This window comes from Petromyzon marinus, chromosome 1, assembly GCF_048934315.1.
Source record: "Petromyzon marinus isolate PM22_M1 ecotype Great Lakes invasive population chromosome 1, UKy_Petmar_22M1.pri1.0, whole genome shotgun sequence".
Classification (NCBI taxonomy): domain Eukaryota; kingdom Metazoa; phylum Chordata; class Hyperoartia; order Petromyzontiformes; family Petromyzontidae; genus Petromyzon; species Petromyzon marinus.
The window spans coordinates 16,141,049-16,212,501 of record NC_133667.1 but is presented as its reverse complement, the minus strand read 5'-3'; the positions used below and the strand labels follow the sequence as shown (position 1 = coordinate 16,212,501).

Below are 71,453 nucleotides of genomic sequence, written 5' to 3'. Positions count from 1 at the left end.
TGGCACCACGAGAGTGCAATCCACACGTCACGTGTCCACAAAAAGGGGGACGCCGTGTCGGGACGTCACGACAACAAACAGTGCCAACAGAGACGATCGGAGTGCAAATTATAGCAAAGGTAAACAATGTTTCGATTTAAAGCTTTCGTGACTCAGCAGGGAATAGATCAAGCAGGGCTAATCCGTCAGCTTTCGTGGGCGACAACTGTCCTTCGGGATGCTTATTTAAGAAAAAAGGTGTGCTGAACTGTTGAAGGGATCTGCTCGGAAGGGACAAACCCTGGGACAGGCATCGGAGTTGGTATACCTAGGAGTTACTCAAGATGACCTGCAATCAAAATAATGCAGCCAAGTGGACAAGGGCAAGTTGCGAGTGCTTTTGGGAAACGGAATTGGATAATGAAAAGCAAGATAGCCATGCACTTATATAAGAAAACAAAAAATTATTGGCGTAAATCACCTGCTGTGACACGATTCCGAAACAAGATACCGACAAAGAAAACGCAAGGGCAGTAAACACGGAGAGAGGTGCAACGATTGGAATTACGTTGAGAAATCAGGAAAAGGGGGAAAGGGGGAATACCGCGCGAAGCAAAAGGGGGGGTTGGGGGGGGGGACTTGGGCAAGAAGGTGACACTGGAAGGGACTATTTCGATTTAAAGCTTTCGTGACTGCAAGGATTCATCTTCTTTGGTTCTTTCGGTAAAGTCACGTAGAATGAGAATAAAATAATAAAATAAAACATGAAATTCTCACGACGTTTCGGCCACAACACAAGTGGCCTTCCTCAGGTGAAGGAACAGAACCGTCGGGACGACAGCGCTTCAATGAACACTGCTAAGCTTGGCAACGTCTTTTAAGCTGGGTGGGAGAAGCTGAGCGCCTTGACAAAGGAGTTTACATATCAAACAGGAGAATTTAGCATTGAAATAGCTGTGTTGAAGTGTTGGATCAGCGGGGTGTTAAAGTCAGAAATTAGCATGTAACTGGGAGATTAGCATGATGTTAATGTGAGGGATTAGCATGTGACTGGTTATCAGGTAAAGCCTCACTGAGCCATGAGCTTTTATGTTTTTAGAAGCGACCTGGCCACAAATAGGAACAGACAGTCATGGTCAAGAATTACACGCTTTGGCAGAGCAACTTGTAACTATCTTCTTTGGTTCTTTCGGTAAAGTCACGTAGAATGAGAATAAAATAACAAAATAATAAAATAATACAATAAAATTCTCACGACGTTTCGGCCACAACACAAGTGGCCTTCATCAGGTGAAGGGACGAGACTGTCTGGAGGACAGCACTGATGAAGGCCACTTGTGTTGTGGCCGAAACGTCGTGAGAATTGTGATATTTAATTTTATTAATTTATAATTTTATTCTCATTCTACGTGACTTCACCGAAAGAACCAAAGAAGATGAATCCTTGCAGTCACGAAAGCTTCAAATCGAAATTTAACTTGTAACTACTGGCATCTCTTTCTGTTGTGGGATGAGTGGTGGTGCCAGTGGTTAGCGCACTGCGTGATTGAAACCCGGTGACCCTCAATTCCTACACGGCCTTCATAAGTGCTATTCGCTCACTGCATTTGCCCGAACAACCTGTGTAGGCTATATGGGAGAGCTTTGCATTTCATTGTGTTTTTAGGGGTGACTTTAGCGAGATGTTAACTACCTCGCCTGGTGTGCAGGAGGTCGTGGGTTCCATTCCGACCGCTGACAATGCCTGCTGCTGTATATTTGGAGTTTGCGTGTCTCTCTCTCTCTCACCATCATCATCACGGTGGCGAGGAGATGTTAACTATCTCGCCTGGTGTACAGGAGGATGTGGGTTCCATCCCGACCCTGACACCTGCTGCTGTAGATTTGGAGTTTGCGTGTCTCTCTACCCCGTGGTGTCATGGATTTTTTCCGGGTCCTCCCGTTTTTCCCTGCAAAACGTTTAGGGTATTTGGCTGCTATAAATGTACACACAATAAGCCACTTCGTTGAGCTATCATTCGTGATAGGCAGGTCACCCCCGACAAAGAACGACCTAGTAAATTTTAGTTGAATGTTATCCGTGGCTATTTTTTTACGAATGTACGAGTAAAGTCCACGTGATGATGATGATAAGCCAACTTCGTGGCAGGTCGCTTCAGATAAAGAGCTACTCGATGTAGCAGCTCAGTGGGGCCTTACCTGGTCAAATCAAAATGTGTTCAGTTGTAATATCTGGCCATGCTGTCTGACAGAACGACTCCTTCTCTAAGACTCACGATTTTGGGAGGTCCTTCCTTCATGGCGGCTTGGCCGAGCACTACTTTAAAGTTTGTTTTACTTCTTACACTTATTGTTTAAAATCAGGTTGGGTGAGTTTGCAACACGAAGGGATTCTCGGGTGGGGATGGGTTTGGCAGAATGTGTGTATGTAAGAGGGTTTATTTTGTTTTTATTTGGTAAAGATGTTTTGACTATTTTTGTAAAAAAACTAAAATGTTTATTTTGGTTGATACAAATTTTGGTAAAGATGTGTTTTTAGAAGAGGGTTTATGTTTCGATTTAAAGCTTTCGTGACTGCAAGGATTCATCTTCTTTGGTTCTTTCGGTAAAGTCACGTAGAATGAGAATAAAATAATAAATTGATAAAATAAAATAACACAATAATATTCTCACGACGTTTCGGCCACAGCTCCAGCGCTGTCCTCCAGACAGTCTCGTCCCTTCACCTGATGAAGGCCGCTTGTGTTGTGGCCGAAACGTCGTGAGAATTGTATTGTGTTATTTTATTTTATCAATTTATTATTTTATTCTCATTCTACGTGGTGACTTTACCGAAAGAACCAAAGAAGAGGGTTTATGTTGGTGAAGTGCGGGTTAAAGTTAGGAAGTTTAACACGCGGTATGAGTCTTTGGCGACCAATGTTATCCATAATAAAGGGTTTTTGGGGGGGTTAGATCGCCTGAATGTGGACGTGTTAAATGTGTCCCTCTACGAGCTTTACGACCCCGGCTTTTCCCGAGACTTGGGTTCTTGTCTTGGATTAATCCACGGCCAACGCGGAGGGTGGAGGGGGGGGGTGCGTGACGTCAGCAGGCACACTGCGTCACGCTGCCGCATGCGGGTGACATCACAGATGTGACGTCACCGCTCACTTGCCGTGCAAAATATATCCATTATTGCGCCCCCCCCCCTAAAATACAAAAGTATATTTTTTTATACTTTCTACATTGTGTACAATCTGGAAGCGACCCACGTGCCAAATGTCAAGTTTGTTGCATGTCGGGAAGTGCGCTAAACATTTCGAACACACACATTCACAAATTTCCCTTTTATATATGTAGATAAAGGTTTTGTGGGTTTGATCGCGTGACTATGAACGTGTTAAATTTACCGCTCTCTTTAAGAACGAGCCAGGAGGATTTCTCCACAATATCTGACCGTAGCCTGACGATGTTGGTTGTAATTTCTGGCGGAACGTCACGGTACTGAAATTATGAATGTTGTGGTGGCTTTACTATCCAACACACAACCGGTTGGTGCTGTGCTAGTCACGAATTGTGAATCTTGTGGTGGCTTTACTATCCAACACACAACCGGTTAGTGCTGTGCTAGTCACGAATTGTGAATGTTGTGGTAGCTTTACTATCCAACACACAACCGGTTGGTGCTGTACTAGTCACGAATTGTGAATGTTGTGGTGGCTTTACTATCCAACACACAACCGGTTGGTGCTGTACTAGTCACGAATTGTGAATCTTGTGGTGGCTTTACTATCCAACACACAACCGGTTGGTGACGTGAATCTTGTGGTGGCTTTACTATTCAACACACAACCGGTTAGTGCTGTACTAGTCACGAATTGTGAATCTTGTGGTGGCTTTACTATCCAACACACAACCGGTTGGTGACGTGAATCTTGTGGTGGCTTTACTATCCAACACACAACCGGTTGGTGCTGTACTAGTCACGAATTGTGAATGTTGTGGTGGCTTTACTATCCAACACACAACCGGTTGGTGCTATACTAGTCACGAATTGTGACTCTTGTGGTGGCTTTACTATCCAACACACAACCGGTTGGTGACGTGAATCTTGTGGTGGCTTTACTATTCAACACACAACCGGTTAGTGCTGTACTAGTCACGAATTGTGAATCTTGTGGTGGCTTTACTATCCAACACACAACCGGTTGGTGCTGTACTAGTCACGAATTGTGAGTGTTGTGGTGGCTTTACTATCCAACACACAACCGGTTGGTGCTGTACCAGTCACGAATTATGAATGTTGTGGTGGCTTTACTATCCAACACACAACCGGTTAGTGCTGTACTAGTCACGAATTGTGAATGTTGTGGTGGCTTTACTATCCAACACACAATCGGTTGGTGCTGTACTAGTCACGAATTGTGAATGTTGTGGTGGCTTTACTATCCAACACACAACCGGTTGGTGCTGTACCAGTCACGAATTATGAATGTTGTGGTGGCTTTACTATCCAACACACAACCGGTTGGTGCTGTACTAGTCACGAATTGTGAATGTTGTGGTGGCTTTACTATCCAACACACAACCGGTTAGTGCTGTACTAGTCACGAATTGGCCACGTTCGGCTTACGTGACACAAACTCCTTTGCTAATCGGCTGCGTCGGCTGGTGGCGGTGTTTAACGACACGCACATTTATATTTACGAGATCTAACCCAACAAAAAAATAAAAAATAAACTCTTTTATGAATAAAATTAGGACGTGTAACTCACAGTACTCGCGAGATGGGGGGTAGTTTTGGATTGAGGGTAGGACAAGTGTGAATATCTGGATAAGAGTTCGGATGCGGGTGCTGAGTGGTGGATCGTGTCAGGCCTTCATCCAGCAGTAGATTAGTCATGGCTGGTGATGTTTTGAAAGTCGCGTTGGGCCACAGGCGGTCAAAATCCCAACACCTGGTCGCCATAGCAACCTCAAAGGCAAAGGTCCCCCGTGTAGCCTCTAACAGACTGTTGGGGCAAGTGCTGTTAGCGAGCACCTATGAAGGCCGGCACGGCACACGAGGGGGATGGGTGGCCAGCACCACGCCCGACCGCCTTTGTCTCCCCAGTAGCGACGTTTACCACACACCGCACCGGGTACTCATTTGAGGCTGAGTCGACCTAGGGGAGGCCCAGGACCGGTTCGGATAATCGTCACTGGTGGTGTTGGTGGCCTCTGAGCGGGGAATCGAACCCGGGCCGCCGGGTTCGTAGCGCAGCGCAGCGCTAATCGCAACTAACGCCACTGATCCCCGCTTGTCACCATAGGAACCTCAGCCACACACACAACACTCACACACGCGCGCAACACTCACACACGCGCGCAACACTCACACACGCGCGCAACACTCACACACGTACGACAGTCACACACGTACGACAGTCACACACGCGCACGACACTCACACACGTACGACACTCACACACGTACGACAGTCACACACGCACGACAGTCACACACGCACGACAGTCACACACGCACGACACTCACACACGCACGACACTCACACACGTACGACAGTCACACACGCACGACAGTCACACACGCACGACACTCACACACGCACGACACTCACACACGTACGACAGTCACACACGCACGACAGTCACACACGCACGACACTCACACACGTACGACAGTCACACACGTACGACACTCACACACGCACGACAGTCACACACGCACGACAGTCACACACGCACGACAGTCACACACACGCACGACAGTCACACACGTACGACAGTCACACACGTACGACAGTCACACACGCACGACAGTCACACACGCGCACATACTTCAACTGTGCATGGTCGTTTCGACCTCCTCCTCCTCCACGACTTGATACCGAGAGCAGCGGAAAGAAGGTTCGTGTCACGGAGGCGCTCTTTAAAACCTCGGCCACAAACAGCCACGCAGCCCTCTGCTCTCCTGCCTCTCATTCCCTGCCTCTCTTTTATTTATTGATTTCTTTTTTTTTTACGATCACAGGAAACAAGAAGATGCTCGGCGTAGTCGGCACTTTGCTTCGTTCATTATTTAGTTTTTTTTTTCAATGCTTTGCTTTATGTGTTAAAATGAAAGATTTCACAAAAGATGTCACGCTCTGCTCTCCTCCTTCTTACCCCTTCCCTCTCTCTCTACCCCCTCTCTCTACCCCCACTCCCCTCTCTCTTTACCCCCTCGCTCTACCCCCTCTCTCTCTACCCCCTCTCTCTATCCCCCCCTCTCTCTCTCTACCCCCTCTCTCTACCCCCTCTCTCTCTACCCCCCTCTCTCTACCCCCCTCTCTCTACCCCCCTCCCTCTCTCTCTACCCCCTCTCTCTACCCCTCCCCTCTCTCTTTACCCCCTCTCTCTACCCCCTCTCTCTACCCCCCCCTCTCTCTCTCTACCCCCCCTCTCTCTACCCCCTCTCTCTATCCCCCCTCTCTCTACCCCCCTCTCTCTACCCCCCTCCCCTCTCTCTCTACCCCCCTCTCTACCCCCTCTCTTTTTACCCCCTCTCTCTACCCCCCTCTCTCTACCCCCCCTCCCCTCTCTCTCTACCCCCCTCTCTACCCCCTCTCTCTACCCCCCCCTCTCTTTTTACCCCCTCTCTCTACCCCCCTCTCTCTCTACCCCTCCCCCCTCTCTCTACCCCCTCTCTCTACCCCCTCTCTCTCTACCCCCTCTCTCTACCCCCCTCTCTCTCTACCCCCTCTCTCTACCCCCCCTCTCTCTCTCTCTACCCCCCTCTCTCTACCCCCCCCCTCTCTCTGTACCCCCCCTCTCCCTACTCTATATCTATGTTCCCCCTGTTTTCTATGTAATATTTGTAAAAAAAAATGTTTACTACGACAAGCGCTGCATCTGCACTCAGCCCTTCTCGCAGTCCTACAGCTTCCCCTGCTCCCTCTCATTCCTCTGCTCCCTCTCCTTCCTCTGCTCACTCTCTCATTCCTCTGCTCACTCTCCTTCCTCTCATTCCCCTGCTCCCTCTCATTCCTCTGCTCACTCTCTCATTCCTCTGCTCACTCTCTCATTCCTCTGCTCACTCTCCTTCCTCTCATTCCCCTGCTCCCTCTCCTTCCTCTGCTCCCTCTCATTCCTCTGCTCACTCTCTCATTCCTCTGCTCACTCTCCTTCCTCTCATTCCCCTGCTCCCTCTCATTCCTCTGCTCACTCTCTCATTCCTCTGCTCACTCTCTCATTCCTCTGCTCACTCTCCTTCCTCTCATTCCCCTGCTCCCTCTCCTTCCTCTGCTCCCTCTCATTCCTCTGCTCACTCTCTCATTCCTCTGCTCACTCTCCTTCCTCTCATTCCCCTGCTCCCTCTCCTTCCTCTGCTCCCTCTCCTTCCCCTGCTCACTCTCTCATTCCTCTGCTCACTCTCCTTCCTCTCATTCCCCTGCTCCCTCTCCTTCCTCTGCTCCCTCTCATTCCTCTGCTCACTCTCTCATTCCTCTGCTCACTCTCCTTCCTCTCATTCCCCTGCTCCCTCTCCTTCCTCTGCTCACTCTCTCATTCCTCTGCTCACTCTCCTTCCTCTCCTTCCTCTGCTCCCTCTCCCCTCCTCTTTCTCCCTACCTGAACGGGACTGCCACTCGAGGTTGGTGGTCTGTCCGCAGCGGTGTACGTAGTCAACCGTGCTGTGTGTGTTGAACTTCTTTCACACCGTACGTAGCCAACCGTGCTGTGTGTTGAACTTCTTTCACACCATACGTAGCCAACGGTGCTGTGTGTGTTGAACTTCTTTCACACCGTACGTAGCCAACTGTGCTGTGTGTTGAACTTCTTTCACACCGTACGTAGCCAACCGTGCTGTGTGTGTTGAACTTCTTTCACACCGTACGTAGCCAACCGTGCTGTGTGTGTTGAACTTCTTTCACACCGTACGTAGCCAACCGTGCTGTGTGTGTTGAACTTCTTTCACACCGTACGTAGCCAACCGTGCTGTGTGTGTTGGACTTCTTTTGCACCATCGGAGGTGCGGGGAGGAGGAGAACAAACTAAACTTAACACGCAGTTCTGAAGAAATTAGTTTGTCAATCTGGATGATGATTATTTAAAAGGGCATCACAGCGCCCAGTGTCTTCCTAATAGCAGAAGGAAGGGAGCGTTCCAGACGGCCACAGAAGCGCATCTGAAAGCGCTCGACGCAGTGCGTGAGTCCGTGGGTCTCTGTGTGATGAGTTTGCGGGTCTCTGTGCGAGTCTATGGGTCTATGTGAGTCCATGGGTCTCTGTGCGAGTCAATGGGTCTATGTGAGTCTATGGGTCTCTGTGTGAGTCTATGGGTCTATGTGAGTCCATGGGTCTCTGTGTGAGTCTATGGGTCTATGTGAGTCCATGGGTCTCTGCGTGAGTCTATGGGTCTATGTGAGTCCATGGGTCTCTGTGCGAGTCTATGGGTCTATGTGTGATGAGTCTATGGGTCTCTGTTTGAGTCCATGGGTCTCTGTGTGGGTCAATGGTCTCTGTGTAAGTCGTTGGGTCTCTGTGTGATGCGTCTATAGGTCTCTGTGTGATGAGTGTATGGGTCTCTGTGTGAGTCTATGGGTCTCTGTGTGAGTCTACGGGTCTCTATGTATGCATGTTGAACTTCTTTCACACCGTGCTAATCGGTAGTAGCTACTTATGTCGTAGCTACTACATGTGCAGTAGCTACTACATATGTAGTAGCTACTACATGTGTAGTAGCTACTACTTATGTAGCTACTTGTGCCACTGGGATAATCCGACACCGCCCCCCCCCCCCCCGTTCTGTTGTTGGTGATTGTTGTTGTTGTTGCTTTGTGGTCGGCTGGGTAGCGGTTGTGGTGGTTGTGGTGGTTGCGGTGAGCGCTACGAACCCGGGGCGATGATCCGAGTTCAATTCCCGTCTCTCGACAATCCACTGGAACCGCTCCTGGGCATCACCAGACGTCGACTTCGGCCTCGAATGAGTCGCAGCCGAAGCGCCGCGTGTAGCCAACATCGCCGCACGTGGAGGGGGAGAGACAAAGGCGGCCGGGCGTGCGTGGTGCTGGCCAATCCCATTCCCTCGTGTGCCACGGTGCCGGCCTTCGTAGGTGCTCGCTAACAGCACTTGCCCCGACAGTCTGTTAGAGGCTACACGGGGGGAGCTTTGTCTCCTTCATAGGCGCTGCTGCTGCTACTCGCTAACAGCACTTGCCCCAGCAGTCTGTTAGAGGCTACACGGGGGATCTTTGTCTTTGTCTCCTTCAGAGGCGCTGCTGCTACTCGCTAACAACGCTTGCCCCAGCAGTCTGTTAGAGGCTACACGGGGGATCTTTGTCTTTGTCTCCTTCATAGTCGCTGCTGCTACTCGCTAACAGCACTTGCCCCGACAGTCTGTTAGAGGCTACACGGGGGGAGCTTTGTCTTTGTCTCCTTCATAGGCGCTGCTGCTGCTACTCGCTAACAACGCTTGCCCCAGCAGTCTGTTAGAGGCTACACGGGGGATCTCTGTGGCTGTTCATGCCATCTGCCAGCTGATGGCAGTACACAGCAACGGATTTTTTGGTGTTTTTAATTGAATGAAAATAAATTTCATCAACACTGTCCTTACGTGGCCCACCAACCCCGAAATACTTTCGCCCCCAAGAAGGGGAGGTGGGGGGAGCGGAGGTCGGGGTTGAGATGTTGACTACCTCGCCTGGTGTACAGGAGGTCGTGGCTCCGATCCCGACCCTGACGACGCCTGCTGCTGTATATTTGGAGTTTGCGTGTCTCTCTCATCATCATCATCACGGTGGCTAGGAGATGTTAACTACCTCGCCTGGTGTACAGGAGGTCGTGGGTTCGATCCCGACCCCTGACGACGCCTGCTGCTGCTGTATATTTAGAGTTGTGTTGTCTCTCTCTCGCCGTGGTCGCGTGGATTTTTGTCAAGGTCTTGCGGTTTTTTCCCACTCCACATTTTAGAATCAACGTCACCACACGTTTAGGGTTATTTGGCTGCTGCTATAAATGTCCACGTGGTGATGATGGTGATGATGATGATAATCCACATCGTTGAGCTATCATTTGTGATAGCCAGGCCGCTTATGAAAAAAGAGCAACTCTCTAGCTCAGTGCTGGGGCCTTAACCTGGTCAAATAAAATAAAGAGTTAAGCGCGCTTGGCTACGTACGGTGCGAAAGAAGTTCAACATACACACGCAGTACAAACACACACACAGTCTACGGGCGTCTCGTTGACCTCCCAACAGGAGACGGAGCGACAGCAGGCGGAGCTGGTGATCTGGGTTGTCCATTATGAACGGGAGACACGAGGGGAACGATCCGGTCCTCCGTACGCTGGCTCGCGAGGTGAGCACAAGAGGTCACGGTTTGTGGTGGTGGTGGTGGTGAGGATGACCTATGACCTCTGTGTGTCACGGAAGCTGCTGACCAGTGACCGCTGAGTGGCCTCTGCGTTCGAATCCCGGTGTCAGCCGTCCTACCACAGCGATTAACACCCAAAGACTCACACAGAGACACGTAGACTTACACAGAGACACACATAGAGACCCATAGACTCACACAGAGACACAGAGACACACATATACTCACATAGAGACTCACACAGAGACTCACATAGACTCACACAGAGACTCACACAGAGACTCATCACACAGATACACATAAACTCACACAGAGACTCACACAGAGACGCATAGACTCACACAGAGACTCACACAGAGACTCACAGAGAGACTCATCACACAGAGACTCATAGAGACTCATACAGAGACACACACAGAGACCCATAGACTTACACAGAGACACATAGACTCACACAGAGACACTCACAGAGACACACAGAGACTCATCACACAGAGACCCACATAGAGACTCACATAGAGACACATAGAGAGACACAGAGACTCATACAGAGACACAGACTCACACAGAGAGACACATAGAGACTCACACAGAGACCCATAGAGATACATAGACTCACTTAGAGACACAGAGACACACACAGAGACTCACACAGAGACACAGAGACTCACATAGAGACACAGAGACACCCAAAGACTCACACAGAGACTCACACAGAGACTCATCACACAGAGACTCACATAGAGACCCAAAGACTCACACAGAGACACACACAGAGACTCACACAGAGACCCATAGACTCACACAGAGACTCATAGAGACTCACACAGAGACACATAGAGACCCATAGACTCACACAGAGACACACACACAGAGACTCATAGACTCATCACACAGAGACACAGAGACTCACATAGAGACCCACAGAGACCCATAGACTCACACAAAGACTCACACAGAGACGCACAGAGAGACTCATAGAACCACACAGAGACTCACACAGAGACACAAAGACTCACATAGAGACCCATAGACTCACACAGAGACTCACACAGAGACTCATCACACAGAGACTCATAGACTCGCAAAGAGACACACACAGAGACTCACACAGAGACTCATCACACAGAGACTCACATATAGACTCACAGAGAGACCCATAGACTCAGACAGAGACTCACACAGAGACTCACATAGACTCACAGAGACCCACAGAGACCCATATACTCACACAAAGACTCACACAGAGACGGACAGAGAGACTCATATAGACTCACACATAGACTCACATAGACTCACACAGAGACTCACATAGAGACCCATAGACTCACATAGAGACTCACACAGAGACTCACACAGAAACTCATACAGAGACTCACACAGAGACACACACAGAGACTCACACAGAGACTCACACAGAGACTCATCACACAGAGATTCATAGACTCGCAAAGAGACACACACAGACTCACACAGAGACTCATCACACAGAGACTCACATATAGACTCACAGAGAGACCCATAGACTCACACAGAGACTCACACAGAGACTCACAGACTCACAGAGACTCACAGAGAGACATAGACTTACAAAGAGACCCAGAGACTCATACAGAGACCCATAGACTCACACAGAGACTCACACAGAGACTCACATAGACTCACAGAGACTCACAGAGAGACATAGACTTACAAATAGACCCAGAGACTCGCACAGAGACCCATAGACTCACACAAAGATCCATAGACTCACACAGAGAGCCATAGACTCACACAGAGACTCAAATACTCGCATAGAGACCCATAGACTCACATAAAACCCATAGACTCGCACAGAGACACATAGACTCACACAGAGACCCATAGACTCGCACAGAGACCCACAGACTCACACAGAGACCCATAAACTCACACAGAGACCGATAGTCTGACACAGAGGCCCATAGACTCGTATAGAAACCCATAGACTCACACAGAGACCCATAGACTCGTATAGAGACCCATAGACACACACAGAGAGCAAAAGACTCACACAGAGACTCAAATACTTGCATAGAAACTCACAGACTTACAAAGAGACCCCCCTCCCATCGACTCTATGACACACAGAGACCCACAGACTCACAGAGAGATGTTCATTGCGGTTTTGGTTGAGATAATAGAGGCGATGATGGTAGTGGTGATGATGATGGTAGTGGTGATGATGGTAGTGGTGCTGATGATGGTAGTGGTGTTGATGATGGTAGTGGTGTTGATGATGGTAGTAGTGATGATGATGGTAGTGGTGCTGATGATGGTAGTTGTGTTGATGATGGTAGTGGTGATGATGGTAGTTCCGTTAATGATGGTAACATCGATCGTAGTGGTGGTGGTGTTGGTGGTCGTACAGACCCGGCAACCCGGGTTTGATTCCCGCTCTGCGGCCATCGGCAGCAGTGACTATTATCTGAACCGGTCCCGGGCCTCGCCTAGCTCCACTCAGCCTCAAATGAGCACCTGGTGCAGTGTGTAGTAAACATCGCAACCGGGGAGACAAAGGCGGCCGGGCGTGGCGACTGGCCACCGACCCCGTTGCGTGCCCCAGCGGTCTGCCAAGGCTACACGGGGGTTCTTTGTCTTCGTTGGTGGTGACGGGAATGCTGATCCTTGTTTTTTGGTGTCGTCATCGTCAAACGGATCTCACCTTTTCCACCTTCCGCTCAGCTTCGCAGAATCCAAGGCGACATCGAAGCTCAGATTCCAGCAGATGAAGACGCCTACCAGGTGACTGGCGTGTGTGTGTCGCTGGTGTTTGGGCACGCGTGCGTCATCGGAGTCGTCGTCGCCGTCGTTTTAGAAGATCTGCAACGCGTGGATTTTTCTTTTGTTCGTTCTCCAGAGAGGGAGGGGAATGATTTCGGAGACGGATAAAAGATGCAGTGGTGGAGGGTTGACTCGGAGAGAGAGAATGAATCGTCGAAAAATAATGATTCGGTGAGAGAGAGACAGAGAGGCCACGATTCCGCGTTGGAGGAGACTCGGGAACGAGGAGGAGGCAGACATCGACTGCCGACGCGCGTTCATCCATTTCTGTGGAGCCGCTTTGTGTCTTGAGTGTGTTGTCCTGACGCCGCACCTCCGATTAGCACGGTTGGCTATGTACGGTGCAAAAGAAGTTCTACATAGATAGACAAACACTGCCCCATAGACTCAACACTGCCCATAGACTCAACACTGCCCCATAGACTCAACACTGCACCATAGACTCAACACTGCCCCATAGACTCAACACTGCCCATAGACTCAACACTGCACCATAGACTCAACACTGCCCATAGACTCAACACTGCCCCATAGACTCAACACTACCCATAGACTCAACCCTGCACCATAGACTCAACACTGCCCATAGACTCAACACTGCACCATAGACTCAACACTGCCCCATAGACTCGACACTGCCCATAGACTCAACACTGCACCATAGACTCAACACTGCACCATAGACTCAACACTGCCCATTGGCTCAACACTGCCCCATAGACTCAACACTGCCCCATAGACTCAACACTACTCATAGACTCAACCCTGCATCATAGACTCAACACTGCCCATAGACTCAACACTGCATCATAGACTCAACACTGCCCATAGACTCAACACTGCACATAGACTAAACACGGCACCTCCGTTTAGCACGGCCGGCTACGTACGGCGCGAAAGAAGTTCAACGTCCACACAACCTCCACGCAACGCACACACAACGTGCACACAACGCACGCTGCAACTCTCTCCGTCGATTCCAGGAGAGGAGTTCATTACTCGACCCGCGTCCTCATCGACCCCAGCGCAACTGCACGAGGTGGGACCCCTGGGAGCCACTGGAGGATGAGGTGGAGGTGGACGCCTCGAGTCCACCACGAAGGTGGAGGTGGAAGTCGCTCGCCGCGGACGACGCTCGGTCCCTTCGGCGAGATTTGGCCGTCGATCATCGAATCGCCGTCGCTGAGATTCACGCCCAGAACCGGGAGCTCGAGGAAGCGAAGCGAGGTGGGTGGTGGAGTGGGGGTGGAGTAGTGGGGGTGGTGGAGTGGTGGGGGTGGAGCGGTGGGGGTGGTGGAGTGGTGGGGGTGGTGGGGGTGGTGGAGTGGGGGTGGTGGAGTGGTGGAGTGGGGGTGGTGGAGTGGGGATGGTGAGGGTGGTGGAGTGGTGGAGTGGGGGTGGTGGAGTGGTGGAGTGGGGATGGTGAGGGTGGTGGAGTGGGGGTGGTGGAGTGGGGGTGGTGGAGTGGTGGAGTGGGGATGGTGAGGGTGGTGGAGTGGGGGTGGTGGGAGTGGTGGAGTGGGGGTGGTGGAGTGGGGTGGTGGGGGTGGTGGAGTGGGGGTGGTGGAGTGGTAGAGTGGAGGTGGTGGAGTGGGGATGGTGGAGTGGTGGGGGTGGTGGAGTGAGGGTGGTGGAGTGGGGGTGGTGGAGTGGGGGTGGTGGAATGGGGGTGGTGGTGGAGTGGTGGATTGGGGGTATAGAATTTAGTTTGAGTCACTTTCATTTATGTTTGTGTAAGCGGATTCATCGTTTCAATTAATTCAGCTGACAAATATAAACGGCGGGCATGTTTGTAGGAGTTTAACACGTTGCATGCTTTCACAACCAATATCATCCATAACAAAGGGTGTTTTTGGGTTAGATAGCGAAACATATTTAAGCCATTTAACCCCCCCCCAAAATCCTATATTATGGATATTTGTAGGAGTTTAACACGTTGCATGCTTTCACGACCAATATCATCCATAACATAGGGTGTTTTTGGGTTAGATAGCGAAACATATTTAAGCCATTTAACCCCCCCCCCCCCAAATCCTATATTATGGATATTTGTAGGAGTCTGAGACTGGATATCCCAAGGCAATCGGGACACAGTTTTCACACGTGTAGACCAGCAAGCATCACGGTTTTGTACACCCTCCTCTGTACGTACGGTGAACTTTTTTCGCACCGTACGTCGCCAAGCGTGCTAATCGGAGGTAAGGGGCGGGGGGTGGACAACAAACTTAGGGGCCGTCCATAAATGACGTCACGCACCTAGGGGGGGCGGGGGGGGGGCGTCAGATATTTGTGACGATGTGTGACGAGGGGGGGGGGGGTTGAGAAATGTGACGTCACACCAAAATCCGCAACTTTAAATAAATATAATTGTTATAACAACACTAATTCTTATAGCAACACTCGTACAACATCAGAGTGCAGCGCCACATTAAATACGCACTACAACGACAATCGTTTAAATGGAAATATGGTTTTGGGGGGGGGGCAGAGCTTTGTGACGTCATATTTGAGGGGGGGGGTCTGACTTTTTGTGACGCCGTGTGACGAGGGGGGGGGGGTCAAAAATCGTCCAAAATCGCGTGACGTCATTTATGGACGGCCCCTAAACACAAAGAGCAGTTCTAAAGAAGTGCGTTGTCAATGGAGGGAGGGGTGGAGGGGGAGAGGGATGGAGGGAGGGATGGATGGATGGAGGGAGGGATGGAGGGATGGAGGGAGGGAGGAATGGAGGGAGGGAGGAATGGAGGGAGGGATGGAGGGATGGAGGGAGGGATGGATGGAGGGATGGAGGGAGGGATGGAGGATTGGAGGGAGGGAGGAATGGAGGGAGGGATGGAGGGAGGGAGGGATGGATGGAGGGAGGGAGAGATGGAGGGAGGGAGGGAGGGATGGAGGGAGGACGAGATAACCCGACCACGCACAACACCGCACAGATGGACGCAAGAATCCCACTTCCGTACCGCCAGGGCACGGCGCGCGAATGGAACGAGCAAAGCCCGACAGAAGATGGAGAAACCAACAAACGAGCCGTGATCAGGACACAAACTGGGCTCGGGCTGCCTCGGGGTCACCGCGGGGTTGTTGGGGGTAAACACAAAGAGAAGAGGCTGTGATAACTCGCACGCGTTGACGAGAACAGTATTGGGGTTTAGTCCCCGGGGGCCCTATCGGCTTTCCAGAGCAAAATTGACGAGCTGCGTTTGTTTTAGCGAGTGCAAAACAAGCAAAGAGCAAAGAACTCGCTCGCGGATGGTTTCTATCTTCTGGGTCTCATCAGCACCACGGTGGCTAGGAGATGTTAACTACCTCGCCTGGTATACAGAAGGTCGTGGGTTTCGATCCTGACCGCTCACAACACCTGCTGTGTCTGGTCCCGTGGCCACTTCCTTGCACCTAGCCTGGCACAGAAATACAACCCATGGCACCACGTGGGTCTGTCCGGTGACCTCCTCCTGCACCTAGCCTGGCACAGAAACACAACCCATGGCACCTGCTGGGTCTGTCCGGTGACCTCCTCCTGCACCTAGCCTGGCACAGCAGTCAACCCATGGCACCACCTGGGTCTGTCCCGTGACCTCCTCCTGCACCAAGCCTGGCACAGCAGCAGTCAACCCATGACACCTGCTGGGTCTGTCCCGTGACCTCCTCCTGCACCTAGCCTGGCACAGCAGTACAACCCACGGCACCTGCTGTGTCTGTCCCGTGACCTCCTCCTGCACCTAGCCTGGCACAGCAGCAGTCAACCCATGACACCTGCTGGGTCTGTCCCGTGACCTCCTCCTGCACCTAGCCTGGCACAGCAGTCAACCCATGGCACCACATTAGCTATCATTTGTGGCCAGGTCGCTGTTGAAAAACAAGTTAACACCTCAGTGTGACTTTGCCTGGTAGGATGGGGATCGTTTAGTGTTCTATTTGTCGGTGTTTGGGTGATGTCTTTACCTTTCTTATACTTTGCACTCCTATAATGGTTTTGTCCTGTAATTGTGTTTGCTGTTGTAACGTTTTAACCCCGTGTCCCCGACTTGGAAATCTCTGAAAAAGAGCTTTATAGCTCTTCGGATTCCTCCCGCAAGGAGAGACCGCTCATGAAGAAAGTAAAAAAAAATGTTTTTTAATTTTATTTGAACATTTCAACTAAAAATTTTCTCTCTTCCCCAGAGCTTGGACAGCGCATCGAGTCCCTGCGAGCGAGGCCCAGGGAGCCCGAGGCGACCCCGCAGGGCCTCCAGGAGACCCTCAGGGAGTTGGGGTTCCAGGGGAAGAGGACGCAACGGCAGCTGCAGGCGCTCAGGAAAGACGTGAGGCTTCTGCAGGCCGACGTGGGCAGGTGAGTTAAATGGGGAGGGGGGGGGGGTGAGGGGGTGATGAGGTGAGGGGGGGGTAGGTGTGGGGTGGTGGTGTGGTGAGTGGGGGTGGTGAGGTGAGGTGGTGGTGAGGTGAGGGGGGTGTGGTGAGGAGTGGTGAGGTGAGGAGTGGTGAGGTGAGGGGGGTGTGGTGAGGTGAGGGGATGGTGAGGTGAGGGGGGATAGGTGAGGGGGTGCTGTGGAGAATTGGTGAGGGGTAAATGGGAGTGGTGGTGAGGTGAAGAGTAGTGAGGTGGTGGTGGTGGTGGGGGGTGAGAAGGTCGTAAGGTGAGCGGGTATGGGTGGTGAGGAGAGTGGTGAGCGGGTATGGGTGGTGAGGAGAGGGGAGTGGTGAGGGGGTATGGGTGGTGGTGAGGAGAGTGGTGAGCGGGTGGTGATGACGCAGGGGGTGGCGAGGTGATGGGTGGTGATGTGAGGGAGTGATGGTGAGGTGAAGGTTACCTGAACCCTTTCTTGGGCCCCCGCTAGGTCGACTCAGCCTCAAATGAGTACCTGGTATAGCGGTGCGGCGTGTAGTAAACATCGCCACTAGGGATACAAAGGCGGCCGGGCGTGGTTGCTGGCCACCCACCCCCTCGTGTGCCACGTTGCCGGCCTTCATAGCCGCTACGCTCACGGCACTTGCCCCGTCAGTCTGTTAGAGGCTACACGGGGCGTCTTTGTCTTTGGTGGTGAGGTGAAGGGGAGTGAGTGGGGTGAGGTGAAAGGCAAAATTCGCTAAAGGTGAGGGGTTAATCGGTCACTTCTAGTCAGATAAGGGTGAGATATATCTTTATCTTCGTGTTGAATTAACTCTTATCTTGTATTTATTTATCTCGTATCAGGTAGTTCGTGCGTGTGTGTGTATGTGTGTGTGTGTATGTGCGTGCGTCGTTCTGGTCTGTTGGACCTGGCACTTAAACGTCGTTAATTATTGACTAAAAACACTGGAAGGTTACGCGCAGGTGGGAGCGGTTAGTGGCTCAAAATGAGTGCCTGGGTGCGGTGTAGTGCAGTGAAACATCGCCGCTGGGGAGAGACAAAGGCGGCCGGGCGTGGTTGCTGGCCACCCACCCCCTCGTGTGCACTTGTCCCGAGAGGCTGTGAGAGGCTACACGGGGGATCTTTGTCTTTGTCTCCTTCATAGGGGCTGCTGCTACTCACTACTAACAGCACTTGCCCCGACAGTCTGTGAGAGGCTACACGGGGGATCTTTGTCTTTGTCTCCTTCATAGGGGCTGCTGCTACTCACTACTAACAGCACTTGCCCCAGCAGTCTGTTACAGGCTACACGGGGGATCTTTGTCTTTGTCTCCTTCATAGGCACTGCTGCTGCTACTCGCTAACAGCACTTGTCCCCAGCAGTCTGTCAGAGGCTACACGGGGGATCTTTGTCTTTGTCTCTGTGCCATGTTCCCGCCAAGGATGCTGATTGGCCAGGTGGATGGGGGGGCTGTGCCCCCCCGCGATGAGCCGGGCCCCTCACAGAAAGTGGAGCCCTTCGAGCCCCCCACTCACGAGGCGCCAGTCTACACGGGGGGGCGACTGTCAGCCGAGATCAGGTAAACAACAACAACAACAAGAACGATACTAACAACAACAACAAACGCAACTACAAAATAATAACAACAACAACGAGAATAACAGCAATAACAATAAACACAACGGCAACAATAACAGCAACAACAACAAAAATGACAATAGCAGCATCATCAAACACACACAACAACAATAATAGCAACAAACAGCAATAATAACATCAATAACAGCAACAACAATAACAAGAACACTAACAGCAACAACAATAACAAGAACACTAACAGCAACAACAATAACAAGAACACTAACAGCAACAACAATAACAAGAACACTAACAGCAACAACAATAACAAGAAACACCAGCGGTGGTGTAGTGGTTAGCGCTACGCTGCGCTACGAACCCGGCGACCCGAGTTCGATTCCCCCTCACGGCCAACACCACCGGTGACGATTATCTGAACCGGTCCTGGGCCTCCCCTAGGTCTACTCAGCCTCAAATGAGTACCTGGTGCGGTGTGTAAAAACATCGCCACTGAGGAGACAAAGGCGGCCGGGCGTGGTGCTGGCCACCCACCCCCTCGTGTGCCGTTCCGGCCTTCATAGGTGCTCGCTAACAGCACTTGCCCCTACAGTCTGTTAAGGCTATATGGGGGATCTTTGTGTGGATGTGTGTGTGTGGATGTGTGTGTGTGGATGTGTGTGTGTGGATGTGTGTGTGTGGATGTGTGTGTGTGGATGTGTGTGTGTGGATGTGTGTGTGTGGATGTGTGTGTGTGGATGTGTGTGTGTGGATGTGTGTGTGTGTGGATGTGTGTGTGGATGTGTGTGTGTGGATGTGTGTGTGGATGTGTGTGTGTGGATGTGTGTGTGTGGATGTGTGTGTGTGTGGATGTGTGTGTGTGGATGTGTGTGTGTGTGGATGTGTGTGTGTGGATGTGTGTGTGTGTGGATGTGTGTGTGTGGATGTGTGTGTGTGGATGTGTGTGTGTGGATGTGTGTGTGTGGATGTGTGTGTGTGGATGTGTGTGTGTGGATGTGTGTGTGTGGATGTGTGTGTGTGGATGTGTGTGTGTGGATGTGTGTGTGTGGATGTGTGTGTGTGTCTTCCACAGGGGCTGCTGCATCTCGCCAACAGCACTTGCCCCAACAATCTGTTAGAGGCTACACGGGGGATCTTTGTCTCTTGTGTCCAGTGCGTTGCGGATGATGTACGCGAGGGGAGGGGGCGACAACCCGCGCGTGTTGGACGCCCTCAATGAGCTGCTGGCCCGAGCCCAGGCCGTCGAGATGAGTGGGAAGGGCGGCGCCCATCTCCCCGAGGCCCGCCAACCCCGCCGGCGACACCGCAGGCCCCCCCGTGAGACAGTTGGAGGGGTGGGGGGGGGTGTGGGGGGGTGTTTGGGGGGGGTGTGTGGGGTGGAGTGTGGGGTGGAGTGTGGGGGGGGGGGTGATATACTGGGGCTCAGGGGTCATCGTTTCTCGTGGAGTGTTTGGCTGCCGCTAGACATTTGCACGGCGTGGTGATGATGATGATGATAAGCCATCTTCCATGATGATGATAAACCACTTCGATGATGATGATGAAGCCACTTCGTCAGCTCTTTAGAGCTGTCACTCGGTTAGCGCCGTTAATTGGTTCCACGAAAGCCATTGAATATAGGAAGTTGTAAAACGATCGGAGATTGACCCTTTCTTTCACTCTAAAAACAAAGCTTACAATATTTAAACACGCAATTTCAATGAATAAATATTGATCTCATTCAACTTTTAAGTTACAGAAAAAAACCCAACACCAAGTTTTCAACAGAGCCGTTTCCATAAGCAACGTGACATCAAACATCGAAAAGCTTAGCTCGCCATATTCTTTGGGTCTTTCGGTAAAGTCACGTAGATAGAACCCAAAGAATATGAATTCCTGCAGTAACGAAAGCTTTAAGTCAGGGGTGGGAAACGTCCGGCCCGCGGGCCGTATGAGGCCCGCAAAATTATTTGGTCTCTGGCCCTGCCAAGGCAACCGCAGGCGGGACTCGAAATTCAATAAATCTAGGAGAGCAAACCTGGAAAAGCAATTGCGAGTAGCAACATCGTCAATACCAGCTAACATCGTCAATACCAGCTAACATCGTCAATACCAGCTAACATCATCAATACCAGCTAACATCACCAATACCAGCTAACGTCATCAATACCAGCTAACATCAATACCAGCTAACATCATCAATACCAGCTAACATCGTCAATACCAGCTAACATCGTCAATACCAGCTAACATCGTCAATACCAGCTAACATCATCAATACCAGTTAACATCACCAATACCAGCTAACGTCATCAATACCAGCTAACATCATCAATACCAGCTAACATCATCACACACCTCGCCAAAGAGAAGCATTTCCAGCCCATCGCATTAGGGGTGAGTTAATTCAATGTTTGACCAAATATAACGGGCTTATTTTTAAGTTGATAATTTTTCATGGCCCAAGAATGATGTTATATAAATATCCAAATTGCCCTTGGCAGAAAAAAGGTTCCCAACCCCTACTTTAAGTCAAGACTGTGCGAGCCAGTTTCTCTTTAAAAAAAACGCTCATAAAAGGGACGTCGCTGATTGGCTGAGGTCTGCCGCCGAGTCCACACTCACGAGAGCGCTCCGATTGGCTGAAATCGGCGGGTCCGCGTGATGTCGTAAAAACGCCGCCGTTAATCGAACATTTATCGTTAAAAACGAAACAACGGGGACCGACCCTACGGCGAGAGACGGATCGTCAATCGAAATGTCGCTAATCGATGGCGTCGTAAACCGAGGCGGACAAGCGGATTTGGCGACCGCTATAAATGTCCACGCGGTGATGACGATGACGACGATGATGGTGACGACGATGCGCCGCCACTTCGTTGAGCTGCTATCATTTGTGGTGGCCGGGTCGCTTCTGATAATGAAAAAAATAAAAGAGCTCCTACATAGCAACTCAGTATAGTGGGGCCTTAACTAGTTTAAAAAAAATGTGTTAGTTCTTGATTTGAAGCTTTCGTGACTGCAGGAATCAATTTTCCTTTCGGTTCTTTCGGTAAAGTCACGTAGTTAGAAATAAAATGAAACAAATCACGACGTTCCGATCGCAACACAATCGACCTTCATCAGGTGGCACAGATACAGCAGGAGAACTCTTTCTCCTATGTCAGCGGTTGTCGTGCTGTATCGGTGCCACCTGATGAAGGTCGCTTGTGTTGCGATCGAAACGTCGTGTTTTGTTTTATTTCTAACTACGTGACTTTAAGAACCAAATAGAACGTATTCTTGGTTCTTTCGGTAAAGTCACGTGGAAGGGAAACAATAAAATAATAAAAATATAAAACAATAAAATTCTCACGACGTTTCGACTGCAACACAAGCAATCATCATCAGGTGTGAAAACCACAGCAAGAAAAACTTTTGAAAAAATAATCAAAATGTTGTTTCTTGCCGTGGTGTTCACACCTGATGATGATTGCTTGTGTTGCAGTCGAAACGTCGTGAGAATTGTACTGTTTAATATTTTTTATTATTTTATTGTTTCCCTTCTAAGTGGCGGTGACTTTACCGAAAGAACCAAGAACATGAATCCCTGCAGTCACGAAAGCTTTCAATCAAAATCAAAGAGAACGTGTTAGTTAGGGTAAATATTTTACGTACGCCGAACCCCGGCGAGCCCGAGTTCGACTCGCGCTCACGAATGGCGGTCCCGGAACCTCCCCTAAGGGCAACTCGGCCACGAATGAGAAGCCCCGATGCGTCTTGCGTAAAACATCAGCGCCGGGGAGAGACAAAGGCGTCGGGGGGGGGGGGGGGGGCGCGTGGCGCCGGCCAACCATCTCCCCTCGCGGCCTTTCGTAGGTGCTGCTTACTCGCGAGCAGCACTTGCCCCTGCAACCTGTTGAAGGCTACACGGGGGATCTTTGTCTTTTGTCTGTCGTGCCCCTCCCCCATCCCTCCCCCTCCCCCACGCTGCCCAGGTCACGACCCCACGCTGCCCGCGCTTCTGTCCGCCTACGAAGAGGTGGAAGTTCAAAACGAGCTGCTGAGGAAGAAACTGGGTCACGTGACCCTCCCGTGACAACGTCGTCTCCCCCCCCCACCACCCTTCACTCGCCCGTTGATACTTTGTTGGAGGAGCCAGGAAATTCCACATTCCCATGACGGGGGACCACCGTCGCAGTTAATTGACAACCGCCGGTTGGCTGATCTGTCTACGTGCCGGATCATTCGATTGGTCTCGCTCTCTCGCTCGGTTAATCGCTCGCCCCGCTCCTTCACTCGTCATTCCGTCGTACTTTTTAGTCGCTCACTCACTCATCCACTCACTCATTCATTCACTCAGCAACTCAACTCGCTCGCAGCGTGCGGTGGCCAGGGGCTGGCAGCACAGCAAGCGGGATGGCGAACCCGTCTGTGTGGATTTGTCTCTCTCCCACCCGTCCGTCCGTCCGTGTTCTCTCATTTTCCTCCCACTTATGAAGCCAAGACTCCCTCGCCTGGAGTGCAGGAGGTTCCTGGGTTCGATCCCGACCCTGACGATACCTGCTGCTGTAAATTTGGAGTTTGCGTGTCTCTCTCTCTCTCTCTCCCCGTGGCGAAATGTTAACTACCTCGCCCGGTCTACAGGAGGCCATGAATTCGATCCCGACCCCTGACACCTGTGGTAATATTTTGAGTTTGCGTGTCTCCCTCTCTCTCTCTCTCTCCCCGTGGTGGTCGCGTGGATTTTTCTCCGGTTCTTCCGGTTTTTCTCCCTCCACATTTAGAATTGACGTCACGCGTTGTAGAGTTATTGGGCTGCTGCTGCTGCTGCCACAAGTATCCACGTGACGATGATGATGATGACGATAAGCCCACTTCGTTGAGCTATCGTTTGTGATAACCAGGTCGCTTCTGAAAAAGATCTACATAGCTCAGTGGTCCTCCTTACCTGGTAAAATAAAAATATATATATAGTCAAGATCAGTTCAATGTAATTTGTGGCCAATGTTTTTTTCCCCGAATGTAAGAGCAAGATCCTCCTGAGAACAGAGTCTTGAGACTCCGTGATGCCTTTCCCTGGGTTAATAAAGATCATCGTCGTTACTATTTCGACGACGACGATGATGAATCATCATTGTTCCTTGTTCACTCATTCACTGATGATGGTTGCGTTGATCGCAGGACCATATGCACGGATGATCGTGATGATTATGATGACAATAAAGATTTTTTAAATGGCGGAATTGATGATGACGATTATAAACGTGATCAATGACTGCTCATATGATGACTGGCAATGATTATAACGATGATGATGATGATGACGGTGATCATGATAGCGACGATGATGGTGATGATTCTGATTGACTGATGATGTTATGATGATAACGGTGATGGTGGTGATTATGGTAACGATGATGGTGATGATTTTGGCTGACTGATGATGCTAATATGGGGGTGGGGGTGGTGGTGAGGTGGGGGGGGGGGGAGTTGTTTGACCATACTTCACCACACCGGGTCATTGCCGCCAGGCAACCGTTGTCTCATGCCCCCAGAGCTGATGATGGCTTGGAGATGTTAACTACCTCGCCTGGTGTACAGGAGGTCGTGGGTTCGATCCCAACCCCTGACAATGCCTGCCGCTGTATTTGGAGTTTGCGTGTCTCTCTCTCTCATCGTCATCATCATCACGGTGGCTAGGAGATGTTAACTACCTCGCCTGGTGTACAGGAGGTCGTGGGTTCGATCCCAACCCCTGACAATGCCTGCCGCTGTATTTGGAGTTTGCGTGTCTCTCTCTCTCTCTCATCGTCATCATCATCACGGTGGCTAGGAGATGTTAACTACCTCGGCTGGTATACAAGAGGCCGTGAGTTCGATCCTGACCCCTGGCAATGCCTGCCGCTGTATATTTGGAGTTTGCGTGTCTCTCTCTTTCCCTCCCCGTGGTGGTCGCGTGGATTTTTCTCCGGTTCCTCCGTTTTCCCCCTCCACATTTATAATCAACGTCACGCGTTCAGAAGTTACTTGCCTGCTCCTATAAATGTCCACGTGATGATGATGATGACAAGCCACCACTTCGTTGAGCTATCGTTTGCGATAGCCAGGACGCTTCTAAAAAAAAAAACAGCGACATAGCTGAGCGGACCTTACCTGGTCAAAAATAAATCTCAATAAATAAAATAAAGAGTTAATTGCTAACACCCTACCCGCTACTCATGTTTAGTCCAGGTTCTGGAATCTAACTCTGCCAGGTGCAAGTAGCTGGCCGGGGTTCGTCGCGGGGCAGAGTGCAGGAACCGTTCAACCGTGCTCGCTTTTCCGGAACTGATGAAACTGGACACGTTTAACAGATCTTTAGCTGTATGCAAATAATTATCGTATGTACACTGCGCGCGTGTGTGTGTTGGGGGGGGGGAGGTGGGGGGGGAGTGGTGGCTGCGCTACGAACCCAGCAAACATCCCGAGTTCGATTCCCACTCGCGGCCACCCACCAACGCCAGTTCCGGTCGGTTATCTGAACCGGTCAGGGGGCCTCCCCCTAGGTCGACTCAGCCTCAAATGAGTACCCCGCGTGAAACAAAACAAAAACATATTCTTAGCTCTTTCGGTAAAGTCACGTTGAAGGGCAACAATAAAATAATAAAATATATATAGAACAATAAAAATTATCACGACGTTTCGACCATAACACAAACGGTCATCATCAGGTGTGAAACAAATTTTTCTTGCCGTTGTTTTTTCACACCTGATGATGACCGTTTGTGTTATGGTCGAAACGTCGTGATAATTTGTATTGTTTTATATATATTTTATTATTTTATTGTTTCCCTTCAACGTGACTTTACCGAGAAGAGCTAAGAATATGAATTACTGCAGTCACGAAAGCTTTAAATAAATAAATAAAACATCGCCACCGGGAAGACAAAGGCGGACGGGCGTGGTGCTGGCCACCCAAACCCGCCTCGTGTGCCTTTCCAGCCTTCGTAGGTGTTGCTCGCTCACAGCACTTGCCCCAACAGTCTGTTACAGGCTACTGGGGGGAATCTTTGTCTTGTGATGGGGAACGGTGACGCTGCAGTTAGCGCCGCGCTGCGCTAAGAAACCCAGCCACCCGACTTCGATTCCCGTTCACGACCACCGCCACCAATAATAAGTGGCACCGAATATCTGAACCTGGTCCCGGATCCTCCCCCAGGTATATTCACACCTCAAATGAATACCTGGTGTGGTGTCTGTGCGCGTGTGTAAACATGAGCACTGAGGGGGGGGGGGGGAGACAAAGGCGGTCGGGTGTCGTGTTGGCCACCCACTTCCTCGTGCGTAACAGCACTCATGCGAACGATCGGTCAAGGCTGTACGGAAGGATATTTGTTCATTGTCCGGATTGTTTTTTAAACCCTTGTAAAAAAAATTCAAAGCCATCATCGTATGCTGTAGATGATTTGCAACATTTACGTGCGAGCAATGCTGGCCACCCACTTCCCTTCATGTACCCATGACGGCCTTCACAGGGGTTGCTACTCGCTAATGGCCCTTTCCCCAACATCCTGTTCAAGGCTATACGGGGGATCTTTGTCTTTTCTTTTCGCCCCCACCCCCCCAATTGCGACACGGCATTCATGACACGAACCAACAACCTCCCTCTGTAGGCTATGTGGGGAAGCTTCGTCTCTTTTATTGCGTTTTCAATTGCAACACGGCCTTCATAAGTGCTATTCGCCTACTGCACTTGCCCGAACAACCTGTGTCGGCTATATGGGAGAGCTTTGAATTTTATTGTGTTTTTAGGGGTGACACGGTGGCTAGGAGATGTTAACTATCTGGCCTGGTATACAGGAGGTCGTGGGTTCGATCCCGACCCTGACGATGCAAGCTGTATACTTGGAGTTTGCGTGTCTCTCTCTCTCATCATCATCACGGTGGCTAAGAGATGTTGACTACCTCGCCTGGTGTACAGGAGGTCGTGGGTTCGATCCCGACCCTGACGATACCTATTGCTGTATATTTGGCGTTTGCGTGTCTTTCTCTCATCATCATCACGGTGGCTAGGAGATGTTGACTACCTCGCCTGGTGTACAGGAGGTCGTGGGTTCGATCCCGACCCTGACGATACCTACTGCTGTATATTTGGCGTTTGCGTGTCTTTCTCTCATCATCATCACGGTGGCTAGGAGATGTTGACTACCTCGCCTGGTATACAGGAGGTCGTGGGTTCGATCCCGACCCTGATGATACCTACTGCTGTATATTTGGCGTTTGCGTGTCTTTCTCTCATCATCACGGTGGCTAGGAGATGTTGACTACCTCGCCTGGTATACAGGAGGTCGTGGGTTCGATCCCGACCCTGACGACGCCTACTGCTGTCTCTGCCTCCCCGTGGTGGTCAGGTGGAATGTTTATCCTGGTCCTCCGGGTTTTCCCCTCCACATTTATAATCAAGGTCACGCGTTTGGAGTTATTTTGCCGCTGCTATAAAATGTCCACGTGATCATGATCATGACGATAAGCCCACTTCGTTGATCTCTCGTTTGTGATAGCCAGGTCGCTTCTGAAAATGAGCATGCGCGGCTCAGTGGGGACCTTGCCTGGTTAAGTAAAAAATAGTTCAATTGCGAAACGGCGGCCTTCAAATGCCCCCAACAGCCCGTGTAGGCGACACGGAGCGATCTTTGTCTGCGTGCCCGTTGCGACATGACGCGTGTCCATTCAACGCGGAATACATTTTTCGCGAGCGCATCACCGGTCACCTCGTGCGCGCGTGACTTTACCTGCTGATGCACACCTGCGTGACGTCACCTGCTGATGCACACCTGCGTGACGTCACCTGCTGACGCACACCTGCGTGACGTCACCCGGTGTGTCAATGTGTGGGGGGGGGGGGGGGTGGGGGTGGCGTAGCGGTTAGCGCGTTGCGCTACGCACCTGGTGACCCGAGTTCGGCCAACACCTGGGTCGACTCAGCCTCAAACTAGTACCTGGTTTCGCGTGTGAAAACATCGCCACTGGGGGAGACAAATGCGGCCGGGTGTGGTGCTGGCCACCTCTACCCCCTCGTGTGCCGTTTCGGCCTTCATAGGTTGCTGCTCGCTAACGACACTTGCCCCAACAGTCTGTTACAGGCTACACGGGGGATCTTTGTCTCCTTCATAGGCGCTGCTGCTACTCGCTAACAGCACTTGACCCAACAGTCTGCTAGAGGCTACACGGGGGATCTTTGTCCTTGTCTCCTTCATCGGTCCTGCTGCTACTCGCTAACAGCACTTGGCCCAACAATCTGTTAGAGGCTACACGGGAGACCTTTGTCTTTGTGTGTGGGGTTTTCGTGATCCGCCGCTTCGACGAACCTGGCTACGGGCCGAGTTCAATTCCCGCTCACGGTCAACACCGGTGACGATTACCTGAACCGATCCTGGGCTTCTCCCCTAGGTCGACTCAGCCTCAAACGAATACCTGGTGCGGTGTGTGCTGTAAAACATCGCCACCGGGGGGGAGACAAAGGCGGCCGGGGTTGGTATTTGGCCACCCACCCACATCCTGTGCCGTGTCGGCCTTCATAGGCGCTGCTGCTGCTCGCTAACCGCACTTGCCCCAACAGTCTCTTACAGACTACACGGGGGATCTTTGTCTCTGGCTATGCTAATTACCACCACGCTATAAGACGCTGCGGAAGGTAAGGCGCACCTGGTGCCAATAGAGTTACACAGATGCTGTGTCTCGTGCACACACACACAGATCTAACCGGATTACAGGACCACTCACTACCCCCCCAAAAAAGACAAAGATCCGCCCGTGTCGCCTTAACACAGCGCCTATGAAGGCCGCCACGCCACACGAGGGGGTGGGTGGCCAACAAACAAGCCCGGCCGCCTTTGTCTCCCCAGTGGCGATGTTTACTTACACACCGCACCAGGTACTAATTTGAGGCTGAGTCGACCTAGGGGAGGCCCAGGACCGGTTCAGATAATCGTCACTGGGTGTTGGCCGTGAGCGGGAATCGAACTCGGGTCGCAAGGTTCATAGCGCAGAGCGCTAACCGCTACACTACCGCTCCTCAGATACACATTGACACACACACAGATACACACACAGACACAACAACAACCGCCATTCGCCACTAAGTGGCGGTGACGTCACCACGACGCTTGTGCCAGGCCATGTGCACCTTGAGGCCATGTGAAGTGTCGAACGCCCGCTGGCAGGAGGTCACGGGGCAGACCCAGGTGCCACGGGTCGACTGACTAAGATGACTGAGATGACTGGCTGATGCACCACCTGTGCCCCCTACTGTGCCAACTCGCTGTGCTTTAGCCACCCGGCGCTCCGCTCGTTGTTGTGAGCGTCGCTCCTCCGCCCTCCGTTGTTGTTGGAGGGCGACTGCCTCCAACTGCCCAGTAGCGTCCTTCACGAGCCTCCTCCACAGAGGCCGATCTTGACACCGCTGGTACCAGTCATCGGCAAGTCCACTCAGCTCCACGTCCTCCTGTACCACATCACTCCATCTCTTCTCTAGCCCGTGCCGCGCCCGTTTAGCCCCCTCGATCTGGCCAAACAAAAGCTGTTTCGGCATGCGGTGATTGGGCATGCGGGCTACATGACCCAGCCAGCGCAGCCTTGCCTGCCGGAGGAGTTCACCGATGGGACCTTGCCCAGATCTTTCAAGGATTTGTGAGCTCCTCACACAATCCAGCCTGGTTAAACAGAGGATTGATCGTAGGCAGGCCAGCCTAAATGTTTCTAACCGGCGAAGATGTTCCATTAGTGGGGTCCACGTTTCGCAAGCGTAGAGACAGACACACACACAGACACACTCATCCACACAGACACACACACTCATCCACACGGGTGTGTGAGTTATGGCCTTAGCATGTGTTTGCAGAGTGAGGTCTAAATATCACGCACGTACAGTCGCCGTAACATCTTTATTGAGGTAACGCATGCGGGAAACTTATCCAGGTGCGGTCCCAAAACGACAAATTAACATATCAACAGCGCGATAATTAGCATAACGCTCCCCCCCCCTGATAATTTGCATAGCCACGACCGTAAATTAACATAACCACAGGTAAGCGAGTAATTGTTAACTAAATAAAATATCACAATTATTAACTAAATAAAATATCACAATTATTAACTAAATTAAATATTACAATTGTTAACTAAATAAAATATCACAATTATTAACAAAATAAAATATCACAATTATTAACTAAATTAAATATCACAATTATTAACTAAATAAAATAAATTTTGATTTAAAGCTTTCGTGACTGCAGGGATTAATATTCTTGGTTCTTTATTGTTTCCCTTCTACGTGACTTTACCGAAAGAACCAAGAATAAAATTAAATTAACACAATTATTAACGAAATAAAATATCATAATTATCAACGAAATAAAATATCACAATTATTAACTAAATAAAATATCACAATTAATAACTAAATTAAATATCACAATTATTAACGAAATAAAATATCAGAATTATTAACGAAATAAAATATCACAATAATTAACTAAGTAAAATATTTCAAATACATGGGGGGTTCCTCTACTTACGAACGAGTTAGGGCAATCAGTTTCAAAGGCGATGCGTCTGCGATTATCAGAGCCCATGTTTTGTCTGCATGTCCACCGCAAGTAGCGCGTGCGGTGAAAGTAGTAACTTGATTCCTTGCAACAAAAAGGATGATGATCTATTTGGTGCGTGAACATCCAAACACAACTCATTGTTTCATTGCCAGAAAGGGTTAAACCTCTTCTTCATTTAATCTTGATTTGAAGTTTTCGTGACTGCAGGAATCCACTTACTCTTTGGTTCTTTCGGTGAAGCCACGTGGGTAGAAAATCAATAGATCACGACGTTTCGATCGCGACACAAGCGTCGTGATCTATTAATTTTCTATCTACGTGACTTTACCGAAAGAAACCAAAGAGTACTTTTCTTCATTTCTTCATACTTTGATGCTGGCAAGAAAGAGGTATCACACGATGTAGCTGCTCACCACGGGCTATAAACGCTCTGCTCCGTGTGGCATTGTCATTGTGCTGTTCGCCTTTTGGCGTCGTCGTCTGGCCTGACACTGCTGCTGGTGAGACGAGGCCTTTTAGAAGCCTGCTTGCTGTGTCTCTCTGGTGTAGGCCAATCAGTCTCAAAGACAATGCTCCATCATGGGACCTCCTTTGCCAATACCAAAATGTGAGAATAGGTTTTCTTCTCCCTTTTTTCTGGCAACAAAACAGGTGTTGAGATCTTCACTGAAAGCTTTCGTGACTGCAGGAATTCATCTTCTGGGTTATTTCGGTAAATTCACGTAGAATGGAGATAAAATAATAATAGTGTTGAGATCTTGTTGAGATCTTTACTGAAAGCTTTCGTGACTGCAGGAATTCATATTCTTGGGTGTTTCGGTAAAGTCACGTAGATAGGTTCAAAGGAAAGAACAAAAACATTTATTTGAACCTATCTACGTGATTTGAGGCTTTCGTGACTGCAGGAATCTATTAGTCACGTAGGCAGAAAAATAATAATAATATATGTGTGCCTACGTGACTTTACCGAAAGACCCAATAATATAGGTATTGAGATGTTAAAACACTAAAAACAAAAGATAAAATAATATATCGCATGTATTATTTTTTATTTTATTTTATTTTTCTACCTACGTGACTTTACCGAAAGACCCAAGAATATAGGTATTGAGATGTTAAAACACCAATCTGATTGGTCCACACCAGAGTCAGCTGTCTCTGGTGTGGACCAATCAGATTCAAGGACGATGCATATACTAAATATACTAAATTTTTGTTTGCATTCTGACCACAAGTATTGTGACATGTTTCCTTGTAAAAAGGTTTAAGTTTGCTGTTTTAACATCTCATCATATATTATTATCAGAGCATAATTGGACCTTTTTTTTGGCAGTATAAAAGTTTGGAAAATTAACAATAGGAGTTTTACCCTTTTTTGGGCCTTAACCACACATGTTTACCGCAAAGCACTGTGTGTGGTTAATTTAGTAACTTTATTCCTTGCTAAAGGTTTATATAGTTGGCGTTTGAATATTATTATGATTATATTTTTTTTCACGAGACGAATAATCCCCTTCATCACGGAGCCCCGCCCCGCTGTACAGGTAACCACGCCCCCCCTACAGGTAGCTACACCCCCTCCAGGTAACCACCCTTCATCACGGAGCCCCGCCCCACTGTACAGGTAACCACGCCCCCTACAGGTAGCCACACCCCCTCCAGGTAACCACGCCCAATTATAGGTAACCACATCTCTTTAGCGACACGCCCCCTCCCTGTAGCCACGCCCCCTCGGGGCCACGCCCACAAGCCACATTCTTACATATAAAAGGCGATTTAACCTCACTGCTCTATTATTTACGGACAGGGCGTTGTGTATAGCGGTGTTCCGATTGTATACAATTAATTAACATAAATATATTATTTACATCTTAGTTATTTGCTGTTTCGGCGACGTAACGCAATAGGCTGATAGAGGAGTACAAATAGAAAAATAATAGATACAATCCTAAATATATTTTTTTAAGTTTTAACAGTTTTATTCTTACGCCAATATATATATTTTTACGTTTGTTTGCTTGCGTATTGGCGAGCATCTGGTGAATGAATAGGGCGTTAGCAGGAGCAGCTGATTCATTGACTCACTGGCCGACAGGCACGCGTGCTTACTGATCTGGGCGTTCAGGTAAGGACAGCTTCTGATACTACTACTGGTGGTACTGATGATGTTACTGATACTACTGATGGTACTGATGATGTTGCTGATACTACTGATGTTGCTACTGATACTACTGATGGTACTGATGATGTTGCTGATACTACTGATGGTACTGATGATTCTAGATTTGAAGCTTTCGTGACTGCAATGATCCATACTCTTTGGTTTTATTCGGTAAAGTAAAAAAAATCACGACGTTTCGGCCACAACACAAGTGGCCTTCATCAGGTGAAGGGACCGGACTGTCCGTGACTTTACCGAATAAAACCAAAGGGTACTGATGATGTTGATGCTGATGTTACTGATGTTGCTGCTGATGCTGCTGATGTTACTGCTGATGTTGCTGATGTTACTGATGTTGCTGCTGATGCTGCTGTTGTTGCTGATGCTGCTGTTGATACTGTTGCTGATGCTGCTGTTGTTGCTGATGCTGATGTTGCTGCTGCTGTTGATGCTGTTGATGCTGTTGTTGCTGATGCTGATGTTGCTGCTGCTGTTGATGCTGTTGCTGATGATGATGCTGATGCTGCTGCTGGTTGCTCACAACGATTGTTTGGGTCGCACCGTCTTGCTAGAATTGCTGTTACTATTACCACTTGCTGGTAAAAATAGGACCATCACTACCACTACCATCATCATCCAAGATCCCCCGTGTAGCCTTCACATACCTTTAGGGCAAGTGCTGTTAGTAGCGAGTAGCAGCATCTATGAAGGCCGGCACTGGTGCACGAGGCGGTCGGTGGTCAGAAACCACGCGCGCCGGCCGCCTTTGTCTCCCCGGTGTCGATGTTTACACACATCGACACCAGGTAAAATACTCAATTGAGGCCGAGTCGACCTACGGGAGGCCCACGGACCGGTTCGGATAATCGTCGACCGCATTTCACCGAGCTGTTCAGTGCGGGTTTGAGGAGCAAAGTCGAGGCAGCATTGAAGTACAGTACAACCATGTGCGTCTCTGCCAGTGGCCTCCGTTGCTAACAACGTGGCGAGTCCAGCAGCCTACAGCACCCTGCTATGCACGATGCATTATCGCTCCTTCAAGAACAGGCCCAGACTCAACTCCTGCTGCTCAGCTTTGCGAGATCCATGTGATGATGATTGCTTTTTTTTTGTTCCACCGTAGGGACAAACAGGTTGATCATGATGACATTGATGTTAATGTCTCTGTTGTTCTTTCTCCTTCGTGTGATACGTAATGTTACACGTAGCGAGCAATCGATGTTAAATTGTACGTTTTAAACGCATTTCAATGGCTTCAACGGATGTGCGAGACTATCCACGAGTCTTGCGAGCGAGCTGAGTTTTTCGGAGTCTTTTTAGAGTCTGTGGTTCGTTGGTTTTAATTTACTCGATTGTAATTGCAACTCACTTCAGTTTAAATACTAATTTCAAAGTGTCAGGGGTAATAGTTTCAAAGTGCCAGGGGTAATGGTTTCAAAGTGTCGGGGGTAATGGTTTCAAAGTGCCGGGGGTAATGGTTTCAAAGTGCCAGGGGCAATGGTTTCAAAGTGCCAGGGGTAATGGTTTCAAAGTGCCAGGGGTAATGGTTTCAAAGTGCCAGGGGTAATGGTTGCAAAGTGCCAGGGGTAATGGTTTCAAAGTGCCAGGGGTAATGGTTTCAAAGTGCCAGGGGTAATGGTTTCAAAGTGTCAGGGGTAATGGTTTCAAAGTGCCAGGGGTAATGGTTTCAAAGTGCCAGGGGTAATGGTTTCAAAGTGCCAGGGGTAATGGTTTCAAAGTGTCGGGGGTAATGGTTTCAAAGTGCCGGTGGTAATGGTTTCAAAGTGCCAGGGGCAATGGTTTCAAAGTGCCAGGGGCAATGGTTTCAAAGTGCCAGGGGTAATGGTTTCAAAGTGCCAGGGGTAATGGTTTCAAAGTGCCAGGGGCAATGGTTTCAAAGTGCCAGGGGCAATGGTTTCAAAGTGCCAGGGGTAATGGTTTCAAAGTGCCAGGGGTAATGGTTTCAAAGTGCCAGGGGTAATGGTTTCAAAGTGTCAGGGGTAATGGTTTTAAAGCGCCAGGGGTAATGGTTTAAAAGTGCCAATTGCTAATGAGTACGTGGTGCGGTGTATAAACATCGCCACTGGGGAGACAAAGACGGCCGGGTGTGTGTGGGTTGCAGTCCCGGCTTTCGAAGGCGCTGCTGCTACTCACTAACAGCACTTGCCCCGACAGTCTGTTAGAGGCTACACGGGGGGCCTTTGTCCTTGTCTCCTTCATAGGCGCTGCTGCTGCTACTCGCTATCAGCACTTGCCCCGACAGTCTGTTAGAGGCTACACGTGGGATCTTTGTCTTTGTCTCCTTCATAGGCGCTGCTGCTGCTACTCGCTATCAGCACTTGCCCTCAACAGCACACGTGTCAACCCACACGGTTTATACTCCGTATTCTTGTACAGGGAAATTGAGCTTCCAGGTCCACACGGCGGCGTTCCAGACGTTCCAATTCGGGCAACAACATAAATGTTTTTGTGTGTCTGTGTGTTTGTGTTTATCCCCTTGTGATGGGACTTTGTAGGATGAACGTTGAGATTCATAAGGGGGCACGGGGTGACCAATAACTGATAAGGGATTGACAGGTTTGTAGTGATGTATAGTGTAGTGTTTAGTAGTATAGTGTATAGTAGTGTAGTGTATAGTGCAGTGTAGCGTATAGGTCTGGATTGGTCTGTAACAAGCTAGACACTTGGTAAGAAGGGGTTTACAGATGTGTAACAGCCTGTCAGAGGCTACGGTGGCGGTGGGAGGGAGGCGGGGGGGGGTATTCGCATTTTCGTAATGCTGCTGCTGTTAAGAATGTTGGCATTGACACAATCGCATCGCAACCGGACGATGCGATGTGATTGTGCCATGCGCGTGAAAAAAAAACGATTGTCAGGTTTGCGCCGGTGCGCTCAGGCGGATCCTACTCGCTGCACCGCCCAGCCCATTCAGGCAGCGACGAGCGAGCACTCGTCCACCCTGCTTTGACTGAGCCACGGTCGGGCAGAGATAACGGTATGCATAAATTCAATACCCCCCCCCCCCCCCGAAGTAAGGACGATTTGGCAAATATGTAAATCGACTAAATCTTGACTTAAAGATTTAAAGCTTTCGTGACTGCAATGATTCATCTTCTTTTGGTTCTTTCGGTAAAGTCACCACGTAGAATGAGACTAAAATAATAAATTGATAAAATAAAATAACACAATAATAATCTCACGACGTTTCGGCCACAACACAAGTGGCCTTCATCAGGTGAAGGGGGCGAGACTGTCTGGTAGGACAGCGCTGGAGTGAAAGAGCCACGTTCAGATCACGGCCTTTTAGCCTCAACTTTAGCACCACGGATAGCTACGGGCCCCGTTCAGACGGACGAGTTCGTCCATGGTCGGAACAGAGGGTGCTAAAGTTGAGGCTTAAAAGCCGTGATCTGAACGTGGCTCTTTCACTCCAGCGCTGTCCTACCAGACAGTCTCGTCCCTTCACCTGATGAAGGCCGCTTGTGTTGTGGCCGAAACGTCGTGAGATTATTATTGTGTTATTTTATTTTATCAATTTATTATTTTATTCTCATTCTACGTGACTTTACCGAAAGAACCAAAGAAGACTTGACTTAAAGCTTTCGTGAGTGCAGTAGTAATTCATATTCTTTGGGTCTTTAGGTAAAGTCACGTAGGTAGCAGACCCACCTGTCTATCTACCCCCCCTCCTCCTCTCTCTCTATGTAAGGCCTCGACACAGAGGCATTGGGTCTCTGTGTGTCTATGTTGTGTGTCTCTGTGTCTCTCTGTGTGTCTCTGTGTTGTCTCTCTCTGTGTGTCTCTGTGTGTCTATGTTGTGTGTCTCTGTGTCTCCCTCTGTGTGTCTCTGTGTGTGTCTCTGTGTCTCTCTGTTTGTCTCTGTGTTGTCTCTCTCTGTGTGTCTTTGTGTGTCTATGTTGTGTGTCTCTGTGTGTGTGTCTCTGTGTCTCTTTGTGTGTCTCTGTGGGTCTCTGTGTGTCTATGTTGTGTGTCTCTGTGTGTGTCTCTGTGTGTCTATGTTGTGTCTCTCTCTCTGTGTCTATGTGTGTCTCCCTCTGTGTGTGTCTCTGTGTCTCTCTGTCTCTGTGTTGTGTCTCTCTGTCTCTGTGTTGTGTCTCTCTGTCTCTGTGTTGTCTCTCTCTGTGGGTCTCTGTTGTCTCTCTCTGTGGGTCTCTGTTGTCTCTCTCTGTGGGTCTCTGTTGTCTCTCTCTGTGGGTCTCTCTCTGTGTGTCTCTGTGTGTCTCTGTTGTGTGTCTATGTTGTGTGTCTGTGTGTGTGTCTCTGTGTGTCTATGTTGTGTCTCTGTGTGTCTCCCTCTGTGTGTGTCTCTGTGTCTCTCTGTTTGACTCTGTGTTGTCTCTCTCTGTGGGTCTGTGTTGTCTCTCTCTGTGTGTGTCTCTGTGTCTCTCTGTTTGTCTCTGTGTGTCTCTGTGTGTCTATGTTGTGTGTCTCTCTCTGTGTGTCTCTGTGTGTCTCTCTCTGCTTGTGTGTCTGTCTGTGTGTCTCTCTCTCAAATTCAGTTCTACCTGATGGCGGTCGCTTGTCGCGATCGGAACGTCGTATTCTATTATTGAATGTATTTATTTTCTACGTGACTTTACCGAATGAACCAAAGGGTCACGTAGATGAGTTCAAAAAAATAACAAAAACACAAGCGACCATCACCCGCTCGTGTTGCGATCGAAACGTCGTAGGTTTTTTTGTAGTTTGATTATTTGCGTTAACCGATCTACGTGACTTCACCGAAAGACGCAAATAAAGATGTAAATCGATTCTTGAGTTCTCATCCTCTTGCATCACGCGATGCAAATGCTTAACGCTCCCCCACCCCCACGCAAACCTCCGGGTAGGCGGTGAGAACGCCGCGTTCCGAACATGGAACAACGTCCGTCGAGGAGATGGAGTGATGGTGGCGGCGGTGATGATGATGATGGTCATAATAGAGTTGTTTTTTTGGTGTTGGGTTAGATCGCGTAAATGTAAATGTTGTGTCGTTAAACCCGCCACCACCCACAAAAAAAAACACGGACGATGAGTGAAAGGGGTTCGTCACGTAAACAGAACGCGGCCACATTTTGGCTTGAACATTTTCGTGACTGCAGGAATTCATATTCCATGGTTCTCTCGGTAAAGTCCACGTAGATAGAAAAAAAAAATAATACAAAATGAAGTGATTTACAAATATCACGACGTTTCGATCGTCATCAGGAACTCATATTTGTAATCACTTTATTTATTATTATTTTGCTATCTACGTGACTTTACCGAAAGACCCATGGATTAAGAACGTGGCCAATTCGTTAACCGGCGCAGCACTGCACACCGCGTGTGTGTTGGAGAGCAAATCCACAACATTTTACAATCTAAGTAACCTCGACGTTTCGGCCGATAAATTGCGACCGGCATCATCAGGCGGCAGGCAGATTTGGGGTGGGGATTTCCCGCCGTTTAATTCCCTAAAGAGAGGGGGGTAGTCGGTGTGATGGCGTCACTCGTGAGCTCTTCACGTGCGAGGTGGGGGGTGGGTGAGTGGGGGGTGGGTGGGTGAGTGGGGGTGGGTGAGTTGGGGGTGGGAGAGTGGGGGGTGGGTGAGTGGGTGAGTGGGGGGTGGGTGAGTGGGTGAGTGGGGGGTGGGTGAGTGGGTGAGTGGGGGGTGGGTGAGTGGGGGGTGGGTGAGTGGGGGGTGGGTGAGTGGGGGGTGGGTGAGTGAGTGGGGGTGGGTGAGTGGGTGGGGGTGAGTGGGGGGTGGGTGAGTGGGGGGTGGGTGAGTGGGGGGTGGGTGAGTGGGGGGTGGGTGAGTGGGGGTGGGTGAGTGGGGGGTGGGTGAGTGGGGGGTGGGTGAGTGGGGTGGGTGGGTGAGTGGGGTGGGTGGGTGAGTGGGGGTGGGTGGGTGAGTGGGGGTGGGTGGGTGAGTGGGGGTGGGTGGGTGAGTGGGGGTGGGTGGGTGAGTGGGGGGTGGGTGAGTGGGGGGTGGGTGAGTGGGGGGTGGGTGAGTGAGTGGGGGTGGGTGAGTGAGTGGGGGTGGGTGAGTGAGTGGGGGTGGGTGAGTGAGTGGGGGTGGGTGAGTGAGTGGGGGTGGGTGAGTGAGTGGGGGTGGGTGAGTGAGTGGGGGTGGGTGAGTGAGTGGGGGTGGGTGAGTGAGTGGGGGTGGGTGAGTGGGGGTGGGTGAGTGGGGGTGAGTGGGGGTGGGTGGGTGGCTGGGGGTGGGTGAGTGGTGAGTGGGGGTGGGTGAGTGGTGAGTGGGGGTGGGTGAGTGGTGAGTGGGGGTGGGTGAGTGGGGGGTGATTTATGATCCTGTTGATGTTTGTGTGGTAGCGGTGAGCGCTGCGCTACGAACCCAGCAAACGTCCCGAGTTCGATTCCCACTCGCGGCCACCACCAACGCCAGTTCCGGTATTCTGAACTAGGTCGACTCAGCCTCGAATGAGTACCCCGCGTGAAAAAAAAACATCGCCACTGGGGAGACAAAGGCGGACGAGCGTGGTGCTGGCCACCCACCCCCTCGTGTGCCGTGCCGGCCTTCATAGGTGCTACTCGCTAACAGCACTTGCCCCTACAGTCTGTTAGAGGCTACACGGGGGATATTTGGCTTTGATGGTGGTGACGATGATGTCCGTGATGATTATAATTGGATTTCAATGTGGTGGTGATGATGATGGTGGTATTGATGGTGATGATGATGGTAGTGTGGGTGGTGGTAATGGTTAATGACGGTGGTGATGATGATGATGGTGTTAATGATGATGATAGTTTGGGTGATGGTAATGGTTAATGATGATTGTAATGATGATGATGCTGGTGGTGACGTTAAGGACGAATGTGATGGTGGTGATTGATGACGGAGATGATGGTGACCATACAACACTGACCTTAGAGCTATGCCTAATATTCTCACCTTGATATCTCAACATCTTCACACCAGACACACAAAGACAAAGGTCCCCCGTATAGCCTCAAGAGATTGCCGGGGCAAGTGCTGTTAGCGAGTAGCAGCACCTATGAAGTAGACAAAGATCCCCCGTGTAGCCTCTAACAGACTGATGGAGCAAGTGTTGTTAGCGAGCACCTATGAAGGCCGGCACGGCACACGAGGGGGTGGGTGGCCAGCACCACGCCCGGCCGCCTTTGTCTCTCCAGCGGCGATGTTTACTACACACCGCACCAGGTACTCATCTCAGGCTGAGTCGACCTAGGGGAGGCCCAGCGCCGGTACAGATAATCGCCACTGGGTGTTGGTAGTGGCCGTGAGCGGGAATCGAACTCGGGTCGCCGGGTTCGAAGCGCAGCGTGGCGCTGATTGCTGCCACTACCGCTGGCTACAACCAGACACACACGCAGACACGAAAACTAAAATCTTTCTTTTTTATTTTACCAGCTAAGGCCCTCTGAGCTTGTGTAGCTCTTTGTCAGAAGCGACCCTGGGCCATCGCAAATGATAGCCACAACGAAGTGGGCTTATCATCATGATGATCATCATCATGATGATCATCATCATGATGATCATCATCATGATGATCATCATGATCATCATCATGATCATCATCATGATCATGATCATCACGTGGAAATGTACAGCAGCGGCCAAGGAACTCCAAACGCGTAGTGACGTTGATTATTCTCAATGTGGAGGGGAAGACCGGGAGGACCCGGAGACAAATCCACGCGACCACGGGGAGAGAGAGAGACGCAGACTCAGCCTCTAATGAGTACCTGGCACTTCGAGGGGGAGGAGGGGAGGGGTGGAGGGGAGACAAAGGCGGCCGGGGCGTGGTGCTGGTCACCACCCACCCCTCTCTCGTGTGCCGACAGTGTCGGCCTTCATTTAGTGCTCGCCACTCGCGAGTACTTGCCTCCAAACGTCTGTGTGTGTGTGTGTGGTGTGTGTGTTATATATGAGTGTGAGTGTTATATATGACTACGTTATGCAGGGTGCTTGTGCCAGGCTAGGTGCACTTTGAGGCTGCTGTCACGTGAACTTGTGGAAGGCTCGCTGCTGGTAGGAGGTGACGGGACAGAGACCCACGTGTCATGGGTCGAGTGCTGTGCCAGGCTAGGTGCAGGAGGAGGTCACGGGACAGAGACGCAGGTGTTATGGGTCGACTGCTGTGCCAGGCTAGGTGCAGGAGGAGGTCACGGGACAAAGACGCAGGTGTTATGGGTCGACTGCTGTGCCAGGCTAGGTGCAGGAAGAGGTCACGGGACAGATACCCAGGTGTTATGGGTCGACTGCTGTGCAAGGCTAGGTGCAGGAGGAGGTCACGGGATAGAGACCCACGTGCTTGGTGATGCTTTGAGGAGCGGTGGTGCAGCGGTTAGCGCTACGCTGCACTACGAACCCTGCCACCCGAGTTCGATTCCCGCTCATGGCCACACCTGGGCCTCCTCCAAGTCGACTCAGCCTCAAATGTTTACCTGTGCGGTGTGTCAAACGTCACCACTGGGGGAGACAAAGACGACCGGGCGTGGTGATCGCCACACCATCCCCTCGCGTGCCGTTCCGGCCTTCAATAGGCGCTGCTGCTGCTGCTGCTCGCTAACAGCACTTGCCCCGACAGTCTGTTAGAGGCTACACGGGGGATCTTTGGCTTTGTCTCCTTCATAGGCACTGCTGCTACTCGCTACTAACAGCACTTGCCCCAATAGTTCGTTAGAGGCTACACGGGGGATCTTTGTCTTTATCTCCTTCATAGGTGCTGCTCGCTAACAGCACTTGCCCCGACAGTCTGTTAGAGGCTACACGGGGGATCTTTGGCTTTGGTTGATGCTTGAACAACAAACAAAAGAGGCGGAATATTTTTTTCATTTATTCTCCCCCCCCCCCACCCCGTCCGTGTCAAGTGTTGCTGCTCGCTGCTGCAGTGCGGTGTTTCCCCCCACCAACACCACCAATCACACACCCAGCACCACAAACCCACCCACCACCATACACCCACCACCACCCACCCACCCACCACTACACACCCACCACCACCCACCCACACACCACACACACACCCATCACCCACCACACACACACCACACACACACACACCACATACACACCCACCACCCACCCACCACCACCACCACCAGCTCTCTCCTCTCCCTCCCGGATGTGCCCCCCCCCCCACCGGGCACCGTGAGTGGCTCTCAACGAGGACGGACTCGGACGGTGCCACCGCACGGGGCCCGTGGCGCGGTGGTCGGGTCCACCACCCCCCACCCCACCCACCCCCCACCCCCCACTCCCCCCACCCACCCCACCCCACCCACCCCTCCAGGCCCCCGCACTCGCTTAGTCCGGCACTGATCTTCAACTTTTTAGAAGTTCATCAAATGCCAGCGGAGTTGACCCAAGCCACGCCGCCGTGAACGTGCCGGGGAGAAAAACGAGGCCAAGCAGAGGACGTTGAATCAACAATTGGTGTCAGCCGTGGAGAGAATAGATTGTTTAACACAGAGACAAAGACCCCCCGTGTAGCCTCAACAGACTGTCGGGGCAAGTGCTGTTAGCGAGTAGCAGCAGCGCCTATGAAGGAGACAAAGACAAAGCTCCCCCGTGTAGCCTCAACAGACTGTCGGGGCAAGTGCTGTTAGCGAGTAGCAGCAGCAGCACCTATGAAGGAGACAAAGACAAAGCTCCCCCGTGTAGCCTCTAACAGACTGTCGGGGCAAGTGCTGTTAGCGAGTAGCAGCAGCGCCTATGAAGGAGACAAAGACAAAGATCCCCCGTGTAGCCTCTAACAGACTGTCGGGGCAAGCGCTGTGAGCGAGTAGCAGCAGCGCCTATGAAGGAGACAAAGACAAAGACCCCCCGTGTAGCCTCTAACAGACTGTCGGGGCAAGTGCTGTGAGCGAGTAGCAGCAGCGCCTATGAAGGAGACAAAGACAAAGATCCCCCGTGTAGCCTCTAACAGACTGCTGGGGCAAGTGCTGTTGCAGGCTACACGGGGGATCTTTGTCTACTTCATAGGTGCTGCTGCTCCTCGCTAACAGCACTTGCCGCAAAAGTCTGGCAAGGCCATACGGGGGTGGGTTTCTTTGTCTTCTGCGAGACGTCGCGTTCACAGCAAATTCATGAACAACAATCAACGGCGCTGTTTGTCCAACGGTTCAGACCCCCTCTCTCTGAATGCCCTCTCCCACACAATGGGCTCAGGACGTCTGATGGCGTTTCTGCTCAGGCTTGTTCTGAAGCTTTTAATCCCTGTGGTTCTCGTCAATCATCGAAGGCACGAAGTGAGCGCGGGCCCAACGTGTCAGTGACGACTTTGCTTCGTGCCCATCAAAGCCCTCTCGTAGACATGAACATTGTTTACGTGCTTTGTTAACGGTTGAGAACCGGAGGATGGCGGTGTGGGGGTGTGTGCAAGGCTGCAGCAATGATGATAAGAAGCACACTGCTCTGTAGACACCGCCCGCTGCCACCGTCTCAATCTGAATGAGACCCTGAGACCCTTCACACGCGATGGGGTCAAGACGCTTGATCGCATGTTGTTCTCGGACGTTTCATTTTTGTAGTTCGTGGTGCGCACCACCGATTAGCAATTAGCAACGTGCGGTGCGAAATAAGTTTTTTTTCAGCACGCGACACCGCCGCCATTGCAACGTGCCTTGGAAGTTACCCCCCCGGCGACCTGCCAAGTTGCAATATTGTGTTTCCGCGATCGGCCTGCAACTTCCCCGGAACCTGCCGGGGACTCGTCGACGTGACAGCGGCGGCGGCTGGCGGCGAGGGGAGGCGAGGCGAGGGAGTTCGCGAACTCCCTCGCCTCGCCTCGCGACCGTGAGGACGCCGCCGCCGCCGCCTGCCTGCCTGCCTGCCACTACTGCTGTGGGTGAGGGTTCGTGGGTCATCAGCGGCCGTTGTGTACCTGTGCAGGTGAGCGAGGCGAGTCGGTGATCGCGCCCACAAACAGCCACCACCACCACCAGACCGACCGACCGACCGACCGACCGCCATGAGCTGCTACGGGTTCCTCCGCGGGATGATGGTGTTCTTCAACGTGATCGTGTTCGTAAGTGCGCGGTCGCCGCAACAACAACAACAACAACAAACCCCCCCCCCCCCCCGCCCCCGCCGCTGACACCGCCGTCCCCCTACCCCCCCAGCGCTCGCAAATCGAACCGCTTGGAACACCGCGCCGATCTCTACCCACGGAGCACTTAAAGCCACCGCCGCCGCCGTCGTCGCGTGAAGAACTCCAGTTCAGACGTTTCGCGCTCGCACCCCCCCCCACCCCCTTTTCCCCGTCAGCTCGGCGGATGCCTCCTGCTGGGAGCCGGCGTCTGGATCAAGGTTGATGGAAGTTCGTTCACTCGCATCCTGGGGCCCGACCTGGCCGTCCATTTCGTGAACGTCGGCTACTTCTGCATCGCGGCCGGCGGGCTGCTCATCATCTTCGGCGTCCTGGGATGCTTTGCCGCCTGGAAGGAGAGCAAGTGCTTGCTCATGACGGTCAGCTGGGGCGCCCACGGTGGTGGGGGGGGGGGGGTGGGGGGAGTTGAGGTCAGCTGGGGCGCCCACGGTGGTGGGGGGTGGTGGGGGGTGGTGGGGGGAGTTGACTGCCTCGCCTCGGTACGCAGGAGGTCGTGGGTTCGATCCTGACCCTGACGATGCCTGCTGCTACTGCTGTAGATTTGGAGTTTGCGTGTCTCTCTCTGTCATCATCATCACGGTGGCTAGGAGATGTTAACTACCTTGCTGACCGCGATGTTGACCACGATGTTGACCACGATGTTGACGACGATGTCGACCGCGATGTTGACGACGATGTTGATGACGATGTTGACGACGATGTCGACCGCGATGTCAACCGCGATGTTGACGACGATGTCGACCACGATGTTGACGACGATATTGACGGCGATGTTGACGACGATGTCGACCACGATGTTGACGACGATGTTGACGGCGATGTTGACGACGATGTCGACCGCGATGTTGACGACGATGTTGACGACGATGTCGACCGCGATGTTCACGACGATGTCGACCACGATGTTGACGACGATGTTGACGACGATGTTGACGACGATGTTGACGACGATGTCGACCGCGATGTTGACGACGATGTTGACGACGATGTTGACGACGATGTTGACGGCGATGTTGACGACGATGTTGACGACGATGTCGACCGCGATGTCGACCACGATGTTGACGACGATGTTGACGGCGATGTTGACGGCGATGTTGACCGCGATGTTGACGACGATGTTGACGACGATGTTGACGACGATGTTGACGACGATGTTGACGACGATGTTGACGACGATGTTGACCACGATGTCGACCACGATGTTTACGACGATGTTTACGACGATGTTGACGACGATGTTGACGACGATGTTGACGACGATGTCGACCGCGATGTTGACGACGATGTTGACGGCGATGTTGACCGCGATGTTGACGACGATGTTGACCGCGATGTTGACGACGATGTTGACGACGATGTTGACCGCGATGTTGACCGCGATGTTTATGACGATGTTGACGACGATGTTGACGACGATGTTGACGACGATGTTGACGACGATGTTGACGACGATGTTGACGACGATGTTGACGACGATGTTGACCGCGATGTTGACGACGATGTTGACCGCGATGTTGACGACGATGTTGACCGCGATGTTTATGACGATGTTTATGACGATGTTGACCGCGATGTTGACGACGATGTCGACCGCGATGTTGACGATTTTTCCGGTGATGTCGCGTGCAGTTCTTCATCATCGTGCTCATCATCTTCATCGCCGAGGTGGCTGCCGGGATTTCGGCTCTGCTCTACGGCTCCCTGGTTCGAAATTTTTTGCCGTTATTACCTGCTCTGCTGTTGCCCTGGTTACCTGCTCTGCTGTTGCCGTGGTTACCTGCTCTGCTGTTGCCGTGGTTACCTGCTCTGCTGTTGCCGTGGTTACCTGCTCTGCTGTTGCCGTTGTTACCTGCTCTGCTGTTGCCGTGGTTACCTGCTCTGCTGTTGCCGTGGTTACCTGCTCTTCTGTTGCCGTGGTTACCTGCTCTGCTGTTGCCGTGGTTACCTGCTCTTCTGTTGCTGTGGTCACCTGCTCTTCTGTTGCCGTGGTTACCTGCTCTTCTGTTGCCGTTGTTACCTGCTCTTCTGTTACCGTGGTTACCTGCTCTTCTGTTGCTGTGGTTACCTGCTCTGCTGTTGCCGTTGTTACCTGCTCTGCTGTTGCCGTTGTTACCTGCTCTTCTATTGCCGTGGTTACCTGCTCTTCTATTGCCGTGGTTACCTGCTCTTCTATTGCCGTGGTTACCTGCTCTGCTGTGGCCGTTACCTGCTCTGCTGTTGCCATGGTTACCTGCTCTGCTGTGGCCGTTGTTATCTGCTCTGCTGTTGCCGTGGTTACCTGCTCTTCAGCAACCGACCGCGTTCGCATGCTTCATACCGTGGCACGACGCAGCGCGCAGTGGCGATGGCGACAAAATTAACTGCGTGGCCGCTTGAAACATTTAAAATAGATTGGAACCCCTGGTAACGAGCACCACTGTTAACGAGAAATCGCTTAACGACGGGCCTCTATAGAGCCCAGGGTGTAGTGTAGTGTAGTGCCTCCATAGAGCCCAATATTTTGATTTAAAGCTTTCGTGACTGCAGTGATTCATATTCTTGGTTCTCTCGGTAAAGTCACGTTGCAAGCCATCTGGCTACCATGAGAGATTCGTTCATGAGGCTATCCACATATACAAACACAGAGACAATTTCAACCGAGAAGATGGATTCTGGCTTAGCAATCATTGTAAGGATTGGATAAACTATTTCAGGTCTTAATTGATTGTTCACGCTTACGGTGGCTTTCAGACAGCATACATTAATTTTTCGTCTCCCCCCTCCTCTTTTCCGAACATAGATGGACTCGTCCATCTAAACAAACTGTCAAATCGCTCTCCGTGGCGCTAACGCTTAAAAATAAATAAATAATACAGACCGCCACTTCTTTCGAATGCTTCTTGCCGTTGGTTTTCACACCTGATGATGACTGTTTGTGTTACAGTCGAAACGTCGTGAGAATTTTATTGTTTTATATATATTTTATTGTTTCCCTTCAACGTGACTTTACCGAAAGAACCAAGAATATAGAGCCCAATATGTTCGCTTACCGACCATTCTCCTGTTAGCGAAGGGCCGTTGTAGGTCCAGGAAACATGAATGATTTAATCGGTTAACCGCTTGTTCGAACATGAAGCGTTTATAATTAGTATCTTCATGTATTCATATCCATTGCTTAAACCATTATAAAGTAAGTTTTTTTAGTTTTTTTTGTTTCGGGTGAAAGAGTGGGGTTAACTTTCGACGCCGGCAGAACGAGAACTCGGCCTTCGACCGCTCATTCCCTGCACTCGCTTGACGGGGCGGTGCCCGTGGCACCGATCGCCTTCGTCAGGAGGGTCGGTGGCTTCTACCGTGGGCGGTGCGGTTCGTGCACGGGGGGCTGTAGACCCGTGAGCAGCCTTCGGTGGTGATAACAAAAAATAAAACGCGCCACGGTGGCTCTCCCGCGCTCCGGTGCGGGGGCGAGGGGGTGTCTCTCGAGCGTCGAACTGGGGTCCGGGGCGGACGCGCGGCGGTCGGATGAGCGACGGGCGGAGGGCTAACCCTGGCGTGGCGCGGCTCGGGGCGGGTGCAGGTGGCGAGCCTGCTGCAAGGGCAGGCCATGAAGAGCATCAAGGAAGATTATGGGCAGACGGGTTCCAAGCAGGTCATCACCGACGCGTGGAACGCCATCATGCAGGAGGTGTGTGTCTGTGTGTGTGTCTGTCTGGGTGTCTGGGTGTCTGTGTGTGTGTGTCTGGGTGTTTGTGTGTCTGGGTGTGTGTCTGGGTGTGTGTGTGTCTCTCTGTGTGTCTGGGTGTGTGTGTGTGTTTGTGGGGAGCGGTAGTGTAGCGGTTAGCGCGCTGCGCTATGAACCTGGCGACCTGGGTTCGATTCCCGCTCACGGCCAACACCAGTGACGATTATCTGAACCGGTCCCGGGCCTCCCCTAGGTCGACTCAGCCTCAAATGAGTACCTGGTGCGGTGTGTAAACATCGCCACTAGGGAGACAAAGGCGGTCGGGCGTGGTGCTGGCCACCCACCCCCTCGTGTACCGTTCTGGCCTTCATAGGTGCTCGCTAACAGCACTTGCCCCTACAGTCTGTTACAGGCTATATGGGGGATCTTTGTCTTTATCTTTGTGTCTCTCTCTCTGTGTCTGGGTGTGTGTGTGTGTCTCTCTGTGTCTGGGTGTGTGTGTGTCTCTCTGTGTGTCTGGGTGTGTGTGTGTCTCTCTGTGTGTCTGGGTGTGTGTGTGTGTCTCTCTGTGTGTCTGGGTGTGTGTGTGTCTGGGTGTTTGTGTGTCTGGGTGTGTGTCTGGGTGTGTGTGTGTCTCTCTGTGTGTCTGGGTGTGTGTGTGTCTCTCTGTGTGTCTGGGTGTGTGTGTGTCTCTCTGTGTGTCTGGGTGTGTGTGTGTCTCTCTGTGTGTCTGTGTGTGTGTCTCTCTGTGTGTATGGGTGTGTGTCTCTCTGTGTGTCTGGGTGTGTGTGTGTGTCTCTCTGTGTGTCTGGGTGTGTGTGTGTCTGTGTGTCTGGGTGTGTGTGTGTGTCTCTCTGTGTGTCTGGGTGTGTGTGTGTCTGTGTGTGCGTCTGTGTGTGCGTCTCTCTGTGTGTCTGGGTCTGTGTGTGCGTCTCTCTGTGTGTCTGGGTGTGTGTGTGTGTGTGTCTCTCTGTGTGTCTGGGTGTGTGTGTGTGTGTGTCTCTCTGTGTGTCTGGGTGTGTGTGTGTGTCTCTCTGTGTGTCTGGGTGTGTGTGTGTCTGTGTTTCTCTGTGTGTCTGGGTGTGTCTCTCTCTGTGTGTCTGGGTGTGTGTGTGTGTGTGTCTGTGTGTCTGGGTGTGTGTGTGTGTGTCTCTCTCTGTGTGTCTGGGTGTGTGTGTGTGTGTCTCTCTCTGTGTGTCTGGGTGTGTGTGTGTGTCTCTCTGTGTGTCTGGGTGTGTGTGTGTGTCTCTCTGTGTGTCTGGGTGTGTGTGTGTGTCTCTCTGTGTGTCTGGGTGTGTGTGTGTGTGTGTGTCTCTCTGTGTGTCTGGGTGTGTGTGTGTGTGTCTCTCTGTGTGTCTGGGTGTGTGTGTGTGTGTCTCTCTGTGTGTCTGGGTGTGTGTGTGTGTGTCTCTCTGTGTGTCTGGGTGTGTGTGTGTGTGTCTCTCTGTGTGTCTGGGTGTGTGTGTGTGTGTCTCTCTGTGTGTCTGGGTGTGTGTGTGTGTGTCTCTCTGTGTGTCTGGGTGTGTGTGTGTGTCTCTCTGTGTGTCTGGGTGTGTGTGTGTGTGTCTCTCTGTGTGTCTGGGTGTGTGTGTGTGTGTCTCTCTGTGTGTCTGGGTGTGTGTGTGTGTGTCTCTCTGTGTGTCTGGGTGTGTGTGTGTGTGTCTCTCTGTGTGTCTGGGTGTGTGTGTCTCTCTGTGTGTCTCTCTGTGTGTCTGGGTGTGTGTGTCTCTCTGTGTGTCTCTCTGTGTGTCTGGGTGTGTGTGTCTCTCTGTGTGTCTGGGTGTGTGTGTGTCTCTCTGTGTGTCTGGGTGTGTGTGTGTGTGTGTCTCTCTGTGTGTCTGTGTGTGTGTGTGTCTCTCTGTGTGTCTGGGTGTGTGTGTGTGTCTCTCTGTGTGTCTGGGTGTGTGTCTCTCTGTGTGTCTGGGTGTGTGTGTGTCTCTCTGTGTGTCTGGGTGTGTGTGTGTCTCTCTGTGTGTCTGGGTGTGTGTGTGTGTCTCTCTGTGTGTCTGGGTGTGTGTGTCTCTCTGTGTGTCTGGGTGTGTGTGTGTGTGTGTCTCTCTGTGTGTCTGGGTGTGTGTGTGTGTGTCTCTCTGTGTGTCTGGGTGTGTGTGTGTGTGTGTCTCTCTGTGTGTCTGGGTGTGTGTGTGTGTGTCTCTCTGTGTGTCTGGGTGTGTGTGTGTCTCTCTGTGTGTCTGGGTGTGTGTGTGTGTGTCTCTCTGTGTGTCTGGGTGTGTGTGTGTGTGTCTCTCTGTGTGTCTGGGTGTGTGTGTGTGTGTGTCTCTCTGTGTGTCTGGGTGTGTGTGTGTGTGTCTCTCTGTGTGTCTGGGTGTGTGTGTGTGTGTGTCTCTCTGTGTGTCTGGGTGTGTGTGTGTGTGTGTCTCTCTCTGTGTGTCTGGGTGTGTGTGTGTGTGTCTCTCTCTGTGTGTCTGGGTGTGTGTGTGTGTGTGTGTCTCTCTGTGTGTCTGTGTCTGTGTGTGTGTGTGTCTCTCTGTGTGTCTGTGTCTGTGTGTGTGTCTCTCTGTGTGTCTGGGTGTGTTTGTGTGTCTCTCTGTGTGTCTGGGTGTGTGTGTCTGTGTTTGTGTGTGGAGAGTGGTAGTGTAGCGGTTAGCGCCACGCTGCGCTACGAACCCGGTGACCCGGGTTTGATTCCCGCTCACGGCCAACACCAGCAGTGACGATTATCTAAACCGGTTCTGGGCCTCCTCTAGGTCGACTCAGCTTCAAATGACTAACCTGGTGCGGTGTGTAGTAAACCTCGCCACTGGGGAGACAAAAATGCGGTCAGGCGTGGTTGCTGGCCACCCACCCCCTCGTGTGCCATGCCCGCCTTTAGAGGTGCTGCTATTCGCTAACAGCACTTGCCCTAACAGTCTGTTAGAGGCTACACGGGGGATCTTTGTCTTTTGTCTGGGGTGCGCGGCTCGCTGCCTCTGTCCAGTCTTCTCAAGTCCGTCAACCCCACGGCACCACCTGGGTCTGTCCCGTGACCTCCTCCTGCAAGTGGGCAAGCCTTCGACACTTTCACGTGATAGCCTCAAAGTGCACCTAGCCTGGCACGAGCGCTGTGGTGACGTCACCGCCACTTACTGGCAAACGGCAGCTGCTGCTTGCTACTGCTGTTGTTCTTGTCATTGTCTCTGCGATTTATGAAAGTGTATCCATAATTATGCTTGTACGCATCACTTGCCTACACGATGCGTAACATTAACGATTTCAACTCAAACGAAGACCCCCAATTAGCCGTGTAGATTTTCAGAAGCGACACTGGCTATCACAAACGACAGCTCAACGCAGTGGCATCATCACGTGTCATCATCACGTGTACATGTAGAGCAGCAGCAGGCAAATACTCTTAAGACAAGTTGATCCTCAATGTGGAGGGGAAAAACCGGAGGACCCTGGAGAAAAATCCACGCGACCACGGGGAGACATGCAAACTCCAAATATACAGCAGCAGCAGGCGTCAGGGTTGGGATCGAACCCACGACTTCCTGTATACCAGGCGAGGGAGTTAACATCTCACCACCATATATAAGGATAAAGATCCCCTGTATAGCCTTTAACAGACTGTAGGGGCAAGTGCTGTTAGCGAGCACCCATGATGGCCGGAACGGTACACGAGGGGGTGGGTGGCCAGCACCACGCCCCGCCTCCTTTGTCTCCCCAGTGGCGCGCTAACCACTACCCTACCGCTCCCCCACACGCATGGTACACACACACACGCGCGCGTGCTAATAGCTTAATTTCATCGCCTCTTGTCTCAGTTTAACACGTAGGCTTTCGCGACCAATATCATCCATGGGAGGTTTTGTTTCTTCCTTCGCCAGTTCCAATGCTGCGGCTTCACCAACTACACGGACTTCGATGGTTCGTACTTCCAAAGCCATGGGAACAGTTTGTACCCGAAACAATGCTGCTCCTCCAAACCCACCTCGTCACCGACCTCTACCGCCGCCTCTACCATCTTCTCCACCGCCTCCAATTCCACCTCCGTCAACGCGACCTCCTCCTCCCCCACCTCCTCCTCCCCCACCACCTTCAACTCCACCTTGCCGGGCACCTTCAACTCCACCTCCTCGTCCAACGGCACCTGCAGCAACTCCTACCTCAATGTGAGTGACGGTGCAAGGCCTCTGCAAGGAGGGGGGAGGGGGGGGGTCCCCTTATCCAGGCATTAGGATCGGACAGGGGGGGGGTCCCCTTATCCAGGCATTAGGATCAGGCAGGGGGGGGTCCCCTTATCCAGGCATTATGATTGGACAGGGGGGGGTCCCCTTATCCAGGCATTAGGATCAGGCACGGGGGGGGTCCCCTTATCCAGGCATTATGATTGGACAGGGGGGGGGGTCCCCTTATCCAGGCATTAGGATCAGGCAGGGGGGGTCTCCTTATCCAGGCATTAGGATCGGACAGGGTGGGGGTCCCCTTATACAGGCATTAGGATCGGGCAGGGGGGTTCCCCTTATCCAGGCATTAGGATAGGGCAGGGGGGGGTCCCCTTATCCAGGCATTAGGATAGGGCAGGGGCGGGAGGGGGTGTCTGGTAAACCTTTCAAAACAGACGAAGAGCCATTGGGGGTTTGTGTTGTTGTTGTTGTGTCTTTGACTGAAATAGTTCTGGGAGAGCCGCATCACGCAGAGCAAGAGCTACTTGTACACAATCGTAGCAGATATACAGGGCAGATGGACACTGCACATGCCGACTTAAATAAACAAACATAGGTGATGGTATACACTTGCATCTATTTAGGTTTTTTCTCTTCCCTCCCCAATTAGTTATTCTTTAACAGGAACAGTTTTAGCCGTTGTACATTTTTGTCGTCACCAAGACATTCCACAGTGACCCCCCTCACAATCCCTGCCATATTTAATCAATCAATTTTCTGAACCGGTCCGGGGCCTCCCCCTAGGTTGACTCAGCCTCAAATGAGTACCCGGTGTGCAGTGTATAAGCATCGGGCCGGGGTGTGGTGCTGGCCACCCACCCACCTCGTGCGCTGTGCCGGCCTTCACAGGTGCTACTCGCTAACAGCACTTGCCCCAACAGTCCGTTGCAGGCTATATGGGGGGATCTTTATCTTTGTGCTCGCGTGTCTGTAGGGTTGCTACGATCAGCTGAAGTACCTCTTTGAGAAGAACGCCTACATCATTGGAGGCATCGCTGCAGGCACCTGCGGACTCGAGGTAAGAGGAGGTCACCGGGTCACTAGCTGGCTCCCCAAGTCACTGGGTCACCTGGTAACTGTGTCACCAGTTCACAGGGAGACTGGGTCGATGGGTAACTGGGTAACTGGGGCACCGAGTCACTGGGTAACTTGGTAACTTGGTCACTTGGTGACCAGGGCACCCGAGTCACTGGGTCACCGGGTAACTGGGTCACCAGTTCACTGGGAGACTGGGTCAATGGGTAACTGGGGCACCGGGTCACTTGGTAACTTGGTAACTTGATCACTAGGTGCCCAGGGCATCCGAGTCACTGGGTCATCTCCTGTTCAACAGCCCTGCAGGGCCAGTGGTGGAAAATCCACATTCCTATGGCAGGGGTTGGGGGTTGTGGGGCAATGGGGTGTCGAGTCTCTGCTAACTTTATGGATTTCGGGAGGACGCAGTGTTGAGTCTATGGGCAGTGTTGAGTCTATGGGGCAGTGTTGAGTCTATGGGGCAGTGTTGAGTCTATGGGGCAGTGTTGAGTCTATGGGCAGTGTTGGGTCTATGGTGCAGTGTTGAGTCTAGGGGCAGTGTTGAGTCTATGGTGCAGTGCTGAGTCTATGGTGCAATGTTGAGTCTATGGTGCCGTGCTGAGTCTATGGTGCAGTGTTGAGTCTATGGTGCAGTGTTGAGTCTATGGGCAGTGTTGAGTCTATGGGCAGTGTTGAGTCTATGGTGCAGTGCTGAGTCTATGGGCAGTGTTGAGTCTACGGGCAGTGTTGAGTCTATGGTGCAGTGTTGAATCTATGGGCAGTGTTGAGTCTATGGTGCAGTGCTGAGTCTATGGTGCAGTGTTGAGTCTATGGTGCAGTGTTGAGTCTATGGTGCAGTGTTGAGTCTATGGGCAGTGTTGAGTCTATGGTGCAGTGTTGAGTCTAGGGGCAGTGCTGAGTCTATGGTGCAGTGCTGAGTCTATGGTGCAGTGCTGAGTCTAGGGGCAGTGCTGAGTCTATGGGCAGTGTTGAGTCTATGGGCAGTGTTGAGTCTATGGGCAGTATTGAGTCTATGGTGCAGTGTTGAGTGTATGGGCAGTGTTGAGTCTATGGTGCAGTGTTGAGTCTATGGTGCAGTGTTGAGTCTATGGGGCAGTGTTGAGTATATGGTGCAGTGTTGAGTCTATGGTGCAGTGTTAAGTCTATGGTGCAGTGCTGAGTCTTTGGGCAGTGTTGAGTCGATGGTGCAGTGCTGAGTCTATGGGCAGTGTTGCTGAATCTGCAGGGGAAGTTGTTTGTAATGGAGGGATGCGAGGATGGAGAAGGACCGAAGACCGAGAAAGAGACAGAGAGAGAGAAGATTGGGAACGAGGAGAACAAGAGAATGGACATGGAAGGAGATGGAGAGAGAAATGTGATAATGATTTAGTATGAAACTAATTCGTTGCTATTCCTGTGTGTCTGTGTGTGGTTGTCTTTTCCCACAGTTGGCTGCCATGATTGTATCGCTTATTCTGTACTGTAAAGTGGACAAGGATTGATCACCGCACACCGCACCACACCACACATCCACACTGCATCACACCACACACCCACACTGCATCACACCACACACCGCACACCGCACCACACCACACACCCACACTACACCACACACCCACACTGCATCACACCACACACCGCACACCGCACCACACCACACACCCACACTACACCACACCTCACCACACACCCACCTCACCACACACACACCTCACCACACACACACCCCTCACCACACACACACCTCACCACACACACACACCTCACCACACACACACCTGACCATACACACCCCTCACCATACACACACCTCACCACCACACACACACCTCACCATACACACACCACCACACACACACCTCACCATACACACACCTCACCACCACACACACCTCACCACCGTCAACACCGCCAGTTTGAAGGATGTTTCAATTCCCCACCACTCCCCAACCTCTGCCATTGGTGGGAAGTTCCCAGAAGGCCATTGCGTTGACTCTGTACGGAACGTGTGTGCACACGTGACACACGCAGTGTACACTGCGTGACACACGCAGTGTACACAAGCGACACACGCAGTGTACACAAGCGACACACGCAGTGTACACAAGCGCCACACGCAGTGTCCACAAGCGACACACGCAGTGTACACAAGCGACACACGCAGTGTACACAAGCGCCACACGCAGTGTCCACAAGCGACACACGCAGTGTACACAAGCGACACACGCAGTGTACACAAGCGACACACGCAGTGTACACAAGCGACACACGCAGTGTACACAAGCGACACACGCAGTGCACACAGTGCTACAGTACACACAGTGCTACAGTACACACAGTGCTACAGTACACACAGTACATACAAGTACACACAGTGCTACAGTACACACAGTACATACAAGTACACACGCTACAAAAAATAGAATACACTACCTTTCTACAACTAAGGGGCCGCCCATAAATGACGTCATGCACCTAAGGGGGGGGGGGGGTCAGACATTTGTGACGATGAGGGGAGGGTTTGAGAAATGTGACGTCACATCAAAAAGCGCAACTTTAAATAAATATAGACAACACGTTCTATGTAATTAAATAGACTTTTTAATAAATGTTTCTCCTACAACATTAGAGTGCAGCGGCACATTAAATACGCACTACAATGACAATAGTTTAAAGCGATTTGAAGCATGTTTTATTTTGGGGGGGGTGGGTGGGGCAGAGCTTTGTGACGTCATTTCAGGGGGGGGGGTCTGACTTTTTGTGACGTCGCATGACGTCCAAAATCGCGTGACGTCATTTATGGACGGCCCCTAAAGTACAGATCGTACCGCGGTGCACAGGGGACGAGAAACGGGACACCACCTCACTCGTCATTCCTAGCAGGCGGCGTGTACGACAACTACAGTGTCACAGCACGCACGCAGTACAGCACGAACTGTACCGCGGTGAACATTGCGCCACGGTATACAGTGCTACGGTACTACAGTGCTACAGTACTACAGTGCGCACTGTGCTACAGTAGCGCACTGTACCACAGTAGCGCACTGTACCCCCCAGCGCGCACTGTACTACTGTACCACAGCGCTCTGTACTAGTGGGCATTGCCGGACAGTGAAAAGAAACAACGTACCCATAGTACGTACAGTGCGCACTGTGCTACAGTACGTACAGTGCGCACTGCTACAGTACGTACAGTGCGCGCTGTGCTACAGTGCGCACCCCGTGGTGAGATTGCGCGCCAACAACTAAAACCTCAGCGCACCCGACAAGTCGGTGTTGTTTATATATGCTACAACAACAACAATACGTGCGTGTAACTTTATATATTTTAGTTGTCTCTCATCTCTTTAGACAACTCCCGCGTTTTAATGAAATTATATTTTTGCCGTCAAAAATTTTTTTGTTAGGGTTTGCACATCGCACCTCCGATTTATTAAAAAAAAAAACTTCTTGCCAAGGTCAAATACAAATTAGCCAAAGGGGGGCTTCGGTTGATGGACCCCCAGTGCCCACCCTGCCACCTTGGGGGGAGGTGGAGGGAAAATCCTGACGATAGTTTGCATATTTATATATACAGTATATTCCATACCTGTTAACTCCCTATCGCTGCCCTACCTTATTAGAGACTAATTCAGAATTTATTTAGTCACCCCGTGGCCTGATGAATCTCAACCATGCATGCTATACACTACACTACTATACACTACACTATACACTACTATACACTACACATACACTACGCTATACACTACACTGTTATACACTACTATACACTACACTACTATACACTACTATACACCACTACTATACACCACTACTATACACCACACTATACACTACACCACTATACACTACATTATACACTACACTATACACTACTATACTTTACACTATACACTACACTTCTACACACCTGTCAACCCCTTATCACTGCCCTACCTTATTGCAGACCAATTGGGACCTTATTGGTCACCCGGTGCCCCTAATCCTACAAAGTCTCATCACGCCGGAGAAGCACAGACAGACGATTTGTAATCGCCGTACGGACCTGAAAACTCAGTATCCCCTGGACGAGAGATACGGGGTTAAACCGTGTGGATTTGACGTGGTAATGCAAATACTTTAAAACAAATGTAACCCCCCCCCCCCCCCATCATACACTCCATCTCGAGTCACTTTAACCCAGGGGGGTCTGGTTGATGGACCCCCCCCCCAGGGTCCAGGACTCCCATCTCGACCCCTTTGGGGTGTGCCAGGGTTTTTTTTTTTGCCGTGGATTTTAACACGTAGCAGCAGTAGCAGCAGGAGGCTTTCGCCACCAATATCCATGAGAGTTTTTTTTATTTTTTAGGGGGGCACGCGGTGGGGGGGGGGGGGGTGGCGGGGGGGGTTAGTTCGCGTAAAATATAAATGTGTTGTGTCGTTAAGCCCGCCACCAGCCGACACAGCCAATTGGTAAGGGAGTTTGTGTCACCTAAAAACAGAACGCGGCCCAAATTCGTTAACTGCTACAGCAACTAGAGCGGTTGTGTGTTGGAGAGTTAAAAGCCACGACGACATTGAGAATTTGGGGGGGGGACACAGCCCCCTCTGCCCCTCCCCCTCTGCCCCCCCTCCACCTTTGGACCCTCTCAGCCCCCCCTCACCCGAGTCGGGAGCTGTGACCTTAAGCGACCCCTCCCCCCCCTCCTCCCCCCTCTAAAAGAAGGGGGGGGGGGAGGTGGGGGGTTGGAGTCTCTCAACGAGCTCCACCGCCCCTCGTGGTCGTCCGTCTCATCCAAAGACAAAGCTCCCCCACCGTGTAGCCTCTAACAGACTGTCGGGGCAAGTGCTGTTAGCGAGTAGCAGCAGCGCCTATGAAGGAGACAAAGACAAAGATCCCCCGTGTAGCCTCTAGCAGACTGTTGGGGCAAGTGCTGTTAGCGAGTAGCAGCAGCGCCTATGAAGGAGATAAAGACAAAGATCCCCCGTGTAGCCTCTAACAGACTATTGGGGCAAGTGCTGTTAGCGAGTAACAGCAGCGCCTATGAAGGAGATAAAGACAAAGATCCCCCGTGTAGCCTCTAACAGACTATTGGGGCAAGTGCTGTTAGCGAGTAGCAGCAGCGCCTATGAAGGAGACAAAGACAAAGATCCCCCGTGTAGCCTCTAGCAGACTGTTGGGGGCAAGTGCTGTTAGCGAGTAGCAGCAGCGCCTATGAAGGAGATAAAGACAAAGATCCCCCGTGTAGCCTCTAGCAGACTGTCGGGGCAAGTGCTGTTAGCGAGTAGCAGCAGCGCCTATGAAGGAGACAAAGACAAAGGTCCCCCGTGTAGCCTCTCACAGACTGTCGGGGCAAGTGCTGTTAGCGAGTAGCAGCAGCAGCGCCTATGAAGGAGATAAAGATAAAGATCCCCCGTGTAGCCTCTAGCAGACTGATGGGGCAAGTGCTGTTAGCGAGTAGCAGCAGCGCCTATGAAGGAGACAAAGACAAATATCCCCCGTGTAGCCTCTAACAGACTGACGGGGCAAGTGCTGTTCGCAAGCTCCTATGAAGGCCGGCACCGTGGCACACGAAGGGGGTGGGTGGCCAGCACCACGCCCGGCCGCCTTTGTCTCCGTCGTGGCGATGTTTACTACGCACACCGCTATACCAGGTTTCTCATTTGCGGCTGAGTCGACCTAGAGGAGGCCCAGGGACCGGTTCAGCATAATCATCACGGGTGTTGGTGGCCGTGAGGCGGGTATCGACCCGTACACACACGGCGCGCGCTCGCACACACACTCGCCAAACCACGAGTGCCGAGTCGAACGTAAAGCGGCCAGCAACAACCAGCACTCATTGGTCGTCACAGACTGGAGGCGATGTTCGGAGGACCGGGTCCATGTCTGCCACGGGCACTCGCCGGTTTTTTTCTTATTTTTTAAACTTGGTGGTGGTGGTGGATTAAGATGCAATTGTTGTTTTCATCGATTATTTTTTTATTTTATTTCTTAGAAGAGCCAATATTTTACTGTCGAATAAAAGGGGAAACAACATGTATCGATGGTGATGATAAAGTAGATGATGATGACGGTGGTGATGATGCTTTTAATCCTAATTGTTTGGCAAGGATCGTACTCTACGGATGAGTAAGACGAACCTGGCCATGTCGATGCAAGGTGTAAAAAAAAAAAATCTCCTAACAAAGGCAAAGATGCCCCCCTCTTCCGTGTAGCCTCACCAGACTGCTGGGGGCAAGTGCCGTCAGTGAGCAAAGCAGCACCTACGAACGCCGGCACGGGACACCACGCCCGGCCGCCTTTGTCTCTCCCCCACCAGTGCTGATGGGATTTTTTTTACGGCGCATGCCTGCCAAGTGCCAACCCCTCATCAGTGCCCAACCTTACTACAGACCAACTCAGACATTGCTGGTCACCCCGTGCCCCTTATAAATCTCAACGTTCATCCTATACACTACACTACTATACACTACACTACTATACACTACACTACTATACACTCCACTACTATACACTACACTACTATACACTACACCACTATACACTACACCACTATACACTACACCACTATACACTACACCACTATACACTACACTACTATACACTACACTACTATACACTACACCACTATACACTACACCACTATACACCACTATACACTACACCACTATACACTACACCACTATACACTACACTACTATACACTACACCACTATACACTACACTATACACTACTATACTTTACACTATACACTACACTACTACATACCTGTCAACCCCTTATCAGTGCCCTACCTTACTACAGACCAACTCAGACATTGCTGGTCACCCCGTGCCCCTTATAAATCTCAACGTCCATCCTACAAAGTCCCATCGCAAGGAGAGAAACACATATAGACAAACATCTCTTTTGTTGGCCCGTATCGAATCGGCTGCTAACGCCGCCACATGGAGCTGAACACTCAGTTTCCCCGCACGAGAACACGGGGTGACCCGCACGAGAACACGGGGTGACCCGCACGAGAACACTCAGTTTCCCCGCACGAGAACACTCAGTTTCCCCGGCACGAGAACACTCAGTTTCCCCGCACGAGAACACTCAGTTTCCCCGCACGAGAACACTCAGTTTCTCCACACGAGAACACTCAGTTTCCCTGCACGAGAACACTCAGTTTCCCCGGCACGAGAACACTCAGTTTCCCCGCACGAGAACACTCAGTTTCCCTGCACGAGAACACTCAGTTTCCCTGCACGAGAACACTCAGTTTCCCCGCACGAGAACACTCAGTTTCCCCGCACGAGAAAACTCAGTTTCCCCGCACGAGAACACTCAGTTTCCCTGCACGAGAACACTCAGTTTCCCCGCACGAGAACACTCAGTTTCCCCGCACGAGAACACTCAGTTTCCCCGCACGAGAACACTCAGTTTCCCCGCACGAGAACACTCAGTTTCCCTGCACGAGAACACTCAGTTTCCCCGCACGAGAACACGGGTGACCCGCATGAGTCCACAGGGAAGGCGTCGCGCCAGGCGCAGTACTCATTTGAAGGCCGAGTCGACCTAGGGGAGGGAGGGAGAGGGGCGGATGAGGCACAGGGGCCGGTCCGACACCCGAGGATCGCCAGGTTCCGTGGCGCGCACAGCGCGCTAATCGATGACACCACCGCTCCGACAGAGAAGTGCGTCTGCATGATCCGTAGAATTCGATATCTCGAAGTGTGATTTTTTTTTAACTGTGAACCGCACAGGACAAATCATTTGCGTTGTGTGCCAGCCAGCCAGTGTGCCAGTGTGCCAGCCAGTGTGTCAGTGTGCCAGTGTGCCAGCCTGCCAGCCAGCCAGCCTGCCAGTGTGCCAGTATGCCAGTGTGCCAGCCTGTCAATGTACCAGCCTGTCAGTGTGCCAGCCTGTCAGCCAGCCGGTGTGCCAGCCTGTCAGCGTACCAGTCAGCCAGTGTGCCAGTCTGCCAGCCTGACAGCCTGTCAGTGTGCCAGCCTGTTAGCCAGCCAGTGTCCCAGCCTGTCAGTGTGCCAGCTTGCCAGCCAGCCAGCTAGCCAGCCTGCCAGTGTGCCAGTGTACCAGCCTGTCAGTGTGCCAGCCTGCCTGCCAGCCAGCCAGCAAGTGTGCCAGCCTGTCAGTGTGCCAGTCTGCCAGCCAGCCAGTGTGCCAGCCAGCCAGTGTGCCAGTGTGCCAGCCTGTCAGCCTGCCAGCCAGCCAGTGTGCCGGGCTGTCAGTGTACAAGCCTGTCAGCCAGCCTGTCAGTGTACCAGCCAGCCAGCCAGTGTGTCAGACTGTGTGCCAGTCTGCCAGTGTGCCAGCCTGCAAGCCTGTCAGTGTGCCAGTGTGCCAGCCTATCAGCCTGTCAGCCTGCCAGTGTGCTTGCCTGTCAGTGTGCCAGCCAGTCAGTGTGCCAGTGTACTAGCCTGCCAGCCAGCTAGTGTGCCAGTGTACCAGCCTGCCAGCCTGTCAGTGTGCTAGTAAATGACTCGCCCGCTGGCTCATGGCGTGTAGAAAAATGAACGCGTCCGTTTATTTATCGTCGATGTGACTCGTGTGTGTCTGTGTGTGTCTGTGTGTGTGTGCCTGTGTGTGTCTGTGTGTCTGTGCGTGTGTCTGTGTGTCGGTGTGTGTCTGTGTGTCTGTGTGTGTGGCGGGCGGAGGGGGGAGAGCTTTATAGCTCATCACTAAATATTCTGATTGTGATTTCGTTTGCTTGAATGTTTGGGGTGGGTGTTTTTCTCTCTCTGTCTCTGTATCCTATTCTGTGTCTCTCTGTGTCTCTTATTCTATGTGTGTGTGTCTCTCTGCTGGCGGAAATAAAAGTTGTTTAAAAGTAAAAAAAAAGTATCTCTGTGTCTCTCTCTCTCTCTTCGTCTCTTACTCGTTCTCTGTCTGTGAGTGGAAACGTCGTGCTCGGTTGATGATTAAACACGCGGAGGTGATGGCTTTTTTAAATTCACAGTCCTCGTTTAACGCCGCTGACCGTACTCTAGTAGCAGCAGCAGCAGCAGTCGTCTTCGGCGTATCGTTAAGATGCTTTTATTGAAAGGTGCCGCATTAAGCCGGCGAGGCAAACGTCTGAGGGTACGTCGCTCGCCGCTTTACCGCGTCGTCGTGCTCCGCTTTACCGCGTCGCTCAGCCGCGCAGGTCGAGGAAGAAGTTCGCCGTCGACCTCTCGTTACAACAACGGGGGGCGAGTCCCGCGCTACATTCCGTTCGTATGCGCTGCTGCTACTCGCTAACAGCACTTGCCCCAACAGTCTGTTACGGGCTACACGGGGGATCTTTGTCTCCTTCATAGGCGCTGCTGCTACTCGCTAACAGCACTTGCCCCAGCAGTCTGTTAGAGGCTACACGGGGGGTCTTTGTCTTTGTCTCCTTCATAGGCGCTGCTGCTACTCGCTAACAGCACTTGCCCCAGCAGTCTGTTAGAGGCTACACGGGGGATCTTTGTCTCCTTCATAGGCGCTGCTGCTACTCGCTAACAGCACTTGCCCCAGCAGTCTGTTAGAGGCTACACGGGGGATCTTTGTCTTTGTCTCCTTCATAGGCGCTGCTGCTACTCGCTAACAGCACTTGCCCCGACAGTCTGTTAGAGGCTACACGGGGGATCTTTGTCTTTGTCTCCTTCATAGGCGCTGCTGCTACTCGCTAACAGCACTTGCCCCGACAGTCTGTTAGAGGCTACACGGGGGATCTTTGTCTTTGTCTCCTTCATAGGCGCTGCTGCTACTCGCTAACAGCACTTGCCCCAGCAGTCTGTTAGAGGCTACACGGGGGATCTTTGTCTTTGTCTCCTTCATAGGCGCTGCTGCTACTCGCTATCAACCACTTGCCTCAAAAAAATATGTTAGAGGCCATACGGGGGGATCTTTTCTTTAGCGCGTACGTGTGTGTACGTGTGTGTGTGTACGTGTGTGTGTGTACGTGTTCCTGTGTGTACGTGTGTGTGTGTACGTGTGTGTGTGCGTGTGTGTACGTGTGTCTACGTGTGTGTGTACGTGTGTATGTGTACGTGTGTGTGTACGTGTGCGTGTGTGTATGTTTGTGTGTACGTGTGTGTGTACGTACGTGTGTGTGTACCTGTGTTGTACGTGTGTGTGTGTACGTGTGTGTGTGTATGTGTGTACGTGTGTGTGTACCTGTGTGTGTACATGTGTGTGTGTACGTGTGTGTGTGTACGTGTGTGTGTACGTGTGTGTGTGTACGTGTGTGTGTGCGTGTGTGTATGTGTTTGGAACAGGTTTGCAGATTTGCTGAGCATTTCTGAGGTCCTGGGGGAGGGGAAATCCCTCAGCCAGGAAAACATCGTGGCACAAAGTGGGGATGACCCTGCTGTGGCTGCGGTGCCTCAAATATTGGAAGAAGTCACCCCCTGTGAGTGGCTGGCTGAGGTGCCATCTGTTGAGGAAGTACTGAAGGCGATCCGGAGTCTGAGACCAGGAAAGGCACCGGGCAGAGATGATCTCCCAAGCGAAATGCTGAGGGAGGGCGGCGTTTGTGCACAGACTGCCCTACATGACATCATAACAACAGTCTGGACCACTGGACGGGTTCCGCAGGATTGGAAGGATGCCCTGGTGGTCCCCCTCTTTAAAAAGGGGGTGTGTACGTGTGTGTATGCGTGTGTGTGTGTGTGCGTGTGTGTACGTGTGTATGTGTACGTGTGTGTGTGTGCGCGCGTGTGCTTTTGACCAGCTCCGGTTTGGCAGCCGAGATCTCGTCAGTCTTGCCAGTCTGGCTGCGTTATCTCATCGTCAGTCGCGTAGCTCGGCGTCTCATCTCGCCGGTGGCGAGCGACGGACGAACGCCAACAGGATAAAATAATAAAATAACACAATAAAATTCTCACGACGTTTCGGCCACAACGCAAGCGGCCGAAACGTCGTGATAATTTTATTGTGATATTTTATTATTTTGTTCTCATTCTACGTGACCTTACCGAAAGAACCAAAGAAGTTGAATCCTTGCAGTCACGAAAGCTTTAAATCGAAATTGAACGCCAACAGGTTTGATTGAAAAACTCATTTCTTTATAATCGCTTGGTGCTGTTGTTGCGGTGGGTTTCGTTTGTTGTCCTTCCCCATAACCCGCCCAACCACCACACGCGCACCTCCAATTAGCACGGTTGGATACGTACGGTGCGAAAGAAGTTCAACATGCTGTACATACAGCACAGATTCAATGCAGATATCAAAGGATTGGTAGCAGCTGGGTTTATCGGTGATACATGAGATCATTTTTGCCGGTATCAAACTGATTTAGAAAATAATAGGCTTTCCAGAAATAATACAGTATGTGTTAAGGCGACTTGGTATCCCCGATTAGCATGGTTGGCTACGTACGGTGCGAAAGATGTTCAACATACATCGGCACCCCACGGTGGCTAGGAGATGTTGACTACCTCGCCTGGGGTACAGGAGGTCGTGGGTTCGATCCCGACCAGGACGATGCCTGCTGCTGCTGTATATTTGGAGATTGCGTGTCTCTCTCTCTCATCATCATCATCACGGTGGCTAGGAGATGTTGACTACCTCGCCTGGTATACAGGAGGTCGTGGGTTCGATCTCGACCCTAACAATGCCTGCTGCTGCTGCTGTATATTTACAATTTGTCTCTCTCTCCCCGTGGTCTCGTGAATTTTTCTCCGGGTCCTCCGGTTTCCCCCCTTCACATTGAGAATCAACGTTCCGCGTTCAGAGTTTTTGGCTGCTCCTAGAAATGTCCACACGATCATGATGATGACAAGCCCGCTTCGTTGAAGCTATCATTAGTGATGGCCAGGTTGCTGCTGCAAAATAGCTACAGTGAGGGAAAAAAAGCATTTGATCCCCTGCTGATTTTGTATGTTTGCCCACTGACAAAGAAATGATCAGTCTATAATTTTAATGGTAGGTTTATTTGAACAGTGAGAGACAGAATAACAAGAACAAAATCCAGAAAAACGCATGTCAAAAATGTTATCAATTGATTTGCATTTTAATGAGGGAAATAATTATTTGACCCCTCTGCAAAACATGACTTAGTACTTGGTGGCAACACCCTTGTTGGCAATCACAGAGGTCAGACGTTTCTTGTAGTTGTCCACCAGATGTTTTCCTGTTCGTGTTTTTTTGTTTGTTGTGGTTGCACCCGATTCAAGAGCCGAATGGCTCACAGGGCTGTCAATACTTGCCCCAACAGTCCGTTACAGGCTGCACGGGGGATCTTTGTCTTTGTGTTTTTGTTGTTGTGCGCTATGACCCCAGGGTTCGATTCCCACTCACGGCCACCAACAACCCAGTGACGATTATTCTGAACCGGTCCTGAGCCTCCTCCTAGGTCGACTCGGCCTCAAACGAGCGTACCTGGTGCGGTGTGCAGTGAACATCGCCACTGGGGAGACAAAGGCGGTCGTGCGATTGCCTCCAACTGCCCAGTAGCAGCGTCCTTCGCGAGCCATGTCCCACACCCCACACACCACACTCGCGCTCCTCGGCATAGGGGCCGTCCATAAATGACGTCACGCACCTAAGGGGGGGGGGGGGTCAGACATTTATGACGATGTGTGATGAGGGGGGGGAGGGTGAGAAATGTGACGTCACGTCAAAATGCTCAACTTTAAATAAATATAGACAGCACGTTCTACTTAATTAATTAAATAGACTTTTTAATAAATGTTTTCTCCTACAACATCAGAGTGCAGCGCCGCATTAAATACGCACTACAATGACAATAGTTTAAAGTGATTAGAAGCATATTCTTAGTTTTTTCGGTAAAGTCACGTTGAAGAGAAACAACAAAATAACAAAATATATAAAACAATAAAAAAAAAATTCTCACGACGTTTCGACCATAACTCAAACGGTCATCATCAGGTGTGTCGGTTTGCATAAATTTATTTTTAAAACGGTACATTTATTTATTTATAAAAAAAACGTTGGCGTCACGCGCAGCGATTGGCAGTTTGCCCAGGACTAGTCCATCTATTTTTTTTGAAAAGAGGAGGGGGGAGACGAAATTTTTTATAATGTATGCTGTCTGAAAACCATCACTTTACCCTACATTGCTGGGATCACAAAAAAGATCTCCAAAATCTTGAATAAACACAAGATCCAGGTCCGTTTCAACACATTACATAAAATCCGTGATCTGGTTCCGTCTGTAAAAGATGTGATTCCGGACATACAATACCCTGGTGTCTACAAACTAAGTTGCCTCTGTGGTAGTAGTTACATTGGAGAAACCAAACGCCATGTCTCGGACCGCATTCGTGAACATAAAGCAGACCTTAAACACGGTAGGACCAACACCTCGGCCGTAGCAGATCATTGTTCTAATTCAGTAGGCTCACATGCCATTGACTTTTCCAAGACGGAGGTTCTTTGTAAGCCATCTGGCTTCCATGAGAGATTCGTTCATGAGGCTATCCACATATACAAGCACAGAGACAATTTCAACCGAGAAGATGGATTCTATCTTAGCAATCATTGGAAAGATTTGATAAATCATTTCAGTTCTTGATTGATTGTTCACACTTACAGTGGCTTTCAGACAGCATACATTATAAAAAAATTCGTCTCCCCCCTCCTCTTTTAAAAAAAAAATAGATGGACTAGTCCTGGGCAAACTGCCAATCGCTGCGCGTGACGCCAACGTTTTTTTATAAATAAATGAATGTACCGTTTTAAAAATAAATTTATGCAAACCGACACACCTGATGATGACCGTTTGAGTTATGGTCGAAACGTCGTGAGAATTTTTTTTTTATTGTTTTATATATTTTGTTATTTTGTTGTTTCTCTTCAACGTGACTTTACCGAAAAAACTAAGAAAAACGAATTACTGCAGTCACGAAAGCTTTAAATCAAAATTTGATTAGAAGCATGTTTTATTTTCAAAATGGAATTATGGTTTTGGGGGGGGGCAGAGCTTTGTGACGTCATATTTGAGGGGGGGGGTCTGACTTTTTGTGACGCCGTGTGACGAGGGGGGGGGGGTAAAAAATCATAGGACGCGGTGATGATGATGATGGCGGTGGTGGTGATGGTGGCTCGTGAAGGACGCCGCTACTGGGCTACAGTTGGAGGCGGTCGCCCCCTCCAGCAACGGAGGGCAGAGGGAGCGGCGCTAGCTCACAACAACGAGCGGGGTGGATAAAATACAGCGGTGTTGGCACGGTAGGGGTGAGGCGGGGGGAAACAACTTCTGGGTGCATCTACCGGTCATCTCGGTCAGCCAGCACACGGAATCTGCTGGGTCTGTCCCGTGACCTCCTGTCAGCAGCGAGCCTTTGACACTTCACGCCTCAAAGTGCACCTTGTGGCGAATGGCGGGTGTGTTGGTATTGTGTTGGTGGTGGTAGCGAGGAATGGGAAATCCCCCCCCCCCCCACGGCCAACTAGAGTCAACACACACACAGTGTGTGTTTGTTGACCTGGGGCATACAAAGATCCACCCGTGTAGCCTCTAACAGACTGTAGGGGCAAGTGCTGTTAGCGAGCACCTATGATGGCAAGCACGGCACACGAGGGGGTGGGTGGCCAGCACCACGCCCGGCCGCCTTTGTCTCCCCAGTGGCGATGTTTACTACACACCGCACCAGGTACTCATTTGAGGCTTAGTCGACCTAGGGGAGGCCCAGGACCGGCTCAGATATTCGTCACCGGTGTTGGCCGTGAGCCAGAATCGAACCCGTGTCGCCAGGTTCGTGGCGTGGCGCGCTGACCGCTACACTACCGCTCCCCACAGACACACACACAGACACACACACAGACACACACAGACAGACACACACACACAGACACACACACACAGACACATTTACACCTGCAACCACGCCACCACCGCCACCACCTACCCCCCACAAAAATAGGCATGCGAAATAAATAAGTAACACACCCACCCGTTTGGCTATCAAAGCACTCCACAGACCCCCAGTGGTTGCGTAATAAAGGTTGGGGAGCTCTTAGATCGCGGAAGAGTAAACATGTCGTGAAACCCGCCACCACTCGGACACACCACAATCGGTAAGTGTGGTTTGTCACGTAAACAAAACGTGGCCAATCTATCAAGGCCGTAGCCATGGAGTCAACATTGGAGGGGACCAAATCTTCCAGGGTGTCTGGGGGTCCCAACCCAGAAAAATACCTACATTTGAAAACTCAATTTCCTGCCTAAAATATTTAAACATTTCACTAACACATGGGATGGGCTTATTTATTTATTTTTACAGTAATGTCTAATAGTGTATTGTATTACATTGCTCTGTTTTTACTTTTTTTACCATTTCTTGTTTCATTGTATGTAATGGCAGAGATTAGGGATTAATAAAGTACAACCATAACCACAATCATATAAACAGAAATCTATGCATTGATTTAGATGAAGACAAGTCCAGATATGTGGCCAAGGTTGAGCAAATTGTTGTTTTTATTTACATAGCATAGCAATATTTTGGGGGGGGGGGCATTTTGAGTATATTTGTGTCCCCCCCAATATATTTCTTATAATTACTGCCTTGCAATCTATATATATAAAAGGGAAGTTTGTGAATGTGTGTCTGTTCGAAATGTTTAGCATACTTCCCGACGTGCAACAAACTTGAAATTTCGCATGTGCGTAGCTTCCAGACGGTACACAATGTGAAAATTATAAAAATAGACTTTTGTATTTTGGGGGGGGGGGGGGGCGCAATAATGGATATATTTTACACGGCAAGTGAGTGGTGACGTCACATCTGTGATGTCACCCGCATGCGGCAGCGTCACGTAGTGTGCCTGCTGACGTCACGCATCCCCTCCCCCCAACCGTCCGCGTAGTTCCGTGTATTAATCCAAGCCAAGAATGCAAGTCTCGGGCGAAGCCTAAAGCTAGTTAGCATATAAAAAAAATAATTTTGATTGCGGCAAAAAGGATCTCATCGGTGGTTGTAGGGGCATTTAAACTCGACCCGAGCACGTGTCAACCAGCACGTGGAGAGCTCGTGTTGGGGGGGGGAGCATTTAAAACCGATTAGAGCACTTACCAAGCAGCAGGTGGAGGGCGAGCGTGTTGGAAGGGGGGAGTAGAAGCATTTAAACTCGACCCGAGCACGTGTCAACCAGCACGTGGAGATCTCGTGTTGGGGCGGGGTGGGGGGGTTGATGCATTTAAACCCGACTCGAGCACGTGTCAAGTAGCACGTGGAGAGTGCGCGTTAGTGGGGGGGGGGGTATTTAAACGTGACTCGAGCACGTGTCAAACAGCACGTGGAGTGCGCGTTAGTGGGGGTGGGGGGGTATTTTAACGTGACTCGAGCACGTGTCAAGCAGCCCGTGGAGTTCGCGTGTTTGGAGGAGGGGGGGGGGGAGTTTCCGCACGTGTGACTTGAAGGGTCTCCGGGTCCGACCAAACATTCCTCTGGGTGGGTTGCCTCGGACACCCAAGATAAAATCTTTACGCAAAATAGCCTCCCCGTATTTATCTCTACAACATCAAACTAAAATTTAAAGAGTACGTTTTTGTATTAGTACAAACTAACACATTCCTGTGGAGGGAGCTGGTAGGAACGTTGGGTTGCTCGGTCAATGGCCAGGGTCAACGGCGGCGTGGTGTATTCCGCAAATACGCGTGAGTAGGTTAAACGTTGAGTTTTATAAGGGCACCACGGGGTGACCAGCCCCTCCCCACCCAGCCCCACCCCTACCATTTTTGGATGCACGACGGACGGACGGACACAATAATCCCCTGTGGGCTGGTGTAACCAGGAGGTTCCTACCAGTATTAAACTAAACTAAATATATTTTTTCTACCAGGTAAGGCCCCACTGAGCTGCTATAGAAATCCGCTCTTTGTCAGAAGCGATCTGGTATCAGCTCAACGAAGTGGGCTTTATCATCATCATCGCGTGGACATTAAGAGAAGCAGCCAAATAACTCAAAACGCGTGACGTTGATTCTAAATGTGGAGGGGAAAAAACCAGGAGGTACCGGAGACAAATCTACGCGACCATCACGGGGAGAGGGGCAGAAGAAGACACGCAGACTCAAAATATACAGCAGCAGCAACAGGCGTCGTCAGGGTCGGGATCGAACCCACGACCTCCTGTATACCACGCGAGGTAGTCAACATCTCCTAGCCACCGTGATGATGATGAGAGAGAGAGACACGCAGACTCAAAATATACAGCAGCAGCAGGCGTCGTCAGGGTCGGGATCGAACCCACGACCTCCTGTACACCAGGCGAGGTAGTTAACATCTCCTAGACACCGTGATGATGAGAGAGAGAGAGAGACACGCAGACTCCAAATATACAGCAGCAGCAGGCATCGTCAGGGTCGGGATCGAACCCACGACCTCCTGTACACCAGGCGAGGTAGTTAACATATCCTAGCCACCGTGATGATGATGATGAGAGAGACACGCTGACTCCAAATCTACAGCAGCAGGCATCGTCAGGGGTCGAGATATAAATAAAAATCCTGATTATTGTTTTCGGTCGTTCCTTGATGCTGAGAATTTAACTTTAAACAGGAGGTAAACAAAACCACGCCCACCCCTAAAGACACGGCCGTGAGACTGGCGCCCTCTTGCGTTCAAGGGGGGTGCGCACGGCGGCTAGGAGATGTTGACTACCTCGCCAGATTTACAGGAGGTCGTGGGTTCAGTCCCGATGCTCACGATGCCTGCTGCTGTATATTTGGAGTTTGCGTGTCTCTCTCTCATCATCATTATCACGGTGGCTAGGTGATGTTGACTGCCTCGCCTGGTGTACAGGAGGTCGTGGGTGCGATCCCGAGAGAGAGAGAGACACCCAAACTCCAAATATACAGCAGCAGCAGCAGCACGGGCATCGTCAGGGGTCGGGATCGAACCCACGTCCTCCTGTACACCAGGCGAGGTAGTTAACATCTTGACACCTTTGTCTGGTTTACCATCCTAACGGGGTGTTTTTTTCTTTTATTCTCATATTGTTTCTTGATGTATTTCGCTGACCCTCTCCTAATGGATATCTGCTTTAAAAACAATTAAAAAGAGCTTAATAGCTCATCGGATTTCCACTACTACCTCCTCCTCAAAGCGCCGCGACGTCACCGCGTCGAGCCGCCCACGTCACGACGCTCGCGCGTAACGACGTCACGCGGCTTCACCGTGTCGAGCGGAGTCTTGTACGTGATGACGTCCGACGGAGACGTCGTCCAAAACAGAACGACGGTTACGCGACGACGTCACGAGCGAGTGACGTAATCACGCACGGTGCGTGGGACTTCCCCCCCCTCTCCTAGTGTTGTGGTGTGCCGTCATCACGCACGGCGTGTGCGACTCCTCCTCGCCCCACCCCGCGCCCTCCGGTTTTGTGGAGTGACGTAAAACGCACGGCGCGGTGTCTCACCCCCCACGCTCCGGTGTTGTGGAGTGACATCATTACGCACGGCACGTGCGACTCCCGTGTTGTTGAGCGACGTCATCACTCACGGCGCGTGCGACTCCCCCCTCCCCTCTATTTTTGCGTGACGTCATCACGCACGGCGCGTGCGACTCCCCCCCGTGTTACTGCGTGACGTTATCACGCACGGCGCGTGCGACTCCCCCCCCGCCCCGCTCCGGTGTTGTGGAGTGACGTCATCACGCCACACCCACCCGTGGACCCCGCTTGTGGAGTGGTAGGGGTCGTAAAAGGGGGGGTGGTGGGGGGGGTTGCGATGGCGTTCGTGATGGAGGGCCCGCTGAGCAAGTGGACGAACGTGATGCAGGGATGGCAGTACCGCTGGTTCGTGCTGGACTACAGCGCGGGCCTCCTCTCATACTACACGGTAAAGGGGCCCGGCGGCC

General features: G+C 51.2%; 3 protein-coding genes across 6 annotated transcripts in view; all 3 read left to right on the top strand.

Moving 5' to 3' along the window:
• The first annotated feature begins 5,071 nt into the window (after positions 1 to 5,071).
• On the top strand, positions 5,072 to 24,131 carry LOC116943458 (uncharacterized). Its single transcript, XM_032956251.2, has 8 exons — positions 5,072 to 5,870; positions 10,197 to 10,296; positions 13,015 to 13,074; positions 14,097 to 14,340; positions 17,275 to 17,443; positions 18,884 to 19,021; positions 20,192 to 20,355; positions 22,995 to 24,131. Exons 2-8 carry the CDS (start codon positions 10,243 to 10,245, stop codon positions 23,093 to 23,095), a joined length of 930 nt encoding a protein of 309 aa, XP_032812142.2. The 5' UTR covers positions 5,072 to 5,870; positions 10,197 to 10,242; the 3' UTR covers positions 23,096 to 24,131.
• An 8,184-nt stretch (positions 24,132 to 32,315) lies between these two features.
• Positions 32,316 to 58,697, top strand: TSPAN1 (tetraspanin 1). The gene is made up of 8 exons (XM_032956333.2): positions 32,316 to 32,715; positions 43,613 to 43,748; positions 43,988 to 44,188; positions 45,462 to 45,536; positions 47,389 to 47,496; positions 51,321 to 51,605; positions 52,594 to 52,677; positions 54,122 to 58,697. The coding sequence occupies exons 2-8, from the start codon at positions 43,692 to 43,694 to the stop codon at positions 54,173 to 54,175; spliced, it is 864 nt and encodes a 287-aa protein (XP_032812224.1). The 5' UTR covers positions 32,316 to 32,715; positions 43,613 to 43,691; the 3' UTR covers positions 54,176 to 58,697.
• Positions 58,698 to 71,252: 12,555 nt separating this feature from the next.
• OSBPL9 (oxysterol binding protein like 9) overlaps positions 71,253 to 71,453 on the top strand; it is a 26,487-nt gene continuing 26,286 nt past the window's right edge. For 2 of the 4 annotated variants that reach the window (XM_076063977.1, XM_076063920.1), the window contains exon 1: positions 71,254 to 71,434. In XM_076063977.1, the coding sequence (XP_075920092.1) occupies positions 71,324 to 71,434 (111 nt within the window). In that variant the 5' untranslated portion in view covers positions 71,254 to 71,323. Of the gene's footprint in view, positions 71,435 to 71,453 lie in introns of all 4 variants that reach the window. The other 2 variants (XM_076064017.1, XM_076064065.1) reach the window with 2 other exon arrangements.

Excerpts from the sequence above, each read along its gene's own strand:
- LOC116943458 (XM_032956251.2), top strand. The coding sequence starts at position 10,243 with ATGAACGGGAGACACGAGGGGAACGATCCGGTCCTCCGTACGCTGGCT. Across the intron at positions 14,341-17,274 it reads GCTCGAGGAAGCGAAGCGAG|AGCTTGGACAGCGCATCGAG; the intron begins GTGGGTGGTGGA and ends TCTCTTCCCCAG. Across the intron at positions 17,444-18,883 it reads CTGCAGGCCGACGTGGGCAG|GATGCTGATTGGCCAGGTGG; the intron begins GTGAGTTAAATG and ends GTTCCCGCCAAG.
- TSPAN1 (XM_032956333.2), top strand. The coding sequence starts at position 43,692 with ATGAGCTGCTACGGGTTCCTCCGCGGGATGATGGTGTTCTTCAACGTG. Across the intron at positions 43,749-43,987 it reads TCTTCAACGTGATCGTGTTC|CTCGGCGGATGCCTCCTGCT; the intron begins GTAAGTGCGCGG and ends TTTCCCCGTCAG. Across the intron at positions 51,606-52,593 it reads GCAGCAACTCCTACCTCAAT|GGTTGCTACGATCAGCTGAA; the intron begins GTGAGTGACGGT and ends GCGTGTCTGTAG.